The sequence below is a fragment of the Porites lutea genome, chromosome 9 (assembly GCF_958299795.1).
Source record: "Porites lutea chromosome 9, jaPorLute2.1, whole genome shotgun sequence".
Taxonomy (NCBI): domain Eukaryota; kingdom Metazoa; phylum Cnidaria; class Anthozoa; order Scleractinia; family Poritidae; genus Porites; species Porites lutea.
This window is the reverse complement of record NC_133209.1, coordinates 24576083-24648171: the sequence shown is the minus strand read 5'-3', so window position 1 is coordinate 24648171 and position 72089 is coordinate 24576083. Positions and strand designations below refer to the sequence as shown.

At 38.2% G+C, this 72089-nt stretch overlaps 4 protein-coding genes across 4 annotated transcripts; 3 read left to right on the top strand and 1 right to left on the bottom strand.

Moving 5' to 3' along the window:
- Nucleotides 1–2860: 2860 nt before the first annotated feature.
- On the top strand, nucleotides 2861–4161 carry LOC140948034 (allatostatin-A receptor-like). Its single transcript, XM_073397250.1, has one exon. It carries the CDS (start codon nucleotides 2861–2863, stop codon nucleotides 3845–3847), a length of 987 nt encoding a protein of 328 aa, XP_073253351.1. The 3' UTR covers nucleotides 3848–4161.
- A 20865-nt stretch (nucleotides 4162–25026) lies between these two features.
- LOC140948662 (uncharacterized) lies at nucleotides 25027–36758 on the bottom strand. Its single transcript, XM_073397932.1, has 11 exons — nucleotides 36655–36758; nucleotides 35527–36116; nucleotides 34604–34844; nucleotides 34276–34388; nucleotides 33601–33914; nucleotides 32341–32605; nucleotides 31957–32154; nucleotides 31367–31524; nucleotides 30020–30117; nucleotides 27690–27707; nucleotides 25027–26962 (listed from the first exon to the last, which is right to left on the bottom strand). The coding sequence occupies exons 4-11, from the start codon at nucleotides 34316–34318 to the stop codon at nucleotides 26410–26412; spliced, it is 1647 nt and encodes a 548-aa protein (XP_073254033.1). The 5' UTR covers nucleotides 34319–34388; nucleotides 34604–34844; nucleotides 35527–36116; nucleotides 36655–36758; the 3' UTR covers nucleotides 25027–26409.
- Nucleotides 36759–38764: 2006 nt separating this feature from the next.
- On the top strand, nucleotides 38765–55940 carry LOC140948031 (uncharacterized). Its single transcript, XM_073397247.1, has 8 exons — nucleotides 38765–38777; nucleotides 38993–39167; nucleotides 52962–53084; nucleotides 53155–53253; nucleotides 53494–53538; nucleotides 53936–53974; nucleotides 54409–54471; nucleotides 55702–55940. Exons 2-8 carry the CDS (start codon nucleotides 38993–38995, stop codon nucleotides 55938–55940), a joined length of 783 nt encoding a protein of 260 aa, XP_073253348.1. The 5' UTR covers nucleotides 38765–38777.
- A 340-nt stretch (nucleotides 55941–56280) lies between these two features.
- On the top strand, nucleotides 56281–58931 carry LOC140948600 (uncharacterized). The gene is made up of 4 exons (XM_073397867.1): nucleotides 56281–56366; nucleotides 57309–57486; nucleotides 58027–58191; nucleotides 58749–58931. The coding sequence occupies exons 1-4, from the start codon at nucleotides 56337–56339 to the stop codon at nucleotides 58796–58798; spliced, it is 423 nt and encodes a 140-aa protein (XP_073253968.1). The 5' UTR covers nucleotides 56281–56336; the 3' UTR covers nucleotides 58799–58931.
- Nucleotides 58932–72089: the final 13158 nt, after the last annotated feature.

Here is a 72089-nt window from a genome sequence, read left to right as displayed (position 1 = left end):
CCCATTCAATAGATGTCGTCGTCGTGAACTTCGTCGTGGTTCTTAAAGTTCCCTATTGTGTCACAAAAGGCAACATTTCTTTTCTTTTCCTTCCTTGCTCGGTTTTGTTTCAGGAGCGCGGACTTCGGTTTCTGTGAGTTTCATTTATTTCTGATTGCAATTTGTCTTTCAAATTATGTTGGTAGCCTCTGTCCATCATCAACCATCAAGCGTTCTTTTGAATTTTGAAACACTTTCCTCAAACTCTTTTGACAAATCGATGGGTGACAACCCGCAAAATGTGTGCTGGAAGGTTTTCGTAGTCTTTACATCAAGGATAACTTTTTCGTTTAATCTTGTGCCTTTATATACAACTGTGTCTAAAAACATTGTCTCAGTGAATTTCGGTGGTGAATTTGATAGTAGGATCATGTAAGTTTGCTTCTTCGAAGAAAGTTACGATGTCTGGTTTAAAGACGGTTTAGCTGCTTATAGACTTTGTGTTTCAATATATGACATGAAAATGTTGGCAGAGGAAACTGCTGTCTTTGTGCCCATCGCGGTACAGTGGGTTTGGAGGTAGAGTTTTCCATTGAACTGGAAAAAAATTTCTTTGAGGGTTAATCTAAGCATTTGTCGCATACAATGTTTATGACTAGGCGGGTTGTAGAAATTTTTGGCATACGATCTGCAATCCGATTTCAATATCCTCGTTTTTGCGATAGAGGAGGTTTGAATTTCTAGGCTTTTGCGTGACGCGGCATTTAGCTGGCGGCCGGGTAAGCTCTTATGTGGGTTAAAAACCTTACCAGTTTTGGGAGATTTTGCTATCTAAATATTCCTTGTCTCAGAACGAATATCACTATTAATCCTTTATTAGTTTTTCAAGCGATGAATTCACTCATTAGTAGGAAAACTCAAAAACAGATGTTTCTGTTGGTTTCCGGCGGCCATATTTGTGCCCCTCAAAGGGAGACAAGCATGGCGTCTCCCAGGAGACGTATGGCGTATGACGTATGGCGTCTCCATAAAAATTAAAGCTTTATAAATTTGGGTAAAACGTTTTTCTGAATATCTCGCATATTAAATATCGCATAGACCTGATTCTTGGCGAGGCCTCTTCTTTTATTTCGTAGATTCTATTTTTGATTGCGTGACACTAAAAACCGAGAATACTGGTCAGGTTCAATGTCTGAGTCACAGCAGGAACCAGAAATTTGTGACGTCATTAGTGTAATGCGCTATTTAGTATATTTGCAAAACATTTACCAAGCCAATTTTAAGCCTATATATTTCAAAGAGAAGTCTATTTTTTTTCTTACCAAGAACTGTTAGCTCGACTTTCTTCCACTAATTTAATAATTCTGGTTTTAAGCTGTATTGAGAGAGTTAGATCGAGCGTGACAGTGACATGGTGATCATCAGTGAGTGAACTCCACTAAGGGACGGACCACCAGAAAAATTTTTTTGGGGGGGTGGGGTGGGGAATTTTCGAGCCGCAGGTATCAAATTCCTAGTATGAATTTTTTTTAGGCTATAGTATGAATATTTTTTAGGGTTAATTGGCGTGCATAAATTTTTTTGTGACGTCATTAGTGTAATGCGCTATTTAGTATATTTGCAAAACATTTACCAAGCCAATTTTAAGCCTATATATTTCAAAGAGAAGTCTAATTTTTTCTTACCAAGAACTGTTAGCTCGACTTACTAACTTAATGATTCTGGTTTTAAGCTGTATTGAGAGAGTTGGATCGAGCGTGACAGTGACATGGTGATCATCAGTGTGTGAACTCCACTAAGGGACGGACCACTAGAAACATTTTAGCGGGGGGGTGTGGGGAATTTTTGAGCCGCAGGAATTTTTTTTCGTTATCAAATTCCTTGTATGAGTTTTTTTTTAGGTTATAGCATGAATATTTTTAGGGTTAATTGGCGTGCATGAATTTTTTTCATTTAATTTTCCCTTGTGCAAATATTTTTTGGTACTTCGCCCTCCCCCCCTTCTCCCCCCACCCCTCCTCCCCAGTAAGTTTTCTAATGGTCCGCCCCTAATTTAACATGCAGTTTTACAATTTTTATTTCTGGAACCGAAGCTTAAAAGTCCTGCGCAGCAGGAAAAGTTACCAGCCGCATTGAAAGAAGTCGAGGAATATTACTAGGTATCGCGGATATTTTATTGAGAAACCTAACCTAGTTATTGCAACAGTTAACCGAGTTCTTAAGTACGCAGTAAAGGGTGTTATCCTTCACTGTCTTCCTTCAGCTTGAAACTGATCTTTTACAAGACAATGGACCAAGTTGCCTGAAGCCTCCGTTTCAAGTGCTATTGTGCTAAGTGCAAAACAATCAATATGAATTTCTTTTTTAATTCTCATGCAAGTAAACGACAAAGGTTTTTGTACTTATAGCCTCGTTTTGAATGTGAGAGTTTTTGAAACTCGGAAATGGCCTATGATAAAGCTTTACCGACCTATTTGATAGGTGGTTTGAATCTAGTGAATATATTGCATAGATTTTGTTGTATGTTTAAAGTGTCCATAAGCTAAAAAAAAAAAAAATTTAATTGAAAAATCACATTAACAACGGCGTGTGCGTGGGTGTGTGTGAGTGTGTGTGTTTTAACCTTATTTCAAGTTTGCCTTCATTTTGCCACCCCATTCATCTAAGTCTTCTCTCGGAAGCCTCCTGGACCGTGAAAGGAGCTGAGACGTAAATTAAGGATCTATGTTGTAAATCAAGGAACACGTGACCTTAGATAAAAGTAAACAAGTGTGGAGTGCTAGAAATATTTCTTCCAATTCACGAACTGAAACTACTGTTAAAAGTTACAATTAGTTAACGAGTTTTCGATTGATTTGTTTTGAAATAGGCAGAGTACAAGATGGAACTGAGCGATGCAGAAGTGAGCATTGTAACCGTACTGTATGCCTTTACGATGCTTGCAGCTATTGTGGGCAACTCTTTTCTGATATTTATCGTGTGGAAAAAACCTGAGGTACGGTCACTGACAAGTTCTATGTTCGTCAACATGGCCATAGCCGATCTATTGGTGGCCCTGTTCATGATGCCTGTTTCCATTCTCAGCGTTCACACGGAAAATAAGTGGAAGGTATCTGGGTTGCCTGGTGACATCATCTGCAGGAGCTTTGTTCTAATTTCCAGTGCCACCACCCTTGCGTCTATCCTCTGCCTGGTTTTTATGGCGATCGACAAGTACTCCGCCATTGTCTGTCCTCTGTCTGTCCACTCTGTGTGGTTCAGAAAGGCGAAATTTGCCACACCTTTGATCTGGGTCATGTCAATCGCTCTAATGGCTATCATGCCCGTCGTCTACGAATTAGATTATGAATACTGCGAAATTGACCCGGATGTTTTGGGCCAGAAGCTGACACTTCTAGGTCTTTCCGTCTACATGTTCTTCATCACCTACATAGTTCCTCTGGCCATCATATTTCCGCTGTACGCGAAAGCTGCTAGTAAGCTATGGTTTAACGAGGCTCTAGGCAATCATCTGATTGAAGAACAACAGCATCGACAGCTGGTTACAAGAATGAAAGTGCTCCGCATGCTCGTCATCATTGTTGTGGTGTTTGCTATTTGTCGGATTCCCGCGCAGGGATTATACCTTTTTTGGGTAGGAACAGCTTTTCGTGAAAACCTGCCAGAAATTGTCTTGTACCTTGGATTTTGGCTGGCCGACGCAAACAGCGCCATCAACCCTTGGCTGTATATTGCCTTAAGCACCAAGATTAGATTGGCCTTTAACCGGATGGTAACCGTCCGAAAATCTCATCCGGCCTTTAGGAAAAGTACCCAGAGAAAGAGTCACTCAACTAAGGCCACGACATTCCAGGAGACTAGGGTGTAGTCATACGAACCAAGAGACCAAGAGTAGAAGGCATATGATTTTCAGCTAGCAAGTTGTTTCAAGGACATTTAAACTTTGCCTTTTTAATGCACGCAATAACTGCAGATTACTTAAGGTAGTGGTAAGTAGTGGATGAAACAGAGATAAAGTCATCGACTAAAAATTTAAAATAGAGATTCCCTTGATGATTTCTGCAGGTAAATGTGGTATTAGTAGAAGTTTTTTAACTTATTTATTGGTTCAATATGTAAAGTACGGAATGTTTTTTTAAAAGTAAAAGAGCCTTGTAAATTATGCGTTTTTAAACTATAATGGGAGCCTGCCACGTATCGGTGTAAACGCATTTTAGATCTATTTTGGGCCAGTGCACTTACGCATAACGTACTAAAAGTAGTTTACTAACTATTTTGTTGAATAATGTATTAAATAATGTATTGATTAAAAACACATAAGCAAACAAACAAACATTAATGATAACATGTATCTTTACATAGAAAATAGATGCTACTTTTAAAAAGTCTTTGAATAAATGAAAACCATGTGATGTCTGAGTATGTTTTCTTCGGGCCACTTTTCTTGACATCCAATGTCGTATATCGGACATCTAATGGAGCATTTTGCAGGGGCATGGAGTCTCTGAGTCTTTGATAAATCCTGCTCTGCCCTCGCCCAAACCAATGACAGGTTAGCTCAATTATTCCATGATGCCGTGAATTTTATGCCCTGCATTTCCAAACAGTTCCATGAGTGCATGTAATTCTTTCTAGTTTACAGGGTCGTTCAACAGCGTTGAGTCCTTGATTTAAAATTGCAGTAAACTTGGATAAGTGACAATTCATTAGTCCTGCAATTCTAAGAATTAAGTTCCACTGCAATGAAGGGAAATAGTTTGTACTGTAGGGGTACAGATTTTGAGAGAGTCGAGGTACACAGGAAGTTGAGTCGAACAACGGTTTATTCCTGAGCTTCTCAGTTCTTCAACGTTCCAAAATTTTTCAAGCGAAGCTAAGCTTACAAAGTGGTTGTATTTATACTAAACTATTAAGTTAGGTAGTTTCTAAGAAAAGTCAATAGTATTTGCGTCCGAGGTACGAGAACGCAACCCTTAATTTGTGTTGGGTGTTCTGTGCATTATTGGGTGTCCTGTGCAATTAATAAGGGAGGTTTTTTCGAGATTGCATTCGTCGTCGTCGTTCGTCGTCGTCGACACACATTTGCCTCGCTTTGAGGCGCTTGCTTACGTTTTGCCTCACTTTGACGCGCTAACTCACTTGTGATTCGTGTGTCCTCGGCGTTCATCTTTCAAACGTTTGCTGAGGTCTGCTATTCTGTCTTCGTAAATCGTTCATCTTTTACTGGGCTGCCTGTGCGGCCCAGTCATAAAATGGGCTTTCGGTCGTCTGCGGCGAAAAACGGCCTCCCGGGGGAGGGAAGACACGAGCGTCTGGTACCGAGAAACGATGTTCTCACAAATGGTTTCATATGATTTTCTCTTACATGAACCCTTGCATGGATACTTTTTGTACCTCGTCTGAGCTCCCCCTGAAAAACCCACAAAGCGTTGCGAACCTGAAGAAGGCTATTTGCGTTGTTCGAAGCGATTCGATCATGGGAGTCACTCTATAAATTTTTATTCTTCGATTTTAAGTCAGTTAGATGATGTTGGCGCTGGAAACTCAGAGAAATGCTCGCGTTACATTTAAACCGACACGCCGTTCACGGTAGGTTCACACTAAAAGATGACTGTGAGCGTCAGGTTTGGAACGCCGTGGCCGCTTCGTGAACTCAAAGCGAGAATTATCGATCGATGTAGTACATGAGCAATTAAGAAGCACAATTTATGAGCAAGGTATTTCACCAGTTGACGACACTATGGCTGAAGACTTGATTGTAAGCCTTCGTATTCAGTGAAGCGAACAACTCAGTTGCCGATGAATGGCACTACGCACGTCCATGAGCGAGGGACGTGACAACTTCGCCATGTTAGAAGACTGGCTTTTCCTTTAAGTAATGGTCCAGCTAAGAAGCAGGCAGAAAAACAATAGCCCGCGGCAATAGCGTCAGTTATTTTTCAGGCGCTAATTTCTCTAATCAAATTAAATCTGAATGCTCTGATTGGTCAATACAGCTAAAAGCGCGAAATTTGAATTTTAAAGTTGAATTAAGATAGCTTAAGACTCATTCGAACAACTTTTTATTTCGTCTATTGCTTTGTTAAGTTGAAAAATATAACATATCTAAAATTTAAAAGATTTCTATGCGCCAAACCCGAGGAAGTTAAACTGATATGAAATTACACGAAGATGAGCACAGTGTTACATCAATCAGCGACGTTGGGAACAACATTTACGTCGGCTCTCACAAAAGAAATGTCAAAACCATGATCGTAAACAGCAGCAATTCACTCTCACGTGGCGAATCTGGCGAACGCGCCAATGTCGCGCGTTCATATTCGGCCACCATACAGAACAACAACAAGTACACAAAATCAAATCTAAATGTTATCTAAATGTTCTGCTTTTGGAAAAAAAGAGGATGTTGCCCAGATAGAAAAAATTCCTGCATGTTCGGATAATCGGGTTTCAGAAAAAGCTCTCCTACAGTTTATCTGTTTTCAAGGTTTTGATATTACTCTATAAAAATCCTTCTCACAATCTCTCTCGTCCTTGGAAAAAATAAAGGCAAGCTACAGTCATGCTCGCTAGATCTTCCGTACCAAGAGAAACTCAAACACCAGTGAGAGCTATTTATGATACCTAAGCGGCTTCCGTCTCGGTATTCTCCGTCTCAGAACTCAAAGGTACAAAATGCAAACGTGTCACAAATTTCAATTCGCTCATTTTAACTTAAGGTCCAAGGCAAACTTCCATTTCGCTTGATGAAGCAGTCTAGAGAGAAAAAAAATCGAATGAAAGATGGGTAAAGATACACGGAATATGGAAGTTTCGAAAGGGGCAAACACATGAATAACACATAATGCGCGCGGAGGTGCGAAAATCTATTGAATTCAGCTTACCTCAAGCTCAAGTGTTCTACATCTCTTCGAGAAATAAATTCATCCTTGTAAAAACAACAAATCTTTCGCTTTCTCCTTTTATGCCCAGCTGTACTCCAATTTCTAGTGCCACAATTATTCTGATCTCCTCCTGATCCGGCCTGACAACGAAAACAACTACGCCGGGCCCAAATTCCCACATGGCGACTTTGCATGTCGAGGACGGCAGCAAACCATGTTTAAGAGCATTTTGACGATCACTCCGATGATAAAATACAGTAAATTTGAGATAAATATTCAATAAAGAAAAAATGCAGATTTTTTACGAAGAAATTGACGAGATTTCTTCGGGTAAAAGACAAATTTCCTAACATCTCAAGTGTCACACTAAGATGGGGTCACAACAAGGTCGCGCGTGTGTTGCACGTTTTCCGCTCTAACTTTTGATTGGCGCATAGAACAATGCTGAAACTTGGCCGTGAGGTATAAGACAGGGGAATGGGGAAAATAAAGCTAAAAAAAGGTGTTTTTGTCACGTTTCTGACTGTTTTTTTGGCGATTTTTGGATTTCGGCCAATCAGAACGCTTGATTTAATTGAAATTAATGATTAAAAGTTAGCACCTTTTAATCACTTTTGCCGTTCGCCTGCCTACCTTTTACACGGACCATTACTTAAATATTTCCTTCTATTTAATGCAACGCACGCCACTCTGGAGGTCTAAATTTCGGATACTGAGGATAAAGAAGACACGGACAAAAATAGGGACTCTGAGAATTTCGCGCACAAGTTTAAAGCTTCACCGGGACATCCCCTCGGGGAGCTTCACAGAGAGCGGCGTTGCTAAAACAAGGGTAAGGGTAACACAAAGGGTAAGGGTAAGGGTAAGGGTGGAGGGTGAGGGTAAGGGTAAGGGTAAGGGTAAGGGTAAGGGTAAGGGTGAATGTTAAGAAAGCATATTGTCATTAGTTCCCTGTCATTAAGCATCATCTGGCATATATTATTGGAAAACGGTGCTCTTTAAAATGAAAGGCTGGTCCAGGGCTGTTCTAATTTCAAGGTTTGGCTAGCTTTCGCGTTTCTGTTGCAGTTAAGTATTTCCAACAACGTGACTGCAAATTAATTTTTTGCTCTTGAAAGGCTTGAATAAAGGCATGAATTAATAGTCTTCGATCATCCTCTGTACACTAAAGGACTGTTTATATGGGGATGTGGGACCCTGGGTTGGCGAGGTGATCCGTAAAAGGGTCAAAAAGCAAACCACCTTTTCATGCAATCTTCGAACGTCCACAATCCTTAATCTTACAAAAAATATGCCGATAATCTTTCAGATATGTTACATTTGGAGACGAGCAAACTGTACATCTAACACTTTCCCTTAAAAATAGGCAAATGTATGGTCTTCAAACCGCGCCAAGTCCAAGACGCGCGAATTGTAAAATTCAAAGAAATATAAAGTATAAAGAAGACAATTTTGGGGGAGAGAAATTTTGGATGAAAATCTAAATTGGAATTCCCCCAACAATTCTCACCCTTACCCTTACCCTCATCCCCGCCCTTACCCTTACCCTCACCCTCCACCCTTACCCTTACCCTCACCCTCCACCCTTACCCTTACCCTTACCCTTTGTGTTACCCTTACCCTTGTTTTAGCAACGCCGCACAGAGAGCGACTTGAGGAAAATAGGAGCTATTACTGACAAGGTTTGGTGACTGAGTAGTCTGAGTAGAGCATACAAGTGTAACCCACGTCGAGGTTTCAGGGGGTTTGCTTTTGTTTGTATTTGTATCTTGCTAAGCTTTTATCATTAAATTTGTACATGATCTTGTGATCACAATTCTGTGTTTTCGCCCATTCAGCAACCACGCTATATTGATGTCAGCATTAGCGAGTTTCAGAAACATGGCTTTGAAAGTTTTCAGCTCTCGTGATGTTTCTTGATATTTCTTTTACCATTTTATGGAGATGTAAACTGAAGTCACCGCAAAATGGAAACTTAAAAAAGCGTATAATCCATTTATCTCGAAACATAACACACATGACGTATACAAACTTTATTTTCGTAAAGGTGTTTTGAATACGAACGAACACAGTCAATGTGAGGGGCAAAAACAGCATTAATATAAATGAACCATAGGGTTTTAACTAATATAAGGGTCAATTATTGTGCATTGAGATGAATCGCTTGAAAAGAGAGACTTCGCTTGAAGATGTGATCAGAAGTAAACAAAGGCATAATAGTGCGTCACGTTCAGTCTTTTTAATATCCAAGGAGTCACTGTGCCATATTGTTTAGCTGGCACAAAAACTTCGGACGAGTTATAAAGCGGCATAGTTATCTTCCATGAAGAAAAGTTCGTCTTGGGTGCGACAAACAGCGAGCGAATTTTTTACTCGCATCGGTATCAGGTAAAAATATGTTATCGATCGGTTCATCTATTTACATTGTTTGAAGTGCGTGCTGGTGAACGGAACATGCGAGCGAGAAATCTTTAAACTTTTTTAGGTCTCACAATGCAAAGGATTTTATTCCTTTAAGTTAGAGAAAAATACCAGGAGGAAAATCTTAAAACTGAATATTTTTCATCTTGAGGAAAAAATAGAGCGTTTTCTTGTAGACTGTGGACCGCAGATTAGGATCGCACTTTTCACAAACATGCGAATTCTGAAGTTCAGAAGCCAACCGACGATTGCGTTTTTCGCTGCTGTCAATCATCTTAACGGACCTCTTAGGAAACAAAACTTAACTTCACAAGGGTTTAAAAGGTCATTGTTTGTGAATTGTGGAATTCGATCCGTTTTGTGTGTTTCTCTGTTTCAAGGTTCGTTGCTTGTGATCGTAATTATGATTGACGGCAGCGATAAACACAATTGTGAAGGTGGCTTTTGAACTTTAGAGTTCGCATGTTTGTGAAAAGCGCAGTAAAGTCTCCGTGCAGTCAGTGAGGCCCCTGGATCAGGCGGGATCAATGGGCAGTTAACTGTCTGTTTTAGTATACTTCTGTTTTTCATACAATACAATATTTCTGTCTAGTGTAAATCAGCTCAGTCTGTGGCATTTTATGCTCGTAGAACCACAACAATTTTTGGAATTTCCAGTTGCGTCAAATTAGTCACGTTATACTGTCACGCTATATTTTAGGGCACAGAGGGATTGGGGGAGGGGTACGTGGAAATAATGCAAATTGTTTCCTGTTTAGAATTAATGGCTAACTTGTTTATTTTTATTCATAATGGTGGAATTTAAAAGTTATTATACAGCCCCCACTTAAAAGTGGTACTCTTTTTTTTTGGTTAGGAAAGTCTTTCAAAAGGGTACAATGTTCTGAATGAGTTTATGTTTCAGTCTCACATTAGGTTCTGTCGCATGCAATGGTTGCCGACAAGGTTTTATGGTAGCCTGAGTGTGTATAGCCGCCCCCTCCCTTCAGAAAAAATAGCCCCTTTGCAGCCCAGTTAAAAATCGCCTTTCGGCGATTCTTGTTATCTTTCAAAAGTGTGCTGAAAGTTTACACCCTGAGTAAAATTTTACTTTGGATTAAGCCTTCATATTTTTACGCGGGATGACGTAGTCAGCCAGCGTCTTAAATTCGGTAGCGCATTCCTTTCGAATTCGTCGTCTTGGGAGTCAAAAATTGCCTTGTCTTTTTAACTTTCCCGTACCCCGAGCCCGCCCCGAAAAAATTATGTGATTTTTATTAGCTGCAACTACGAATCACGTGCAAGTCAGGTTGGATTGCACAAGCAGGAAAAAGATACTGCGTCAGCAAAGAAGGGAGTGTAGAAAAGTAAGATTACAACGTAGAGGAGGACGAAGACTCAAGGCTGTGCTGTACATCTAAGGGCGCAAGACTTGACCTCGGGCGACTGAAAATATTGTCTAGGTGGCCCAGCCGGGCGACTTGCTGGTGTTGGTTTCTTGTTTCTGTTGAGTTACAGTCAAAAAACTAAGAATGTCTAGAATTTATTACTCGCGAAATCGTAGCTCTCTTGGTGGTTTCACGGCCTAAAAAGAACGCTCCGCTCGGTAAGAAACTCTTGAGTTGTAAGTAGCAATAAGTAGCATGTCCATCAAAAAAGCTTTAGGAAAATGTTGTTAAATCGGGCAGCGGGCACGCGTTGCTGTTCAAAGGTCGTTTCACGTGAATCCACATGTAACATAATCCTTGACTATGAACGTGACAAGCTGAACAGTTTTCGATAGTAACAGCTTTTCATATTGATAATAACATTGAAATTTTTTCTTCAAATTAGGATGGATCATTAGTTAGTTTTTCAAAACAAATTATTACCTTTGCTCTGACAGGCGTGAAGTACGGTCGGCGACGCAAAACAATAGTTTTGTATTTTGAAAAATCGCTGAATAAACACGGGACTCGGTCTTTTATGTTAATTAAATATTTTTACCTTTTTTTACTGCTATGTCTGCGAGGCTAAAACATAACTAAGATTGTTATTTCAGTAAAATACGATGTATAAAAAAGAAAAGAGACGACTATTATAATTGTGATTGTTCGAGAACCGGGTATAAATCTATTATCCCGCATCTAATCTAATCCCGCATGATTGTCTTTCGTGTCGTGACAAGGCATTACGTATCACGTACCTAAAATTAAATACGCAAAAGCTAACCGAATCTACATTTGTCCTGAACATTTCACCGATTATATAGAAAGAAAATACTTCCGTTTTGCACTTAAACGACGACTTTACAACAAGATGATCTATTCAAAAGAGATAATAGTTTTGGAGCGGCCCGGGGGGTGGGGGGGGGGACACTTCCTTATAAAGAGGCTAATGTGGATGTGTCGCTGGATGGGGTCGCATTTTCACGACTGGATTAACTATAATGGGGTTGCATTTTCAAAAGAGTTACTAGAATGGGGCCGCACATTTTCGGATTTTTGGGGTAAGAGAGTTGTTCATATTTACGGTTAGCAAACGTATCAAGATATTTGTACTGTAGGTGAAAAGTAAAGTGTTCTTCATTCAATTTATTAAAAAATGGGTCAATTTATTTTTTGATGACCTATTTAACGGATTGATAAGGAAGATACATAAATAGAAAGTGACTAAGTTGGTAGCCTGCGTAGCAAGCGCTTCCGCGCGAGTTCGTCGAGAACGTCGGGACGAGAGCAAAAAAAAAAAGGATTGACGGGGGAGGGGGAGGGGAAAGAAAGAACCGCTTGTCCGCAAACCCCACGATTTTGAAAAACTGCGTTCGCCCACGAACGCAGCTTCTGATTGGTGCGGTCCTGTTAGTGTTGATTACTTAGCACTCGAAACATCAATCAACCAAGGTATGCTTTGTTTACGAGCGTCACAGATCTGGTCTCATCTGATTTGCGGTCGCAGATTACAAATGCTTTGGACTGATATTTATTTGAATCGTGTTTGTACAAAGGTTTATGAGATCAGAGTCTCCAAAGTATATTTGGAGATCGAGCAGTGGAGACTAAGGAAGGCCAATTTAATGGGAATGACGGCGTGCGGATCTGACTGGAAAAAAGCAAATGGACTGTTTGTTGGAGATAACATCAACGTAAATCAGAACACCAGTACTCAACACTGGCTAAAGCCGCCATAGACAGGCGATTTGTTAGCTTTCTGAAATGAAAACATTCTTTTTGTTTATTGGAAATTTAGCGGCGTGTATTATAGGGAACGTTTCGACACGGGCTGAAGAGCAGCTGCTCTGCAAAACTTATAGCCCGCGGAGTGAATTGTTCCGGACAAATCATTGTTGACGTTTAGACAAGGTTTCACGACGAGATAAAGCCGCACAATAAAAAAACAAGAAATTCCGCAGCAACCGCTTAGAGTTTTAACCTTCTTTTATCGTAAACCTTATTTATTACAGTTTTCGCAATCGCCTGGAACGTGTTCTATTACAGAACAAAGTAATTTTACAAGTCTGGCAATCCAGGAGTAATCTGTTCGTTATACTTCTATTTTGACGAGCTGTCAATTTACAAACGAGCCGAACCGTGAAATATCAAGGGGCGTTTTTCAGAATCGTGGGGTTTGCAGGCAAGCGTTTCCTCTTCTCCCCTCCCCCTCCCTCTTCCACCTTTTTTTTTTTTCGCTTCCGCTCTTACTTTCGCGCAATAACTCGATTGGAAACGCTTGCTACGCAGGCTACTAAGTTGGGATCGCAAACATTACATATTTGCCCATGCAAGAGTGACTAATATGGGGTGTACAATTGGCCAAAGAAAAGTCTATAATGGGGTAGGGGCTCTGAGAGGCCAGCGGGACATACCTAGCAAAAATTAACGCAGGTAACCCCCCGGGGGGCGCCGCACTTTGGTTGAAATCATAACAGTTTTCCTGGAAAGCTCCACGGGATCTCAGTCAATCTTAATAGGCGAATTTTCTTTTCAACCTTTCTTTTTCTTTTTCAATCAAAATGATTAGTAAAAATAATAGTGCCCTTATTTTTGACCCCAAATTTACTTTTCCATTTAAAAAACATGAAATATTAGGCGGCGTTGTACATGTTTCTCATATGACAACATGCGAATTTTTTTTTTCGCACGCTCAGGAGGTCAAAGGGATGTGATTTTTCATGAAAAAAATATTCACAAAATTCTGCTTGACTTGTTAAGAAAAAAATTTAATTAATTTTTAATAATTAACTAACAGCTCACTGATTTATTAATTTGGGCGACCAACTTGGAGGCCCGGGCACCCCAGCTAAAAATGCTTGGGGAGCCCAAAGGGCTCCCTGAAATTTTCCCCAGAGCACTTCCTTGCAGCCCTGTAGTTATTGGAAGTATGATACATTACATGCTATTGTTAAATGTGGAAGTGCATTTTTTGAGGACATTAGTAAAGGAATGCAAATTTAAGTGAACTTCCCCATACTCCTAACATATATGGTGGTAATGTTGATGTAAGTTTTGTTTTGAGTAGCAAAGGAACCCTTGTGTGTAACTCATCTTCTAGTGTATTAGTCCTAACATCTCCGTCTCTCCTGCACACATTTGTTGCATACACTACCCAACTTTCCATTGCCATCCAACATACCCGTAATCCTTTCTTTCTTACACCCACACATCCCGCTTAAACGCCTTCGGGCGTCTTCTTGTTCTTTGGAAAATGCGTGCTACTCCTGGTGCATGCATCAAACCGGGTTGTTTAGCCCGGCGTCCGGCGTTGTGCCACAAAGTAAATTTACCGGCGAGTTGTGAAGCTCAGCGTCTGTTGTGCCACAGTAAATCTACTGAGTTGTGTAGCTGGGCGGCCGTAGTGCCACAGAGTAAATCTACCGAGTTGTGTAGCTCGGCGGCCGTTATTCCACAAAATAAATCTACCGAGATGTGAAGCTCGGCGGCACCATTTCATCATGACGTGTGATATTTTCAGCAGTGGACAAACGAACATTTTAGCTAGGCAGGTACAAAAGTCGGGACCGCCAGTCCGGGTCGGATCAACCCGGATCGACTCGGATCGAATAAAAAAATTAAAATCAAATAAAATTGGACTCGAATCAACTCGGATCATAAAAAACTCAACTCGGATCATAAAAAGAAAAATAAAACCAGTCGGCGTCGCGTACCTTTCACCCGCCATTTTTTTTTTTCTCACGAACTCGTGGTTACGTGCGTAAATTAATTTTATTTTTATTTTTATTAATTTTAATGATACACTAGTGAGCACCACACATACACTTCCAGTGAACATTTTCAACTTGGAGGGAGGAGAAACCATGCTCGCCCGGGACAAAGAAAATTTTCATGCCCCGGGCGAGAATCGAACTCGCGACCCGGCTTCATTTTGCCAACAAGTTGATGATTGATGTGAAGTATATGAAATAATTCATTTTTTGAACTGCAGTTGTAGATGAGAGTGAAGAATGATCATCGCAGTAAATTTTCCAATTTAAGCAATTGGAAAGAAGAAGCCTGAAAAAAATCAGGGCTTCACTCCTCACGGGAGATATGAACTCAATAAATTGACCTCGCTCCCAATGTGTGGCTCTATAGCTCAGTTGGTAGAGCAATGCACCGGCAACGCGGAGGTCTCGGGTTCGAATCCCGTTGAAGCCCTGATTTTTTTTTTTCAGGCTTCTTCTTTCCAATAGCTTAAATTGGAAAATTTACTGCGATGATCATTCTTCACTCTCAAGTTGATGATTGGACGCTCTTAAAAATAACTGAGAAAATTATCCAAAGAAATGTTTTTAAACAAAAGAAAAAGAAACCCGGGTTAAGCGCTGATCGGCCTTCGAAAAACTGCGCCCAGTAGAACATCTATTGCGCCAGTAAAACAAAAAGTTCTTTTTACACGCCTGATGTCTCCTCAAATAACAAGCACTTGAGACGAACCATACGATATCACGTGGCAATCACTAGCCTTCAAAACCTTTTCATTATGATACACAGTTTACTATAAAAAATTGCGATAAAACATTTCTTAAAATCATTTTAAGATTAAAAAAATTGCTAAAAAGCGACGACGTTTCGACGTTAGCTGAACGTCATTATCAAGTCAAAATAAGTTAGTGATTTTTGGTCTATAAATACTAAAAAAACAACAATAGCTGATTAAAAATTGTAACGTGAGAAAATATTAAACAAAGAGTTTCGCACGTATGGAGTCCGTCTGAATATTTAAATTGGGCTTAAGTTTCTTGATGAAGAGCATTTCAAATACTAAACAATCAAATTTGCTCTGGCACTTTCTTAAAACCGTGAATCAAAATCTTATCTTGCAAAACTGAAAATATCTCTATGGCCAAATTCCTATACAAGAAGGTAAAACGATGGTTTGAAAGAAAGCAAATTTTCCGAAGATTCTGTCGAAAGAAATTTTAGTTTGAAAGTAAGAAAGTAAGTGAATTTTAGCTAAAAATAGCCCAACTGAGAACAAAGGACTAAAAAGGTGTTAGGTCGCGTGGCCCCAACAAGGTTTTAATGAGATAAGGAAATCTGATTATGATTCAAGTTTGGAAGCGAAAGTGAGAACTACCTTCAGTTTTAAATAAACGGACTTCTCGTTAACAGGAAACGCTTATTTTCCCATTCCACAGCTGAATACATCTGCTAAGGAAAGTAATTATTTCTATCTTTCGAACTTGTTTCTGTGTTTCTTAAATAAGCTTGAAGAAGTGTTCCTTAACCTCAGTTAAACTTTTAAGCGCATACAATGAAGCAGACTGAGCAAAAGTGTACCCCAACAGTACTCCTCCTCCTCCTCCGCCTTTTTACTTATCCCTGTCAGTCGCAAAATCCATGTTCTCATCTTGATTATTTTTTAACTCGTCCGCCGATAAATCGGGTATCTCACTCCCAAATATAGCCTGCAATTCAAATGTCAGGTATGGAGTCCTCTCCGTTTCAAGAACTAGTGCCGCTAAATATTCTAATTCATCGTATGATTATTAATCAGACTGAAACATCGTGTTTTACACCAGCTGTTGAAGAAAACCGAAGCAATGATTGTGCCTTTCACCATGTTGACAATCAACAGAAGTCGAGGAATTCTGGAAATGACTATAACCAGTAACAAGCGCGTTTCATCAAAACGGTTGGAAAAGTGTCTAATACTACAACCAAATCAACCCAAAGCGGTTTTGGTTGAAACCATTGCGGTTGATCCTAATAGAGAATACGACCTCAATAGCATTGATGCCAGCTGCGATTTAGTTATAACAATATTACTTTCACATATTGATGACATTAGATTTTGACAGGAAGGGGGGTGGGGGAGAGCTACTTCCAATACATTCTCTTAAGTGAAATCCAAACGATGTTCTCACAACTTGCAAAGCAATCAGCAAGGGTCTTGCCAGTTCACCGGCGAAAAATGTCTGATTAGTCGACGCGCGACCACGTGACATTGCCAAATTCAAAATGGCGGCAATACCTCCATCGTTTGTTTATTCCAGTGGAAAGAAGATTAATTGCGGCTTAATATGAGTTGCAAATGCATATACGGATTTTTTTAGAATAGCCTAGACTTTTTATTATCCTTTTTCACCTATTCCTATGGGATTCGTTCCCTGCACTACTTGCACTTTGGCCGTTTTACCAGATTCAACTTTGGACTTGTTTAAGCGATCACTCTTCGCGATCACGAAGGACAACAATATTTCTGAAAAAGCCGGGTTACTAGAGAGAACGGCCTTTGTTCTCAGCTCAATGCAGCGGAGAAATAAGACACTGTGGGTCCTTTGAAATTGCTCAGACACCTGGATGTTATTTAATTATTTTTTTTTTTACCGAAAAGATAAAGCAAAATTATGTTTTCTCCAGCAAGACTTTCTAATTTATAATAAAAAAGCTTGAATATGAGCTAAATGAGCTTTGAATGAATGAATGAATGAATGAATGAATGAATGATTTATTTAATGTCGAAGACGTGGGAAGTGTTTACACAATCGTCCGAGCCAGAGGCTCATGTTAAAAACGCTCGACAAACTAAAAAATACAAAACAGGATAAAAAGTGAATTATGTATATAGAAATATTAAGAAAAACCTAAAAACATCGTAATTTTGGGAAAATTTTTTAAGAAACTATCTTCTGAAAAAAAAAACACTAAAAAAACCTAAGAACATGCATTAAAATTAGTCTAAATCGGACTAATCATTACAAACTGATTAAAATATTTAAAAAAATAATTGTATCAGTATAATCATATATGTATATAAACTAGTCCAAGAGTATGTAAAAATGTAAAAATAGATAAAGTTACATACAGTTCATACACTGGCACCCTGTGAAATTGACATTATTAAGGGGAGCACGAAATTGCGCTGAAGTGGTCGAGGATTTAGTTACAGTTGGTAATTGATTCCATATGTGGGCAATCATGTATAAAAAAGAGTTGTGCATGACAAGGCTGTTATACGGAGGCTGCACAACATTTAATCCACTGTCTCGTAGACTGTATTTAGTTAGCCGAGGGGTAAAAAATTTGGAAATATAATTAGGGCCATCTAGTTTAAAACATTTAAAAAATAAGATAAGCGATTGCAGGGTATTGCTTTAGTATCTGCATTCATGTTCTTTTCATTGTGAAGGGGTGCAATTTTAATAATATATAGATTTAGCCAGGGCTAAAAGCGAAGCTCCCATTAATAAATTTATATTTTAAATCAAACAATAAACTTGTAATCCACAAATCAGTTAACTTAAGGGCATATTCATGTGACTTTTGAGGGAAAGGATAAGTTATTTTAGAGTGAAACATCTTACATCGAGTTGATAGCCTAAATATATGTACACCCAAAAAATAGCAAACATCTTCTATCACATTCAAGAGCCATAATGGCTCTTGATCACAGTAGATTAGGCCTCGAAAACAAATTCTTGGAAAACAAATCAGGCCGCATTTTTTTGCGTTCGACAGGTTTACTTTACAAATTCTTGCCAACAAATCTGAGGGTGTGTAAACCAGCTTTTTATACTTTTTATACATCACATCTGACGTGAAACAGTACTTTTTATCATACAGACCTCGGACAGAATACGGCATTTCACAATTTTTCAATATTCAGGACGATCAATCGTGGGCTTTTAGCGAAACCAAGCAAAAAATTTCTAAAATCACCCATACGGCCAGCTGGTTCTCATTTTTAGTGCGAGCTGTCAGTGTGATCGAGTGTTTGAATGAACTTTAATGGAGATACGCTTCAACATAATAACGAATTTATTATCATCATTTTTTGTTATTTAATGGTTCCAGTTATAACGATGTGTAATCTTATAAAGCGTTTGATACGCGCGACATTTCTAAGTACTCCCGCGATGTTCATGAACGATGAAAACAAACACCACGGACAAGCGATTAAAATTGCAAGAGAGACTACTAACAATCAATAAAAGAAATATGATTCGGTAAAACATTTACAGAGACAACAATTTTCATTCACGAAGACAAGTATTAAAGTGTCTCTAAAAATCCTGAGTCTTTAAGCTTAAAGCTAAAGCTTAAGTTTATTTTGTTTTACTTTCAGCCAGCCTCCCGGTGTTTGTTTTTTTTCAAAGATGAACTCCTCGAAACAAGAAAATCACTCAAAGTTTTCTTTCTACAGCCAAATTTATAACTAAATATTCTTCGGAACGTTTTTTTTTCTATTTGCCGTGAGAAAATATATCTGAAGGCCTTTTAAAGTTCTGTAAGCTTATATCAAACCTGATACTAGATCAGATCATTGACTCAAATCTCAACAAACGTGCAAAAACTTGCCGCGTAAACTGTGCTCGACTTCATGAAATTAGATATAACAAAAACAAACATTAAATACAATAATTACCCTGGCTTACCATTCGAGATTCAGTTCCTGAAAGATATCAAGGAAGGCCATAGTTGCTTGAGACTTTTAAACCCTCTTACGCATTGAGCAAAGTGAAAGACGAAAACGATGCCATTCGAAATCGGATTACCCAATTTTGACAAGCGACGCATGTCTCAACCAAAAACCCAATAAACAAACCAGCCATGGATAACAGAAGACTCTTGATAGCAGCTGTATTTCATTTTGTACATCCCGTGGAAAAAGACAGTTAAAAACATCACAAGTTGACACAAAACTCTGTCAGCTTTTGCTGTCAAAGTAAACAACTTTCAAGATGCTGCATAAATTTTCCGCATGAACTCACCTGTCAAATTTTGACCAATCAGAGTACAAAAATTGGACGTAGAGCGTGACCAACGCGTGACCATGGTAAGAAAAGTCTTCCCCGCCTTTATTTTTAAAAAAGTGGCTGGATTTTCGCGTCCGAGGTCAGTTTGAAATCAAAATCTTGACAGTGCGGGGCCATAGTGACATAAACACAACATATTTCATATGAATCATTGGAAAAAATAGACTTGAGCCTGCGATCATTTGAAACTGGTAATTTGTCAGCGGATAACTTCAAAAAGTACTCGACCTCGATGGGTCGACACTTGAGCCGCGGGACGGTCAGGTGATACTGGTCAGCGGATATCCTGTTTTGACAGCTGTCAATTGATCACAACATTGATGTGCAATTAGTTTTCTATTGGGCTCCCAAACTAGCTAGAAAGTGTGAGAGTAAACATTGGTTTCCCTGTGGTGCGGACGGACGGTCGTACGGTCACGTGATTACCAAATTTTCTCCGATGGGTAGATTACCACATTTCCTTAGCTATGGGGCTCCGTCCACGGGCGCGCTTCGCGCGCGCGTGGAGCTCCGCTATCAAAACTTTAAAGCCGTCTATGACCGAGCGGGTTTTTTCTTCTTTTTTCCTTTTAATGGTTACTGTGCTTGTTCTGAATAAGATAATGAAATTTTGAAATTTAGGAGAATACTATACATAAAAGAAGAGAACTTTGATTGCAAATATGTTAGTTAGAAAAATACTGATTATATCTTTTTAGTATATAGGTTAGAAAAGTGATGCGTAGTCAAAAGTGCTACAAAGGAGTGAAAACCCAGATCTTTCCATTAATAAATTTTATTGACACTGTCAGGGACATATGCTTTCCTAGAGTACACATTTGTTCGTCAAAAATCTTGTTTGTGAGGCTGCACTTTGTTTGATTCGGGATCAAACAATCTTTTCTGAAGAGAAATAAACAATAAAGTATGTTAACATGTCAGATACTTCAACAATGCCTTAGCCAACAACTAAGAAGAAACTGAACTTCATATCAAAAAAACAAAGTGAAAACTACTTCACGGGGAAACAACAACCCCTTCAAATATATATCACATTAAATTCATGCAAAATGTAGACCTGATGATAAGTTTATAGGAATAGAAACAAACGATAATTACAATGAAACTATAACGTTATAATATATATCTATAATGAATGAGATCTGTATTTGAGTGTTCTCTCATAATTCTGACAGAAGATCAAAATTGGAAACTTCATATCCTACACAATGGCCTTCATCAACATGATCCAACTAAAATTTCATTAAGACTCAAAGTTTACTCCAAACTTTAAACTCCTGTAAGTGTAATTTGTGAGGATTATTTTTTTTCTTGGAAAGAACTCTTGAATACTTAATAGCATGTTATTTACTCTATCATTCATTCATAACTTTGCGCCAAAAAAATTAAGCCGAAAACGATGGACATAAAAACAAAAGCATTCACAGGAATATTACCCTGTTCATCTCCTTCCATTTTTATATATAAATTTGAAAGTCTTGCTGGAGAAAACATAATTTTGCTTTATCTTTTCGGTAAAAAAAAAAAAAAAAATTAAATAACATCCAGGTCAGCGTACGTCCGTCCGTACGGACTTTCCGGGTAGTGGAAAGTAGTCCGCATGGACTCTTGGGGTAGGGGAAAGTAGAGATTTTTTGGCGGGAAATCGCATGGCGCAACGTCGCGCAATTATATCGCGCAACTGGTTTTGAAAAAAGAAATTTCAAAGCAACTTAGAAAAAAGATTTTTCGACAGAGCCTTTAGAACTTTTTATTACAACTTACGAAAGCTATTATTTCAACAAACAACAGCAGAGAGATTTTAGCGTGTAGACGACAGGTTTTAAGCAGACAGCAAAGAGAAGGTGAACGGCAGAGAGCAAGAGTCAACACGCGTAGAACAAGCGAAGACGATCGCCAAAGAGAGCGCTTTAGAAGTAGAAGAAGAAGACAAAATTTTAGCGAAGAAAGTCGGCAAGTAGAAAGAGTCAGAGCGAGAAGAAGGAGAGAAAATTATAGTGAAAAACGCCGGCAAGCAGAACGAGACAGATCTAGAATGAACAGACAAAGGCAACGCGAAAGAGAAATACAAAGGCAAAGAGAACGGCAGCAAAATAATGACATGATGACAGAAAGTGTTGTGTTAATGTCACTATGGCCCCGCGCTATTAACATTTTGATTTCAAACTGATCTCGGACGCGAAAATTCAGCCAGTCATTTAAAAATACAAGCAGGGAAGACAGAGACTTTTCAATTTTCTCACCATAGTCACGCGTTGATCACGCTCTACGACCGTCCAATTTTTATGCTCTGATTGGTCAAAATTTGACAGGTGAGTTCATGCAGAAAATTTATACAGCATCTTGAACCTTGTTTACTTTGACAGCTGAAGCTGACAGAGTTTGATGTCCACTTGTGATGTTTTTTACTGTCTTTTTCCACTGGATGCTTAAAATGAAATACAGCTGCTATCAGCAGTCTTCTTTGATTCATGACTGGTTTGTTTATTGAATTTTTGGTTGGGAAATGCGCCGGTTGTCAAAGCTGGAAATCCAATTTCGGATGCATCGTTTTCGTTTTTCACCTTGCTGGATGCGGGGTTGAAAAGTCCCTCAAGCGATTCTGGCCTTACGTGATAGCTTTCAAGAGCTGCATCTCGAATGGTAAGCCTGAGTAATTATTGTATACAGTGTATGTTTGTTTTTTTTTTTATATCTAATTTCATGAAGTCGAGCGCAGTTTATGAGGCTAATTTATGCACGTTTGTATTAAGATCTGAGACAATGATCTGATCTAGTATATATAAGCTTACAGGGCTTTAAAAAGCCTTTAGTCGATATTTTCTCTCCGCATATAGAATGAAAAAACGTTCCGAAGAGTATTTAGTTATAATTTTGGCTGTAGAAAGAAAGCTTTGAGCTATTTTCTTGCCTCGAGTTCATCTCTGAAAACAGTAAACACCAGGAAGCCGGCTAAAAGCTTTAGGCTTAAGCGTAAAGATTCAGGATTTTTAGAGACGTTTTAATACTTGTCTTCGTGAATGAAAATTGTTGTCTCTGTAAATGTTTCACCGAATTACATTTCTTTTATTGATTGTTAGTAGTCTCTTGCAATTTTAATCGCTTTGCTGTTTGTTTTCAGTCGTTCATAAACAACGCTTGCATGAGTACTCAAAATGCCCCGCGTATCAAACGCTTTTTAACTCGTGGGTACGCGCGAGCGTACCACGAGTTATTGCAGGGTCAGGGATATGCAAATGAGTCACTCGTTCACTCGTAGTAGACACACTTCGTAATTAATCGGGTCCGAACTCGAGATCTATCGTTTCCAAAGAAGCACGCCCTCGTTCAAGTTCGGTGGCATCAAATTCCTCGCTGAGAGCGTGCATCGTGCGCTACAGCACGGTTAGAGGATAGAGGTCTTACCAAATTTAAGACACGCAGGAATCTTTCAGATTAGTACGATTCAAGAGCCTTTGACTCGTCCAGGCGTTAAACTTGACGAGAAGATAAGCATTTGCTCTTCGACTCCTTCAACTTCGACGCTGGCTTGATCTCCTACCTTGTAGTAATGTAGTAGGTTATGTGTATGAATTTAAGCAATAGAAAACGTTTTCCGTGTTTGCTTGGCCTGATATAAACACGAGAGGGGTTGGGAGAATTCGAGACAGTTATACAAACCCGAGACGAAGTCGAGGGTTTGCATAACTGTCGAGAATTCTCCCGACGCCTCGAGTGTTTATATCAGGCTATGCAAACACAGGAAAAAAGTTTTCTATTGCTTTTATAAAATAACTTTCCCGAGAAAAAAAACGCAAAACTCTTTGTAAGGCATTGATTAAAAGAGAAATTCTTACCAGTCGCAAAATCTTGTCCACGAAGTCTTGCACGCGTAATCAGTTGTTGTTTTGCAAAAAGATGCTTTGCAAAATACGGATTTTTCTCGCTTAAAACGGTCAGCTTAAGCGAAGAAAAATGTACACATCTTCTTTGTAACGACTTTTCAAGTTTCAGCCGACGATGGAATGGGTAAATAAAGTAAACTTTTTGAGTTTTGAACTCGAAAACTTTTTCAAATTTGTGCTTGCGTGATTAGCGCGCGAAAAGCCAAACAACTTGACGCCACAACCATGTTTACATACTCTCATGCAAACACTCCTCTCGGCCAATCAGAGCGCGCGTACTATCTTAGTTATTTTATAAAAATGTATGGTAAATAAAGGTTCTTCTTCTTCTTCTTCTTCTTCTCCTTCTCCTTCTCCTTCTCCTTCTCCTTCTCCTTCTCCTTCTCCTTCTCCTTCTCCTTCTCCTTCTCCTTCTCCTTCTCCTTCTCCTTCTTCTTCTTCTTCTTCTTAAGGACTCCCCAAGATCAGGGGGGGAAATGGATGTGATTTTGAGCATTAGCTTTAAAATAACAGCGGAAATCAAGATAAGAAAACATAACCTTATGTTTTGCGTCCTACTTCGCGGAGGTGTTGTGTCGGCTTTGTATCGCATATGTTCTTCGATTGCCATGAAATGCGTTTACATTGTTTTTTACTGTCAGTAGCCTGGTTTTAATTAGCCTTGATTTCATCCGATTGCTTCGAGTCGTTTTTTCAATCGGTTAAGTATGGCTCGATCGTTTGCCGGCGGAAGTTCCTTGGAAAAGGCATCAAATTTGAGACTTTTCACCAAATCACGTGATCATCCTCATTGGAGTAGTGGCTATGTGAGGTCGGGTCAACCCAAAGGTACGGGGTTCAAATTCTGATAAGGACCTTCTTTTTACTTTCTTCCTTTTTTTTTCCTTTTTGTTTTGTTTTGTTTGGTTATTTGTTTTGCTGTTTTTTCTTTTTGTTTTTAAATATATACCTAAATAACTGTTAATAAAGTGTAATAAACAGCAAGAAAAGTATTGTGTTTCCAGAACAAGGATAGTATATCTATAATCTGAATTTCTATCATTTCCTAAAATTTACTGTGGGAAAACCAGAGGTGATAACTAATTGATTATTTTCTAAACAACGTACCCACGAGTTGACGATAGTCTTTCTTTGATTAAGATTACACATCGTTATAAAACCATTACATAAAAAAAATAAACAATAAATTCTTTATTATGTTGAAGCGTAACTCTTTTAATGTTCACTGAAAATTTGGCGCTTGTCAAAAGTGAGAACCGGCTGGCCGTATAGGTGATTTTGGAAATTTTTTGAACGGTTTTGCTAAAAGCCCACGCGTGCTTCGTACGGTTCTGAATATTGAATGAGTGCAATTTGTCTTGAAAAATTGTGAAATACTGCATCTTGTCTGAGGTCTGTATGATAAAAACAGCGCCTCGTATTACTGTTTCACCTCAGATGTCATGTATAAAAAGTATGAAATGTTGGTTTACACGCTCCCAGAGTTGTTGGCAAGATTTTGTTAAGTAAACTTGTCGAACGCAAAAAATTCGGCCTGATATTTTTTTCCATGAATTCGTTTTCCAGGCCTAATCTACTGTGATCAAGAGCTATTGTGGCTCTTAAATGTGATCGACGATGATTGCTTTTTTTTGGGTGTATCCCTTACCAAACCAAATGTATTTTAAAACTGATTTTAAAGTATTTAAAATGTAGTTTCAGTATTTTAACACTATTTTCCTGTATTTTAATCCTGTTTTACAAAAAATTTTAAATTTTCGCCCCTGTTTGAAATATATATTAAGTGTAGTTAAATTATATTTCATCAAAAGCAAAACCTCTCTTATCAATTTACAATGTATTTTGTTTAATAAATATGATTAAAATAGGGTATTTGAAATGTATTTTGGGCATATAACTACTAACACTGTTACAAACAGAGTTCAAATAGACTATTTGAAATATGTTTTAGGAGCTTAAATGCTGACCGTATTTTAAATACTTTTAAATAGGGTAGTTTAACACTGTTTTGAGTTGTTTCTAAAATATATTTTGAGACACATCCACTAACACTCTAACAAACAGAGTTCAGATAGACTATTTGAAATATGTTTTAAGAGTCTAAATGCTGACTGTATTTTAAATACTTTTAAATAGGGTACTTTAACACTGTTTTGAGTCGTATCTTAAATGTATTTTGAGATGCATCCACTCACAATGTTACAAACAGAGTTCAAATAGACTATTTGAAATATGTTTTGAGACCTTAAATACTGACCGTACTTTAAATACTTTTAAATAGGGTACTTAAACACTGCTTTGAGGTCTATTTGAATTGTATTTTGGGTACACAACACTCTAACTATTAAAAACAGATTATAAATAAACTATTTAAAGCCTGCTTAAAGCCATCAAATGCTGACCTTAATTTAAATACTTTCAAATAGGGTACTTATTATATAACACATACTATTAATATTAATATTTTTGGGGTGCAATAATTTTATTGCAATGTATTTTGGGATACTTATACTCAGACTATTACAAAATGATTTCAAATACACTATTAGAAATCTGTTTTAAAACCGCAACTTCTACCTTATGTTATAAAATTCTTTTTAAAAGGGCACTTAAACACTGTTTTGAAGTTTATTTGAATCATATCCTGGGCACACATCCACTAAAACTATTACAGAGTTCAATTAGTTCAAATCTGTATTTACATTTGTAGACCTCAACAGCTACTGGTATTGTTTCATTGTTTCATAGTTTCAATGTATATTGAAACAGACTGCTTAAATATAAGGAGTACATACTTCCAATTAAAATAAAGCGATGCAATGTAAAAGAAAAAAATATTTTGTCAAAAAACAAACAAAAAACGCCAATCTGCAAATGTTCAAATATTAATGCATGTCTTACATTGTCAAACACTAATGGAAATGAGCTATAACAACCATTGTTTGCAATTGCACACATATCCAGGATGGAACAAATGTCACAGGCCACTTACTTAATAAAAATTATTACAGTACAAGTACTCCATACCTCAGTCCTTCTCAAAACAATTGGGAAGATGACACACATAAACACTAGCAGTATCAACCTCAATCCTCATGCATTTTGCTTTTATACACGTGAATGGGACAGCAATGGGGTTGTCTGCAACAATGACCCGTCTAATGTGCTTGATTACTTCAATTCCCTTATACATGGGAAGTTGAGAAGGGTGCTTCCTCATTTTTTTTAGTAACACAATATAATGAAAGGGTAAATCACAAGAACATCTGGAATTTAGACATGACATAGCAGTACACTTCTCTTGGTACTTGACAAACTTCTCGATTGAACCATAAAGACTTTTTCCACGCCTTTCATATACGACAGTAAAATTGTTCCGAGCTTTAGTTCGCTTGTAAAACGAACTTTGGTACTCCGCACCATTGATTCTTGCTCTTCCAAATACCCAGATCTTGGATGCTGCTCCAATAATTTCCCTCTCCTTCACAGTTAACAGACTTTGACGAGAGTGGCAAGTATCCCAAATGCGCTCTAGTGATCCAATAACAAAGGTTTCCTCAGATATCTGCTCCCCAACTGTCCTATATACCATAAAAATACATGTAACGAAAGGTAGTTGGGGACCTACTATACATGTGAGTCAGATAGCAAATAAAATCCTTATCTTGCCATTATATAGATAACCTCAACTCATCTTTATATTGATTTAATATCCATGGTTATATTCTTAGACTTTCACTCAACTAAACAGGGCCTGCCATTGGCTGATTCTTGGTCACATGGCCTTGACTAAAATCAAATGAATCTCGATTGTGATACATCTAAGGAATTGTACCCCACTCAGGATACATTACTGCATGTGAAATCAGAGCATGGTAGAAAGTGGAGTGACAGAAGGCAGGAAAAGTACTGCAGGTTTTCACTTTCAGGGATGAACACTCAACAAGAGTCAACAACACAAACATGAATAACCCTCAAGCTAAATAGCAACGTTTTTCAAAGTTATCCCTGAAGAGAAACAGCAGCTAGTAGATCAGGAAAAAGATGCAGATAATATAAAGAAAGTACTTTCACGCATCATGCATTCATTTAGTGGTTTTGAAAGTGAAATTTGTGTTCTTGTAAGAACCGAGTCAACTGCTTTGATTCACTCTGGTTATTGTTTTGTCACTGTTGAAGTGAAAGTCTAGAAATATGAGAAAACTGACTTAACGCCAGGTCCCTTGGGATCTGGCATTAAGTGTATACAATACAACAAAATAACAATGGCTTACTCTAAGGTACATCAATTTGTATCACTGATTTTACCTGCATGTATAGGACTTTCCCTTGTAGAATCAGACACTATGTAGAATCTATGCAAATGCTATGTCACAAAGCTATGTAAAACCTATGTTAATGAGTCATACATTGCTTTACCCAGATCCTATGTTGTTTCTATGCCAGGACTATGTTTTTTGTATCGAAAATGCTATGTTTTCGCTAGTCAAACGGAACCTACTTAAAACCTATGCAGTTTTTAAAGGTAGGAATAAAGGAAGAAATGACATAGTTTCCACATAGCCTATACATACAGTTTACTTAGCTTGTGGAAAGAGATTTTAGACTTCATAGTCAACCTCATAGAAAAATCATAGAAAATAAATAGCCTTCACATAGGACTGAAATAGAGTTTACATAGTAAAATGGAACAGGGAACAGTTGATTAAATAGCTTTTGAATAGGGTTTGCTTAGAATTTAGATAGCCTAGAAATAGTAAAAACATATGAAAAACATAGCCTTTTTAAAAGTGACATATACTTTGCATAGCATTAAAATAGGGAAAACACAGAATAAATAGTCTTTGCATAGGTTTGAAATAGGATTTTAATAGTATTTGAATAGGTAAAACATATCACATACACAGGCTTTAACTAGAGTTCAAACAGAAATTACATAGAATTGACATAGTCTCTTATGTATGTAGGTTTCGATCTGCTTAAGCAAAAGTGGTGTTTAAAATACGTTGGTAAAAATCACCAAAGTAGTAAAAATAGTATAAACATATGAATTAGAATACCTTTACATTGGTAAGAAATATGTTTTGAAACGAAAAATTGGAAAACTATGGCAATATAATACCATGAACACTAACAGTAACACAAATGCAGTATTTTCATGGAGGTTTCAGAATCGAAACCCCAAGTTAAAGTTTTCTTAATTTGCTTATCGTGTAGACTTTTTGCTGATGTCGTGCTCTTCAGTGCCATACAGTTTCCTTTTGACTGCAACGAATAAGTATCTGCAAACAGAAAAGTGGAGATTTTAAGGCAAATGAACATAAAAACAACCTGACGTTTTAGAATTGAAACGAAGGAGTATCAAAGCGTGATCGAAGGTGACCGATCCTTGTTCAGATACGCGAAAAGGGGAGACAACACAGGCAAATCGAAACTTAATTGAGAAAAACATCACTTACCAACGTTAGGAATACTTTTAGTTGAACCTGGCAGGAAAAAGACTGGAAATTGAAGTAAAAAGAAGCGTCTTCTTGTAAAAACGCACGCTTACAGCTCGTCTTCTTTGACTTGAAAGCGCCCGCGTGGAAACAGACAATTTTCACACCTTTCCATTGGTTGAAAAGGCCCATGTGACGATAAAACGCAAAATACGCATGTGTTGAACTCACGGGCTTCCCTGGGAACTAGTGGAAACAAAATGGCTGACAAACACCGAGGACTGCAGCTAGCGTTTCGCAGTTTTGACCATGCAGTTATATTCAGGAGACGTCCACAATCAAGACGAAGGATCGAACCCAATGTAAAAGAAGAAAATGATGCATGGAAGTATCATTTCAAGTGAAGAAACTCTAGGGAAAAGCTAGAAAGGAAAGTTAAGACAGGGATGATGGATGTAGCGATTCAATGCTTAACAAAAATCTTCTCACTAAGAAACTATCTGCAAGCACAAAAAAATTATAGTACATGATTTTTCAGTGTTTTAGTTTAAAACACTGCTTTTTACTTTGGAAGTATGCTTAGCCTTCTGTAAGCGCTACCATCAACATGCCTAGTCACTTAAAAGCTATGTTGGAATATCACATAGGAAACGCATAGACTACATATATTTTTCATATGAGTGACATAGGAAAAATACGTTTATGTGAAAGCTATGTAGCCTTTATGTCATGATAAAGCTAAATAAAAATGTCACAAAGTGAAAACATAGGCTGCAAATATGTTTCATCACATTGCATAGAATATACATAGCACTATGTAAAAGCTAAGAAACTTGTTGGAAATAAAAGTGAAGATCGAGATGCTATGTAAAGGCTATTTTGCTTTAATGCATAGTGAATACATAGGATGCTAATCGGAAGGAAAAGCAGAACTGTCTATTGCATAGTAAATACATAGCTATGTCAAGACTATGAAAAGATTTTGAATAGTATTTGCATAGGTATTCAAAAGCTATGTGCTTTTCAAATAGCCTAAACATAGTTTCAACATAGATTTTGCATACTTTGGACTATGTTGTTTGGTGTGTTACATAGTTAATACATAGGCAGTAGTGAACATAACATAGCTGAAACATAGTCCAACATAGTAAACAAATAGCATGAGCATAGGTTTTGCATATGTCTGGTTCTACAAGGGTTGACAGCAGACTTTGGTACAATTTCTTTGCATCAGAACCTTCAGGCATTGATTCTGCTAGTTGTGGTAGACTTTGATGAACACAAACTGATTTGACAATCTAAAAGAAAACGTATCACTCATATAAAGATTTTGCCTAAGATTTTAAGGCAGCATTTATTATTTTTTTAATTTCATACATGTGCTACAATGCTCCAAACTTTAGCTTTTTTCAACATTGCATTTTGTTCACCTCAAGTCAAAACAATGTTGCCAGTTATAAATAATATTGCCAATTAAAAAAACACATTGATGCAGTTACACATGAGGGGCTATGACCACCTTTGAAACAAAAAAATTTGGATTCAAAGATGAGTAGCATGGCTGTCCATGCATTTACATGTACCATGATTGCATTATAGTATGGATGTGACCCAAAAGCTTAACACTGTGACTAAACTCTTGGTTGAAAAAAAATATGATCAAGTTAGCAAGAAAGTAGCATTCTCAAACTCATTAATAATTCATTAAGAAAATACAAAGGAAATTAATGTTTAATGAGTGTTTGGAAATCGGATGAAACACTGCTTAGTATTTGCATCCTTAATTTCTCCTTCAAAAATGATTTTGTTTGAGAAGAAATATCAAACATTCGACACAGTGTTTCATCACCAGATGAAACACCTTGAAGTTCGTCAAAAATACTCCGCTGCGCGTCGTATTTTCAACTCTCTTCTCGGTGTTTCATCTGGTGATGAAACACTGCATCTCATGTTTGATATATTACTTCAAAAAATATTCCTGAAAATGAGTGTTTAATTTACTTCCTTCTGCAAAAAAACATTCCTGTATGTAATTAACTATTTTGTAGCTCAACAGCTTTAAACGCTTTTGTTTTTGCTTTGTTACATCTGTTTCTCCACAAGTAAAGTTCATGCCTTCACTAGGTAAGTTTAGTTCCGTTAGGGAAATTATTTCCCATCTCCACTAATCATCTCTGTTATTGTCTTTCTTGGTTTCCCCTCATCTCAAAATAACAAACAACAACAGGAAAACAAAACATACTCATAAACAAACAACAACAGAAATATGCCTGGTTGCAGGTTACAATGTCAGTGCTGACATTTAATCAAAAAATAATACTAGACTGTAAATAGGACAAATTTATTTCAATGTATCTGGTAGGGGTCAAAATAAAAATCAGGTTAAATTTTTTTAACCTAGTTTTATCCTCAATTTCCTATTTCTTGTAGCCTTAAATATTCTTGAATTAGGAGACAATGGAAGTTGACTTATAGATTGTTTACCTAGGGTAAACAATAATTATTTTAACCTGAATTTAATTTTGCCCTGAAACATATCCACCTAACCTGTCCTTGGATGTTTTGACTGCCATGGAAGTACCCAGTCAAGTCGCCATTGTAGTCTTCGAAAGGAAAACATGAATTGGACCACAGAGGCCCTAAGTTTTGAACAGTGTGCTTCAAATGAAGCACTTGGTGAATATTAAATGTCTGAAACCTTTCACCTATTTTTTAAAATGAGAAAAAGAAATTCAGTTAAAAATAACAACAATATGAATAATATGCAAGTAATGTAAATAATAATAATAATAATAATAATAATTATTATTATTATTATTATAATTATCTCTTATAAGTATTATAATTATCTCATTTAATTTTCATTTTTCCATTGTTTCTTTGGTATGGCAATGAATTTGAAACAAAGAAAACAAAATAACTGAAATAATTACAATTAACTGCATTGTACACACCATTTCAAAGACTGATTAAACTGTTGTAGTTAACAAAATCATTAATAATCACACATGTAAGCTTATACAGGTACATGTGCATACATCCACCTAAAATGTGTATGGCTATATATCACCAAGATCAAACATAATCCTGCACACCTCCATAGAAAATCACAAGATGAAGGCAGTCAGAACACTCACCGTAAAAGTATGGTGCTTGTGCACAGTAAAGTCTTAGGAAGACGCCAGCCTCTTGCAAGTCAGCTTCAGGGATGCTGTCCTTCAATAGGCGATAAACTCCTCCGACAAGAAAGGCCAGGTGTAAAAGACTCTGTTCCTCTAGCCTTTCAAACAGCAATGGAAGTGAATAATAGAGAAGGAATGCCCTCTTCTCATTAGCTGAAACAGAAAATGGACTCAATCACATCTGCATCTCATCACTATCTTAATGCGAGGTCTGATATGACCAGAATAATCAAGTAAAATTAGTGTATTGGAACAATATTTTATTAATGATAAATGTATATGTTACACACAAGTACATTGTACATGCATTTATGCAAGCAAACTGCCATGTGTACATACCTTTCCATTGTTTCCAGTCTAATAAACTTCTGGGCCGCCGCGTTATCTCAGAAATTGGCTTTATAGACAGCAATGCATTGTCCACCTCACTCACACTGTTTCCCAAGTACTGGTCGCCCGATTTATCCTCAAACCAAGCATTTAAATGCTGGTCAATGGCTCCTTCACAGATGCAATGCATATAGTCCACAGCAGTGCCAGAAACAACATCATGCAGGGGTAGTGAAAATGCCCAGGACAGTCCAAGAACTCCTTCCACTAGTTTCTAAAATACAAATAGTAACAAAAGCTTGATTAAAACCTCCATTAAGCAGCCACAGCCAGGAAGAGCATTTCAAGAATGGACCTCTTTAGCTAGGGTATAACTGTTGTAAATTGTTCTATTTCGCTAAGGTTCTATTCCAGACAATAAGTTCTTTCCAGGCTATAAATTGAGCATTAAAACAATGTATCCATGTTCGATAAAGAAATATTTGAGATGGCAATTTATTACAGCTCTTTTTCACCAAGTTTTGTTGAAAACCTGTCGCCTTCTGGTGTAGTGTATGATGTTAAGCTCTACCTAAACACTGCATGGGTTACACTGCACTCATGGGTGTGCCACCTAAAGTACAGTCTACACTTGTTTGCACTATCTAAAGTTCACACTGGGTTACACTGCACCCATGGGTGTGCCACCTAAAGTGCAGCCTATGTTTGTTTGCCCTACCTAAAGAATCACTGGGTTACACTGCACCCATGGGTGTGCCACCTAAAGTGCAGCCTATGTTTGTTAGCTCTACCTAAAGAATCACTGGGTTACACTGCACCCATGGGTGTGCCACCTAAAGTGCAGCCTATGTTTGTTAGCTCTACCTAAAGAATCACTGGGTTACACTGCACCCATGGGTGTGCCACCTAAAGTGCAGCCTATGTTTGTTAGCTCTACCTAAAGAATCACTGGGTTACACTGCACCCATGGGTGTGCCACCTAAAGTGCAGCCTATGTTTGTTAGCTCTACCTAAAGAATCACTGGGTTACACTGCACCCATGGGTGTGCCACCTAAAGTGCAGCCTATGTTTGTTAGCTCTACCTAAAGAATCACTGGGTTACACTGCACCCATGGGTGTGCCACCTAAAGTGCAGGCTATGCTTGTTTGCCCTACCTAACGAAAAACCTGGGTAACACTGCACTCATGGGTGTGAAAGAGCAGTCTATGTTTGTGTTAATTGCATACTAAGCTTAGCTAACTTTAGTTATATAGAGAGGGATACTCACAGAAACCTTCCCTCTCTTCGAAAGTTGGGACATGGCGATTAGAGCCTGACTCTTTACCTCATCGTGCTGTCTAAATTTGGCATGCCCAGTGGTTTGTGCAAAGCTTTTATTAAAGGGGTAAACATGGCATTGGCGTCTAGCATTCTTTTTTCCAGGCCCAAGGTCCAGTTGTTCCCCTGGCTCAGTACAAGTGCAGCAGCCATTGTACCCATTGTACTGTTTTATGTTTAACCAAGAAGATCTTGCAGGAGAGTCCATTGTTGTGTCCAGGAGGATACCTTTAATGGTGTGTTCAACTTTGGGTATTTCAATACCTATAACATACCAAAACAAACAGGTCTACTCATTAATATTATACGTTACAAATTCCTATACTGGCTGCATTATATTTCATGTTGTCCACATACAGTTGTAAATTGTTAAGGCTATTGTAATAAAGGGATAATTTGAATGTATATGGTGTCAAGACTACTATTCACGTTTTTCATAACATATATTTTTATCAGTTTTCAAATGAATATTTGCATTATTACATGTATTGTATGATGATGAAAATTTGAAATTTAGACTTGGACTGAAAAAAAACCCAGCCCATTTTGCATTATTTTGCACTATATTGCACAGCCTCCCCCACCCACTTGTTTACTATTTAATCTCTAAACCTTTCACACTAACCTTTCAGGTACAAATTTCTTATGCTTTGGCAAAACGGCTTCATAAATGTGGGAAAATGAGGTTTTCCTTTCCCAAACCATATTCCAGCAAATAGCCTGTTTGACCTGCTGAATCTATAGAAAGAGAGAGAAAAAAGGAACACAAAACAGCAGCAATAGGTTATAGTAATATTCATGGTTGTCATTCTTTATTCTTCCTAGTTATGTGTACTTTTTCCATTAACACTGAAATGAGCAGTGCTTCCACATTCATCTAATGGAAAATTCACTACACTAAATTCCCCCTATTCTGGTCAATCACATAATGCACTTTACGGATAAACATTTACCTTTCTTTGGGTGGCAACTCATTTATCACATAATACACTGGCCACACTCCTGCCCTCGTTGACCTCACCAACGCCACTCCATCCGTGTTTCCAAGCAAGGAGATATTGTATGGTCTGCTTAGAAAGCCATTATTTGCAGACAATTTCCTGTAGAGGCATCCATCATACACGTCCTCAATGGCAGTCTCACTTTGCTTTATTCGATTGAATCTGTAGTTCAGTTTTTCAATGACACCTGGCCCTGGAAGATTTCAAAGCAAATATAATCACTTTTTACTACTTGCTTTACAGTGAGTCAGTTGCCCGACCAGAAATCAACAAATTGTAATCAATGTCCTTGGCTGGCAAGGGCGCCACATTTTACACAATCATAAAACCTTTACTGTGTCATCATCATTGTACAGTCTAACATAAATAACTTCAAAATCCCACTACAGATTTTTCCCTAACTTCAGCAAAAAAGCCTCAGAGCTCTCTAGTTTTACACCTGCAAGTTTGATGGCAATCGTGACCGTAGAACTCGCTCCACAAAGTGTTGGTCAAATTTAACCTTAAAATGCTACGCTAACACATTTGTAGTAGTTGACACACAAATATAGGTAGTGTGCCGACAGACTATCTCTTATGCTTATTCGTAAAATAAAAATTCACTCCAGTGTATCCAATGAATGGAAAATCATAGTACACCACAACCTTTTTGCACGCACAAATATTTCAAGCATCAAAATATATGTTGCAGGTTAAAATTAAATTCAGATTAAAAATTCTTGACCTAGGTTGATGGTCAGTTTCCTTTGTCTCATACATGTAGCCGTAAGTTATGAATAATTAGGGCTACGAGACAAGGGAAATTGAGAATCAACCTCGAGGTTAAAAAATTTTAACCTGAATTTAATCTTGACCTGTATCCATGCACAATGTACCTGAGAGGACAGTCTTTAGTTGATCTTGTATGGGGATTTCAAGAAACGTTGCTTCCTCTTTTAACTTGGATTTGCAAACACCACAGCTCTCTTGTTCAGATATCTTTGTACAACCAGCATATACCTGACAATTCTTGTTTGGGCAATAGAATTTTACGATTTTTTGTGATTGTGTTTGAAAAAAGGAAAAACCTCCTTAGCATCACTGGGCATTTTGTTTTCTTTGGGACAAATAAGGTTGATTAAGGCTAAAATGTCATCAAGAGCAACACCAGAGAGATGATGCCTTGTGATAATGCCCAAAAGCAAGATGACAGTTTCTTTAACAGACAATTGAGAATTTGGAAATAACTTTTTCTCTGCTTTGATGTCATCTTTGGACTTTGATGAAGATTCTTGCATGTCATTCAACTCCCTTAGTTCCTCAAGCAAATCAGATTGATCAAATAAATCGCCTACTTCATCTACGTCTAAGACTTTGGAAGATGCTGAATCCTCACAAACACTATTTTGACAATCCACTTCACCACTTGCACATAAACTCTTGACTGGGGGGAGAACATTTGATTGCTGAAAGTCGTCTGGCAACACTATGGACAAGGAAAATAACATACTAACAATAAATTGCCATTATAACCATTATTGAATGAGGCTGAGATCTCTGGGTTCTACTGTATGATGTCAGTGTTGCCACTCATCAGAAAGTTCAAAATTCCCTGACTTTTATATAGTTTTCACTGACCTTTTATTAATGAGAATCAATCGATATTTACGTTCACTTTAGCTTTTTTTGCAGGCCATCTATATTTTCTCTTCATTTTCAACCTCTTTCCGCTTTTTGCGTAAAGACGAAGAAGGAATTTGGAAGAAAACATTCACAACGAAAACTACTGACCACAACTACTAAATGTGTCAGGAGTACCGTGTTATTAATCTCTTTGCTTGCTTTACAGCATACTTTCCATCTTTTCTGATGGAGGTAAGCATGCCTTAGCGAGGTTTATATATTCACCCGGAGATATTCACTCCAACAGTGAAAGCGAGTACTGTATAAACGTTGGCAATTCCTTTTCCTACTCAACACAAACTTAGTTTATAAAGCTAATTCATTTGTCAGGCAATACTCACGTCCATCAACTTGCAAATATTCAGGGGACAACTCTCCCTGCAAGGTCCAATGGTCAGCACATGGGCCTTCATCAAGAACACAATCCTGAGGTGAATCTTTAACTGCAACAGATGGAGGCAAAGTCAAAATGTTCTAAGTTTTCAGAATTTTTTAAGAACTTAAACATGCTTGAGCTTACCTTTTTGGCTGGTAGGGGAATCAAAACTTGAGCTTAAATAATCGGGCGAACTGGTAGAAGGAGATTCTGGTGGCTTCGAGGAGTGAGTCTTTTTCCTTTTCCGCTTGTTTTCGAGGTCTGTTTCTAATCGTATATCCACATAATCGTTATCTGCTAATATACTACTCTCTCGAACTGTCAGGTCACCGAGTCTCTTTTTAATTGGACTCGGACGCTCGTTCAGATCCAAGCCATGTAACGTTTCCCGCGTGAAAGACATCTTGTTTTCTCTCCGCGACTCCGCTCATGGCGCGTAAGCGCATTGTATGGTCTTCTCGTGCTTCCCTCGTGAAATGAGGATTACAAGAAAAGAACCAATCACAAAAAAGCGCGGGCTGTTTGCATCAAAACCAGGGCGGATAAAGGTTGGGCGGTGAAACGAGCGTGTCCGAGCAAAAAGGTGTGATGCAGTGGATTGGGACTCTACTTAGAAATGTCGCTTGTTTATTCGCTTGTTTTCGACGTCGGTCAGGGCTTGGGATGTGGTTTGTACATTAGACACTGCCGCTGTCACTGAATTATGGCGGCTTGATTTGTTTTCTTGCACTTCTTCCTCGTTCCTTTGTGCTGGTACGCTGTCTCCGAGAGGCAAATGTTGCTATTTTTTGCGGGAGGTTTTATAGTTGGAGTAGACAAACATCTCCTTTCAAAGGGTTTCATTTATTACTTCCATGACTCTACCACTGAATTATATTTTCGTTCTGCTACTCGCCAACGTCGATGTTATTCCAAAACAAAAACAACTAAGTGCTGTCTAAACCACGAAGGAAATCTCATCCATGTCATCCATGGCAAAACTAAAAGACAGCAGATCGTGTTTCATCCCCTCGATGACGTGTATTTTATAAATGCGTGCAGCTCGTGCAAGGCGAAAGTATGCTAATTTCAATCACCATCATCCTTCTTTTTAATTGTGAAAAAAAAAATATCTCATACGTCTTTCTGTTTCTTCGAAACTTCAAAATTAGTTTCCCCTCAGTTTTTACTGTTTACCTTGTTTTGTTTTAGAGAGAAAAACGGAGAAAAAACCTTACAACTAACCTCAATAAATTTTGTTTACATGCGGTTGCCAGATTTGCAACGCATTGCGCGAATGGCGATGGCGCGTTGCACCCGAGAAGCAAAGTTTGAAGAAGTACAACGCCACTATATCAATATATATCAATCTAATTTTTTGTTATGTTATATAAAATTTATCCCCCTTTAACATATGTAAAAATTGAGGTTAAGAAGTGTTAAGCTTTTGCAAACGAAACGGCGAAAGACGATTAGGTGATATTTAGTGGAACGAGGAGGTATTCAACACTTTCAAATTAAACTCAAATTTTGGCATTATACGACCAACAAGTTTGACTTATAGATGTACAGACACGAACATATGAAACTGTTTACTGATATTGTTCTGAAACGAATTTATCTATTTAACATTGTAGCCTGAAATTACAGAAAGAAGATAGGATTTCCGGTTTGCAAAAAGGAAAATTTCGCCGGCCTTCAAGCGCACCGGAAGCGCGGAAAGAGCGCTCGTGCCAGTCCTACTCCGCATCACACTTTAAATGAAGAGCGGAGCGCTGGTTTCACCGCCCAACCTTTATCCGCCCTGATCAAAACCAACCTCCTTGCGCGGCAACTCTCATGTGCTATCACATTCTTGTCGTGGAGCGTCGAAATACCACATCAGTCTTTATTGAGCTGTTCTGATCTGCTATTAAACGTCCAAGTGTCCTTTTTCGAGGTAAGAGAAATATTCAAATTGCTCTTGTCAATGTTATTTCATAGCTCGATGTGTGCGGTTGTTTTGGCTTTATCTGGTAAAGTATTCGTGTCGAGCGCCACTATTAGATTCGGGGAAATGTATTGTAAATCCTTTTCATAAACTCTTGTCCAGAACGTCTTTCTTCTCAAGTAAGAGTCTTTTTCTAGCCTTTTTAAACGTGGGACGATCAAAACATAAATATCGTTAATCTTGCTTGGAGAACAATCAAACCATGGAACGAAATGAAGTACCAATCGCCGACTGGACACATGCATATATTCACAGTGAAATTCGTATTGAGCACTGTACTGAGACATCTTGATTAAGTAAGTTAACTCACCGTAGCTTATTCTTCTACTGGCAGATGCCATTCGCAGTTGTGATATGGAACAGAATAGGATCTTCTCTATTGCCGGAGGAACAGGTTGAAGCTCTTCCAATAAAGAAGCTGGTTATTGATGGCGGCGTGGCTCCCGACTCCAAGTGTCAGATGCAATTTGAACAGGAAATGTGGTATGGGATGATAAGTTCTCTTCATGGTAAGCCCTCTTTTTCAGTACAAACCGTTTTGTAACGAGCTGTGGAGTATATTTTGTGGTGTTTTCTGCCATATCCTCTGCCGAATTATAACTACCCCGCTCCCACCGCTGAAGCGATCTTTTGATCCTTGGAGTTTTAATTGTAGTTTTTAATTGTCCTTTTAAAAGTAGAATTTACCATTCGTAAGACCATTACTGGTCTCCGTCATGATGTGACACGCGGCTTTGAAATATGTCTATCAAAGCTGTATTAAGTTGTAACTGCGTATTTCCTTAGCTTTAATATCGTTCGCGTAAAATGTCCGAATGCTTCCTATTGACCGGTGCGCTCGTCAAAAAATTGTCCTGTTTATCAGTTCTCGGCCCTCCTGCGTCACCCGATTCACGCAACCCCTATGGGTGATACCCGCTGAAAATGCACCAAATTACGCGGGCATCACCCGCTGAATTACGTACTATAGTACGGGCAATATGGCGGTCCATAGGCTACACAACTATCTGTGCAAGTAACCGTTATATTTTAGATAAAATAAATACAATTCCGCCTCTTTGATACAGCAGAAATTGAAAGACTAAAATATTCACGACTATTTGATATAAAAAACGCAAATTTTCAAACAATTCCAGCTCATTCCGCATAACTCGAGGACGAGTAACGAATAGGGCGAAGTTAAATTGCTCAAAGTGAAGTTTTACTTCATTGTGTTGGGTTAAAATCCATCCGTGATTTGAGATAAAACGTCTTTAGTAAACAATTGTAGTTCTCAACACGGAAAATGAAATATTCTGGGTTTCGGGAGTGCGGTCTGGCTCACGTCTAATAGGATGCTGATACGACGGGCGTTTTTAAGACAGGCAAATTCGAGAAAGAAATTTTATTACAGTTCCCCCCAAATGAAGTGTATTTCTATGATATTCACATCAAACTGTTCCGAATCGTGTAATAGAAACGTTTTAAGCAAAAATCTGGTCTTCCGAAGGCGCAAAGTAAAGAATTTTGGAATGGCAAGTGTAGCGTGTGTGACATCCTATAGGATGCCGATTCACGGGCGTTTTAAAAGCGCACAAATTTGAAGAAAAAAAATTTATTACAGTTCCCCCCAATTGAAGTGTATTTCGACGATATTCAAATCAAACTGTTCCGAATCGTGCAATAGAAGCGTTTTAAGCAAAAATCTGGTCTTCCGAAGGCGCAAAGTAAAGAATTTTGGAATGGCGAGTGCAGCGCGTGTGACATCCTATAGGATGCCGATTCACGGGCGTTTTTAAGGGGGGACAAATTCGAGAAAGAAGTTTTATTACAGTTCCCCCCAAATGAAGTGTATTTCTATGATATTCACATCAAACTGTTCCGAATCGTGTAATAGAAGCGTTTTAAGCAAAAATCTGGTCTTCCAAGGACCCAAAGCAAAGAATTTCTGAATAGCAAGTGTAGCGTGTGTGAGATCCTATAGGATGCCGATTGACGGGCGTTTTTAAGGCGGGCAAATTCGAGAAAGAAATTTTATTACAGTTCCCCCCAAATGAAGTGTATTTCGATGATATTCACATCAAACTGTTCGGGATCGTGAAATAGAAACGTTTTAAGCAAAAATCTGGTCTTCTGAAGGCGCAAAGTAAAGAATTTTGGAATGGCGAGTGCAGCGCGTGCAGACATCCTATAGGATGGCGATTCACGGGCGTTTTTAAGGCGGGCAAATTTAAAGAAAAAAATTTTATTACAGTTCCCCCCAATTGAAGTGTATTTCTATGATAGTCACATCAAATTGTTCCAAATCGTGCAATAGAAACGTTTTAAGCAAAAATCTGGTCTTCCGAAGGCGCAAAGTAAAGAATTTTGGAATGGCGAGTGCAGCGTGTGTGACATCCTATAGGATGCCGATTCACGGGCGTTTTAAAGGCGGGCAAATTCGAGAAAGAAATTTTATTACAGTTCCCCCCAATTGAAGTGTAGTTCTACGGTATTCAGATCAAACTGCTCCGAATCGTGTAATAGAAGCGTTTTAAGCAAAAATCTGGTCTTCCAAGAGCCCAAAGTAAAGAATTTCTGAATAGCAAGTGTAGCGTGTGTGAGATCCTATAGGATGCCGATTGACGGGCGTTTTTAAGGCGGGCAAATTCGAGAAAGAAATTTTATTACAGTTCCCCCCAAATGAAGTGTATTTCGATGATATTCACATCAAACTGCTCCGAATCGTGTAATAGAAACGTTTTAAGCAAAAATCTGGTCTTCCAAGAGCCCAAAATAAAGAATTTCTGAATGGCAAGTGTAGCGTGTGTGACATCCTATAGGATGGCGATTCACGGGCGTTTTTAAGGCGGGCAAATTCGAGAAAGAAATTTTATTACATTTCCCCCCCAGTTGACGTGTATTTCTATGATATTCACATCAAACTTTTCCGAATCGTGTAATAGAAGCGTTTTAAGCAAAAATCTGGTCTTCCAAGAGCCCAAAGTAAAGAATTTCTGAATAGCAAGTGTAGCGTGTGTGACATCCTATAGGATGGCGATTGACGGGCGTTTTTAAGGCGGGCAAATTCGAGAAAGAAATTTTATTACATTTCCCCCCCCAGATGACGTGTATTTCTATGATATTCACATCAAACTGTTCCGAGTCGTGTAATAGAAGCGTTTTAAGCAAAAATCTGGTCTTCCAAGAGCCCAAAGTAAAGAATTTCTGAATGGCAAGTGTAGCGTGTGACATCCTATAGGATGCCGATTCCCGGGCGTTTTAAAGGCGGGCAAATTCGAGAAAGAAATTTTATTACAGTTCCCCCCAAATGAAGTGTAGTTCTACGATATTCAGATCAAACTGCTCCGAATCGTGTAATAGAAGCGTTTTAAGCAAAAATCTGGTCTTCCAAGAGCCCAAAGTAAAGAATTTCTGAATGACAAGTGTAGCGTGTGTGACATCCTATAGGATGGCGATTCACGGGTGTTTTTAAGGCGGGCAAATTCGAGAAAGAAATTTTATTGCAGTTCCCCCCAAATGAAGTGTATTTCGATTATATTCAAATCAAACTGTTCCGAATCGTGCAATAGAAACGTTTTAAGCAAAAATCTTGCCTTCCGAAGGGTAAAGTAAAGAATTTTGGAATGGCGAGTGCAGCGTGTTTGACATCCTATAGGGTCCTATAGGATGCCGATTGACGGGCGTTTTTAAGGCGGGCAAATTCGAGAAAGAAATTTTATTACAGTTTCCCCCAAATGAAGTCTATTTATATGATATTAATATGAAACTGTTCGGAATCGTATCATATGAGCGTTTAAACAAAAAAACTGATCTTTTGAAGGCGCAAAGTGAAGAATTCTTGAATGCGCCATTTTCTCATAGACCTTGCACGACTTGTTTACCCCTTAAAAATTTTACATAACCATTGTCTTAAATTTATCTTGGGACGACTGTAATACCCAGGAGAGACTGGAAACAATGGTTGTGCAAAATTTTGGGTTCATCACGGTCTATGAGAAAATGGCGAATTCAAGAATTCATCCAGGGTCACGTCATTTTTAGGGCGGGGAAATTCGAGAAATACATTTGATTACATTGCGGGTAAAAGGAACTTTATTTCAATATTAATAAGACCAAAAAGATCGGAATCGTATAACAGAAACGTTTAAAATGAAAATCTGGTCTTAATTCTAAATGCGCAATCATCCCAAACCATGTGGGCCAATGACATACATGATGGGATGGACTGGTAATTTTAAGGATGGGCAAATTCAAGAGAGAGACTTGATTACTGTTTGCCTAAAATGAAGTATATTTCAGGATGTTAAGATCAATGTGATTTGAATCGTAAAATAAAAATGTTTTTAGCAAAATATGTTTTTCTGAAGGCGCAGTAGCCGCGGTTAAGAGTTGATCCCTTAGTTAAGCCGCACCTTCGGGCCTTCGGCCCTCTTTACTTTATTGTCGCAAATGCAGGGAGCGTATTAATTAACTGCAGAGATGAGTTAACTGACCTTGAGTATTGAGCATTAAACTTTCCTACACAAGTGAAAAAATCGAAACTTCTGACATCCCCTTCAGCTTGTTATCCCTGCTCCTAGAGAAATATGGAATACTTTACATAATGTGCACGAAAAACCACTATTTGACAGCTGTACTTGATGGCAGTTAGTGAAAATACACTGATTTCACTGAGCGCATCGAAATGCTGGACTATTCCTCGAAGTAAACGGCTCTAAAGGCCAGCAATGCGTAGTTGCCCCAATATTCCACGACAAATACAATTAAACCCACAAGTAAGATTCTGCAGTTGCTCACTGAGTTAGCCTTTACAGATTCCTCATTTGAAATCTGCATACCAGATTAGCATTTTAGTGGGGATAACTCCGTAATCTTTTAACTTTTAAATTTTTACCTTTTATAAATTTTAGATTTTAGCGAATTACAAATTCACCTTATGATACCATGTATAAACTCATTTTATAATTTTTTTTCCTATTTTTTCAGTGTCCCCAATTAGTTTTTATAAGCTAAAGACATCGACACTCAAATAAAGTTGTTATGTTATGTTGTTATCTTATACCAAAAAGAAGAACTGAATTGCTGACTTGTCCAATTACACTCACTTCTAACAGTTTTACACTCTTGGCACCTAAGTCTCCACAACATGTCCTCAATGTTGACTTATCTTCAGTATTTGCCCAAGAGCACAGAATGTCTTTTTATAGATTTTAGAGAATTAATGAGAACCTCTTTCAAATTTTAGCCTAACAGGTTCTTAAAACTCAGGTTCTTTATAGTCGGGCGGGATTTAGTGAAAACACACACTGATTTATTCATTAACTCATCGAAGTGCCCACTGAACATTTCAAAATTATTAGAAAGTGGGATCCAAGCAGGGAACAAAACTGCCTTTTTGAAACACAATGCTTTCACGGCAGTTCGTCGCATTCGTTAAAGAGATGGGATCTAGGCGTCAAAAACGTCTATTTGGCCCATATTTCATGCAAACTGGTGGAAATACACTTATTTCACAGCAATTCACATAGTAAATTTTTAGGGAGTTATTATAACTCAAACAATAGGGTCAAAATGTTAGGTACAGGATAACCCCTTTTATGGGGTTACTTTAACTCCAAATTTTACTCCTAAAAAAGATTTCCGGTTTTAACTCCCAGCCTGGAGTTAAAATAACTGCGAAAATAGGGTTATTTTACTCCTTACATGGGTTGTTTTTACTCTTATTGGAGCTACTTTAACTCTGTTCAAGTGGAGTAACAATTTTAGGTACAGGATAACTCCTTTTTGGGGGTTATTCCAGCTCCTCAATATCTGGGTGATTTTTACTCCTAAAAAAGAGTTCTTTAAACTCCTTTTTGGAGTTAAAAAAACTCCCCCCACCGGCCCCTCCCCCCCAAAAAAAAAACTCCACTGTAAGGAGTTAAATTAACCCCACTAGACTAGAGGAGTTATTATGGAACCGCCGGAATATATAGCTTTTTTAAAAAAAAAAAATTGGAAGATCTCAGCCATTCTCAGGGACAGAATTCGAAATGCGTATTGGCCATAATATTCCAAAAATTCTAGGGGAAACATCTGATTTCACAGCAGCTCATCAAAGTACCAAACTATTTCGCGATTATTAGAAGATGGGATCCAAGGACCCAAAAATGCAAATTTAGCCCTATATTTCATGGAAACTAGAGGAAAGGCCCTGATTTCACCTCACTTCATCGAAGTAACGAAATATGTTTCACTCACATAAAACACAATAATTTCACAGCAACAAACACTGGCAAAAACAATTCATTCAAGTGCTGGACTATATTTCGCATTTATTGAATACCAAGAAATTAGGATGAAAAAGGCGTTTTTGGCACCATATTTTCTGCAAACTATATTGATCAGAGTGACATACACTACTTATTTCGAAACAATTTATTCAAGTCCTGGACTATAAAACTCCGTAGTGGCAGGAGCCGATTAGCTCCTGATAGTGGCCCACACTCCAAATTAAAGGCCGACGAAAATTCCGCAGATTTACCCGGATATTCAATGAAAAATAGTAGGAAACACTCATTTCACCGCAACCCGTTCAAGAGCAGGGGTTTTCCCCATGCATCACAAAATGGGATCTGCAGGCCTGAAATGTGTAATTTCCATATAATGTCTCCTTCATGTTTTTAGAAAAACACTGATTTCACAGCAATTCATTTGAGTGATGGACTATTTCCCAATCCGACGAAAATGGGATCTAGGGACAAGAATGCGTCGTGGCCCAATATATCTCATGATAGAATAGTGTCAATAGTGAAAACACAGTAATTTCACTGCAACCCCAAAACTCCGCATATTAAACCGGATCCGTTTCAGGAAAAGCAGTGGAACACTACTCATTTTCAAGGGCTGGAGTTTCCCCCATGCATCATAAATGGGATCTAAGAACCGCGTATTTGTCAAAATATTCCATGTACGTCTCCATTCATGTCCAGAAATGGATACAATGGCGAAAATGGCGAAAAATCGCCAGCCTCTGACGGTTTGAGTTGGATGCCAAAAGCGGCCCCTTGGGGACTGGCGATTTTGGCGAAATTGGCGATTTAGACGAAAATCGCCAGAGGGCTTGTGATATCCAGAATTTGGCAAATATTCAAATTGGATGCCAAAAATGGCCCCTTCAAATTATATAACTAAAGACGTCTCTTAGGGTGCAAAGAAAGTCAGTTTTACAGCCTGCCATTCAGGCAAGCTGTAGCTAGCAATTAAGTACTAGCCCACAAGTCATTTCAACTAGCCCTCAAACCCTTTTTGAACTAGGAGCCGATTACAAACCCTTTGTTGTTTACGGTTTGGCGATTTTGGCGATTAATCGCCATTTCTGCCATTTTCGCCAATGCGTGCGTTTCTGGACTATGTACAAAGCCTGAGGGTAGGTGTTAAATGGGAAAGGGGAAATTCGGGCGCGGGAGCGCGAGGGGCGCGCGAGGACGGGGAAAATCCATGGGAATTAGCTGAAAATACTTGTTTCACAGCAGTTCATTCCAGCGCTGCGGACTATTTCGCATTTCGTATAAAATGGGATGCAGTATATGCATTGTCATAAAGTATTTTTTTGCAAACTAGAGGAAACATAGCGATTTCACGGCAGCTCATCATCCAAGTCCCAAACTATTTCGCAAGAAATGCGTAGTGGCCCATATTTCATGAAAAGTAGGGGAAGCATACTAATTTCACGTCAACCCAAACATTCTACATATTCACCCGGGACACTAGCTGACGGCAACTTGCGTATTGAATGGCTGGACCTCCCCTCCCCCCCCCCCGCCATTTGGAGATCGGATATCCAGAAATGTACGCAACATCCACATCTCTTTTGAGTCAAGTTTGAATTTTTGCCAACCCTTAGGTGATTTGTCGTCACATTTGCCATTTTTGAATTGTTGTATGCAAATTCGCCATTTTCGTCGAATCCACACTTTTCAAGAGAGCCCTGTTAACATCTCAATAGAAATTTTGCCAACCATATCGCCATTTTTGTCAAAATCGCCACTTTTCAAGGGGCCCCTTTAAACCGCCATCTCTTTAGAATTTTCACTAATTAAACCTTTGGCATTCGCCATTTTTGAATTATTCGTCATTTTCTTCAAATAACCCTCTTACCCTCTGGCGCAATTTTTCCAGATTTTCTATTGACGCCTTTGCTGGTTCCTTTCTACACATAAGTGTGCATTAGGACATGGGATCTAAGGACAAGAAATAACATCCCGAATACCTGAAAAATGCACTGTCAATATGGTCAAAATCACATTCTGTTTCGCTATCCAGTGCATTATCCTCTGTTTCCGGGAGTAGCAGTCAGACATTTCCTTAGCCTCGCCCTTATCGTTGTTGAACGGAATACTCATTCATTAAAAAATAAAGTTTGGGAGGGAGATGTCTTCAATGTGACATTGCAAAAATGTTTGACCTTTAGAAGTTGCCCCTCAAAAGGCAACAGTTTCATTTTCCGAAATATATTTTACTTTCTCCTCTAGGCTGGTTTTCACTAGCGACGGAGTCTGAGTCGGAGTCGTAATCAGAAGCGTAGAGCTTATGATCTAGTGAAAACAGCGTTCCGATTCCGCTTACGACTCCGTCGCTTACGTTCCGCTTATGATCTAGTGAAAACCAGATTGTCGGAGTCGGAAGCAGAAGCAGAAGAACCAAACCAATCGCAAAGCGTGGGAACGTGCATTCTGATTGGCTTATCCTTCCGCTTCTGCTTCCGACTCCGACAATCTGGTTTTCACTAGATCATAAGCGGAACGTAAGCGACGGAGTTCGTAAGCGGAGTCGGAAGAAAATGGAAACGTTCTGATTCTTCTGACTCCGATTCCGTCGCGCTTATGACTCCGCTTACGACTCCAATTTTTGATTTTCACTAGGTCATAAGCGCTCTTACGACTCCGCTTACGACTCCGACTCTGACTCCGTCACTAGTGAAAACCAGCCTTTAGTGAAAACCAGACTGTCGGAGTCGGAGGCGAAAGCAGAAGGCTAAAACGATCACAATGCACGTTCCCACGCTTTGTGATTGGTTTAGTTCTTCCGCTTCTGGATCCGACTCCGACAATCTGTGTTGCACTGGATCATAAGCGGATTGTAAGCGACGGAGTCGTAAGCGGAATCAGAACAATGTTCTCATTACATCATAAGCTCTACGCTTGTGATTACAACTCCGACTCCGTCGTCGCTAGTGAAAACCAGCCTTTACGTTCCTCGTATTTTCTGAAGCAAGGTTACGTCTTTTTTAGCTCGATGCAGTAGATGCATTACAAATCGATAGCTCTACGTCAGGGGCGAATGCAGAATTTTTTTTTAATTAGAGGGTTTAATCTTTGATTCGGAATCCTGAAACGAACAGATCATTTGAGAGTACCCTCCCAAAATTACATATTTTTCAAATATGCCTGAAATTTAATCGTGCCAAAGGGTACCGCGCGTTTCAATGAAAAATCAACAAGTTGAATCGTGATATGCGATCCTACAGATGCAAAACTTTCAGGGTCAAACAAGTAATAAAAAACAACCACAGGCCTGATGGGGGCGGGTCCGGACCCCGCCCCGACCCTCTCACTGGATCCGCCACTGTACGTCTTACGGTTATGGGGACTGGCAAGTTACAACCCACAAACTCATTTTGCAGCCAAAGATCTGCTTTCGGGTAATTCACTTGATGGAACCCCAAAGGAAAGTGGGAATGGCCATACCACACTTAAAATGTAAGATTAAATACAAAAGTGTGCCGCCTTTGCCAGTTTCGGCAGCCTTTTTTGTAGTGTAATTTTACACAATGTAAAAAACACATCAATAGAATATAATTTGTCCCCAAGTTAAGTGTATGCATTTGCCTTTCATAACAATATTTGGTTTAAAATTATACCCACAACTCAACAACATTTTCTACAATTTGAAATATGGCATCAATCTAACAGTTTGTGTATAAACCGGTGAATCACACAGAACTACAAAATATAGAAAATAACCTTTTTTACTCACTATAATTAACTTGTCCTCTACCACTAACTTGAAACAAAGTTGATGGTTGACATCTGAAACTTGCATTCAATACAGTTCATCAAAGGATGGGCACAGAAAAAAATAGGCCTTAAAAAGTCTGCATCCCTTGTTTGTTTTGCTTTGCTTTTCAATCTCAGTTATGAAACACTTCTTACGAAATGTGTACCCCTAATCCTCAAAAGAAAGAAGAAATGCTCCTAGAAGCAAGGGACACAATTTTAATTGAAAACTCATTTACTCATCTTTTTGCCATATAATGCAATATAATATTATTCTTTTGACAATATATGACTTGGGCACTAGTTTTATGAACTTTGGGTGCCTTTGATAAGGGTGACACAAATGCAGCTTCTTTGCATACTTATTTCAATCACATAAACAGTGACTGTAGCAGACATATAAATTACATGTATTCAAGCCAGCCCACAGATAGCTAGCCTCCCATGCAGACATTCCTAGGCCATGTTCTTTGAGGAGGATTGTGTGATGAGCCACAAGAAAGTCTGCGTCAGTGGAAGGCTAATTGATTGCAAAACTTGGGTTTAGTAAAACGCCACTAAGGATTTAAGCTGTGAGCTAGCTTCCAGAGAGTAACATCTCTTCTTCTCTTTCAATGGTTTCTTCTCTGTGACAGTGCATTCTTTCACTTCCTCTAATCACTTGTCTTTTGTAGCAGACACCTGCATGTAAAATGAAATTGGGAAAACAGATTTATCTGATCATTGCTTTTAGAGAATATTACTTGCACATTTGTCTGGGTTACACATGTAGTAGTATTGAATTCTTCATTTTAATTTTTTCTTGTTAACAGCTTTGTTTTCACACCATCATGTATTATGTTTTTGCTTCCCCAAAGTTTCACTTTGCAATTCAGGAACTTAAATTCATCCTGTAAATTGTGAGCATTTCTCTCCTCTACATACCTGCTTTGTTGGGATCTGCATATAACACAGGTTGGAAATGCTAAGGATATTATTTTGAATTTTAAAACATATTCAATATCACCACTCCCTGTGTGTATGGATTAATAATTTTATAGTGAATGTTTCTGACATCTAAAAGTAAGTCAGCCTGATATCTCCCAATAACACTGCCTCGTCGGTAGACAAGGGCCATGGTGGAAACAATAAACACAGCTAAAAGATTTGGTATCAAAAATTAAAAGCTATAGTTATTCAATTGCAAAATAACTCAAAACATATGAATGCCAACTCTGGCATGGTTGGTGTGGAACCCCTAAGATTAAGCTTGGTAAATTTAAAAAAAGTTGGCTTCACCGCTGCAAACATGTTAATTGACAACCACTTGAAATACTACAGAACTGAAAAAGGCAACAGAGTAATATTTAAGTTATGTGCTGTAAGGGTAAAAAATATATAAAACACAGTAATTAATGCACATTATAAGCAGATGTGTAAATCAACTACATTGAACTTAAAGAAATCATTGACGAGTGGCTTTATAGCACTACATTTTAAATCATAGGAATAACAATAAATACAAAAGAGGCGAGGGAGAGCAGGATGTTACATGAGCACTGATGTCTGTCAAGCACTTTGCAGGGTTCTTGGTAAGATGAAAGAGTACTACAGTTGAAACCCTCTACAACGGCCACCTTGGGGACAGAAGAAAGTGGCCATTGTAGAGAGGCAGCCCTTGTAGAGAGGTTGAAACAAGAGTGAATGTATGGACTGTCCGCCAAAAAATGGCCGTTAGAGAGATGTGGCCAACTGAATATATAATTGTCCTCCTCGTAAACAAAAATTATGGAATGCCATACTCAGGAGGAAGTGACTGGCTGAGTAAGGAAGCACATCAGAGAAGATGCAATCTAGCAGTCCTTGGTTAGAGTCCTGCTGTGGTCACTTGCCTGATTTGTTCTTAGTCGCAGCCTTGATTGTTAATAGTTTTAACGGTTGCCTCCAGTGCCAGTTGGGGTTTTTAATCCTGTTACGTTCTAATTGTTGAATTATTTGTTTCCATAATGATTTGGGTGGAGTGCCTGTAGAAATAGCTGGAATGCATGCTAAGTGCACTTTTCACAATAACAAATCTGGCACATAAAGCATGAAACAAGGATCAAAGATGCATTTTTTAGCCCTATATTTCATGCAAACTAGCTAGTTTAAATAAACTTGTTTTTCAACCATTTCGAAAGGAAATCTACTGAAAATGACAAACCAAAAATGGGGGCAGCTTCGAATGCATACATTGCTTTCAAATGGGATCTGTAAAACCATAGAATAACAGGAAGTAAGGAAAATCTTTGTGATGGTGGTGCACACAAGCTACAGTAATACAGAAACCAAGGCTTTTTTAGAGGCAGCTGGGGATGCACGTGATACTAAGGCAGGTATATATTTATAAAATCATGTTAGACCGTCTGCTGCAACTTCTATATATAAAATTTAATAAGATAATAATTTGAAAAAAAAAGCAAAATGATAATTGTAATGACTGACAAATAACGTAGTTGACAAAGGGATCTGAGAGCAGTTTCTACCCAAGTTTAATCATTTCAATGAGATGCAGTTAGAGCAGCTGAGAATGCAAATGCTTTCTCTTAGTACCTACCACGTACATTATTTCAAAAATAAAATAATTAGCATGAAGTTTAAAAGCATAAGGGGGACTGACTGGATTTACAACAGTTTGATTTGAAGTGCGGGTTGAACCTGTAGAAATTTACATTTTCAATCAACTCGTACTCAGTATTGCAACTTATACCAACTTACGTACCTAGATCAAGGACTAACTTAGTCTTAAGTACCTTAAGGATTTCCAGGCGATGAAAAATATCTAATTTGTCGTGAAATTGCACAAGATTCGCAAACCTTTGCTGTTGCACTGCAGTCCAAGCAACGACGAAGAATACCAGCTTCGGAGTCACAGAGGTGACACCTGTTCTTCTTTGAAAACGAACCTTCTTTAGAAAAGTTGTCGTTAGAGCAGGTTGTCGTAACTTGGCACACACATCGTCTACTCTTGACAGTCTTTTTATAGCGAAGATCAGTGTTAAGCTTAAGTTTACATCTAGAGGTTTTCTGGCTTAATTATCGCTGAAAGCGAGGTTCGAATGCGAAATGGTAAGCTGCACAACATACCTGCCAAAGATCAGTCCACGTCGTAAACCATGCGTAAACCGTCGCGATCCTGTTCACCGGCATCATCCGAAATGCTCGCACTAAGCTGTTCTTCTCCTGCTTACCGCAGTGCCCGCCTGCAACCAAACGAACTGGTCTGTTAAAGTGTCAACAACACCAGAAAGGATAGGTAAACAACGAAGGCAAAATAATGAACAAAATAAAGGCTTTCACAACCTACCGGCCCATTAAATACTGCTTTGCACGTTAAAATATAACCTCAGTGACAGCGTGCTGCAACAGATTTTATAATAAGACCGATAAACGTGCAATTACAACACGTTTTATCCATCATCCTGCACCATCCGGTACAGCACTTCCTCAGTCGTACTATAGTACGTACTATGGCGGGTGATACCCGGTAATTTGGGCATCATTTTTACGGGTGATACCCAGTACCCTTTGAGTGAATCGGGTGCCTGCGTTTACTGTGGTTGTCGAACACATGTAGTCAGCAGTAATCCATAATAACCACGTGACTCCTGGGCTGTTCGAAACGCCGTTGACTTTTTAAAAAGCAAGACCGACGCAACGATCGCTAAGAGGGAAGCTTTATGTTGAAAATCGATTTAAGCGAGGTATTTGAGGACCAAGGACCTGATTTGTCATTATGATGACTGAATTATTGGTTAAATGTTACGTTATTCAACGTGCAAAATTCAAAGGTAAGTTTTGCTTTTACACGTTATTATTTCTTATTTACTAATAAGTGCAGCTTACATCCTAACTTAACTTATACTATTGTCCACCGGTCAAAACAGCTGGGCACAGTTCTGATAATGAATAAACACCTCAAATAATTTCTATTTTCATTGATAAATGAATCATGCATAATGCCTCAATCGGTCAGATACATTTTTAAAAACTTTAATTTATTCAAGGCAAGGCTGATCAAACAGCGATGGATGGGTAATACAAACGTCAATTTATGCTTACATGTAGGACTCAGTATGTAATAAATGCCTTATTTCATGAAATGTAAGGCCTGTTAATACACATTATAGAATAATACTGGTAATAAAATGTTACCTGTTGGTTTTTTGTTCAATCTAATAACAAGTAGAAGAAAAGTTGGTAAAAATGAAGCACGCTGTGACAAGTTTTTTAAAAAAATGTTTTTGTCTCCATTTATATCGACAGACAAAATGAAAGATGCTACAAAAGCAAGAGAAGAGGTCCTAAAAGGAGACCAATCAAATGAAGAAAACCTAGATGAACCTGAACTAACTCCTAGGATAAGGAAGAAACAAACTGCTTCAGCAGGTGAGTGACAGTTTTAATTTATCCAGGTCATATTATACCCCTAAGATAAGGCCTTTTTTCTTTCGATTAGATTTAGCAGATGAGAATTCTTACGATGTTAATGGTGCAGAGGGTGTAGACGAGATACATGAAGATGAGGATGAATTGACCAATAGCTGTACCAAGAAGGGTGAGATTGTGTACTGCCTATTCGCTCAAATTGAACAAAGAAAAAATCTTTTTTATCTACATTGTCGGCCTGACTTCTCTCATTCTCACTACATTATAGGGATAATAATTTTATTGTGGGCATTGATTGTTGGGAACATTCTTTAGCAAAGGAAAGAAACAAAATTATTTTAGATGAATGTATTTCTTAGATCTACTGTTTTGATATTTTCTTCTTGCTGAAATGATTTGTTTGTTTCAGATCAAAAGAAGTTGGATGCAGAAAAATTAAAAAGGAAGGCAAAAGGTATTTCTAACTTTGTCGACTGTGATATGTTGTACTGTCAAGCCCGGTTAAATTATGGACTTTGAGGGAGCAATAACCGTATTAAGTGTCTTATCAAGTAAATATTATGATGTCTTCAAAAATTAATATATATGGGCAAGAAAGGGAAGAAGCCATGAGAACAGGGCATCCATTGACTTATAGATGTTTAGAAGGTTTCCTTGCTGATTTACCATGTACAGGCAATGCTACTAATGAAGGCCTTTTTTGAAACTAGCTAGTCTGCATTTAAAATAAAAATAATACATGATCATGACCAAGAAGTACATTTCAGTAAAAACTAAAAGAGCTGTCAACTGTATTATGAATCCTCATGTACTTGTATGTCTTGACCAATATTGTTTTTTATTACTCACAGCTGTTAAAAAATCCTTACCACCGAAGAAAAAACATAAAGGTAAAAGTCATTTTCTTTTATGATAAAAGCATAGAAGATTTGCTAGGTATTTATGTAATGGAACACTCATATATTAAGCACAAAGGAAAAGCAACCACAGCCATAAATGATTAAACACTGCAGGATTAAAACACTTTTAGCATTCTGATGGGCATTTATTCAAGGGAGGTGTTATAACTTTTGAGGAATGCATCTATTTCAAAATTGCATGTCTTAAATCACAGCAATTACCACAAATCACTTGAAGATATTATGTAAAACAAAGAGATGTTTAAGTAAAGTTTCAATTTCCAGTGCTTTTTTTGCTGAGATTGGATTATTAATTGTCTGAATGGTGTTCCAATTTGGTAGATTGTAAAACACCTTGTTCTTACAAATGTACTCTAAAAAAATTCATTCTTGTAACCATGTAATTGTTATTAATTACTCTGCAGTTGAAGGCAATAAAGACAAATCTGGACAGAAAAAAGGAAGTGTTGAAAGCCATTTAAAAAAATGTAAGTTTGCTTAACATACTTTTTATTTTAGCCAATGATCACTGAAAGTACAGTGTGCATTGGTGTGTATAAAAATGAAGCCAGCATTAGGGTACTGAACCTAGCATAATGATCCAATACATCCTCACTCTTTTTTTAGCTATCTGCTATCCATATGCACATGACAGTTGAAAAGCTACATGTAGGGGTGTGAAATATCAGTGTTTGACTACCCTAAATTTGATTATAGTGTAAGTCACTTTGGGCATTATACTATATATTATAAATCTATATTATAAATATATCTGCGTGATTTTGCTAAAAGGTGCCTGCTAAGTTTTAGCTTGAACATGGGCATAGCGCATGTTCAAGCCAGTGTGGCTGAAGAAAAACCAGGGGGCTTGCCGTCTTGCTAGGTGTCAGCTGAGAGCACAGGCCTAGACCCATCTGTGGGTGGGAGATTTTGTCAGTTTTATGTCAGAAAGCAGTGAAAAGTCAGAGAATTTTTCCCGTGGCCTAGGCCAGCCAAATCAATGCGGTGACTCATAATCATCTGTAACACTGCTAGCAGAGCTTGGGGGAAGTGATTGACTAGTCATAAGCCTCATGGGTGGGGAGGGTGAGTAATGGCTCCTTGGACTTGATCCTCTAGAGACTCAGTACAGGCACCTTGTATGAAATCCAGACAGATATATACAGTTATTATATTTTTGGGAAGCTAATCAAAACAAAAAAGAAGGCTTTACATCTTGCTATTGGTTAATCACTTGGCCCTAGTTGTTAAAAACGTGGATATCTCCATATATATTAGTAAAATCCAACTAGTGGTCAATTATCAATGCTGCATTCTGATTGGTTGAGCTACTACTAGGATATATGTTATAGCCCATTAGTAGTGAAAAGCGCCGGCTTTGAAAACCAAAATAATGGTGGCTGAATCACGTTTTGCTAGCTAAAGTTGTTTTGTCTCGATATTTTTGACCAACTAGTTGGATTTTACTAAAACAATTATTCCTCTCTCCCTCATGGCCTCTGAGTCTGGCCTCATGGGCTATTGACTCAGAGTCCATTCGGGCTCGCGGAATAATTGTTAATTGACATTTGCATAACGGGATAGGTTGATAGACATTAGTGTGTGGGGCTACAGTTTTACATCGTGTATTCAGTGTTCATCACAAATGTTAAATACAACATTTATCGTCTATTAATAATAATTATGCTCTGTATTTTGATTATATTGTTGTTCCATAGCCAAGAAAACAGTATCTGAGGAAACTCAGCGGATCAGTGCTGAGTTGGTTGCTGAGATAACAGCACCAATAAACCTGCATGGCAATGCCCATGAATCTGACAGCATCGAATCTAGCACTTTTGAAGAGTCAGATGATGAAACATGGGGTTGTGTGGTGGAAGAAGAGAGGCCACAAGTGGGGATGAAGACCCCAAAGTCTTCTTCCCCCCCCCAGAAAATGCATCAATGTGCATTGTAATGAAGAAAAAAAAAAATGAAAAAGGAGATCACCCTATTAAAGCAGGAAATTGAAGATTGTAAGTATCCTCTGTCAACTTTAATAAAAAAAAAATTATATTTTTGGTGGTCGTCAGATTAGTGTTGTAGTGGAAAGTGAGTGTGAGTGCATATTCTTTTCTTGCTGGAATTTTACACCCACCTTAGATGTCAATACTACTTGCATTCTTTGAACCATTTGTTCAAAATCTATTCTGGCACATACTGTATGCTAGTATACGAATGTACAGGTATGCACTAGTGGCATACTTAATATTCAAACAAATTAATTTTTATTTTCTCTATGACTATTTAAGTGAAATCAAGTACAGCTGGCACAGCAAAACCTTTGCATACAGTTCTGACCCCATCAGGCCCAATGGATGCCAATGAGGCATCCCGACGAGGGGTAAACTTGTAAGAAGCTTCAAACATGAACCAACTCCATTCACAAGTAGTTTCATCATCACAATGTGGAAATGATTGATAGTTTCTTTTTTCTTGGGGTTGCATTAGCAGCAAGTTATTAAGAAGTATTTAGTGTCATTCACTGAAAATGAAGCAAAAGAACAGTCTTGAAAAATACTCGAAAGTGTGATGACACATACTAACCAATTCATTAAGCATGGCATGTACTCTACAACTACACTGTCCTATTCTGACATCAGGAGGGTTCATAGGCAATCAGATTTGAGAATCTTGTTTTTGTGATGATTATTAGAGTTATAATGTATGTGTGCACAACGTCCTTGTGTTGTGCAAGTCACATTTGAACAATAATTTTTTTGGCTACTGTAAAATTCCGAAAATAAGCCCGGGGGCTTATATTTTTCACAGGCCCTTTTTGAGGGGCTTATATTTGCAGGGGCTTATGTACAGAAGGAAATTTGCATTTCAAAATCGATTGGGCTAGCCTCATAGTTGGAAGTAAATTTACCATTTTTGCTTTGTTTTACAATTTTCCAAGTACAAGCCGCTGGGGGGAGGGGGGGGGGGGGCTTTTATTTGGAGGGGTGATTTAATGGAGGGTGTGTTACGAGTTTGGGGGGCTTATATCTTAGAGGGACTTATTTTCAGAATTTTACGTTATCTTATCAAAAATACATTGTACTGCTGAATTTATTTGGTTTTGACAAACTTAGACTTAAATTGCTGTGAACTTCTATTTGTTCTTAACACAATTTTTGTAGCCAGGACTATGAATTGTGTTATAATTATTGATAATGATAAAGAAAATCTATACTGATCCTAAAACTTGCAAAAATTGAAAACAACTCATTAAAACATTTTTGTCTAGGTAAAACTAATGTGTACTGTGTATGATAGGAAATTGTGTTCTTTTTCGTTTCAGTTGGCTGAAATTGCCGAGGGGGTATGGTGCTGTGCCATAAAGGTGAAAGCACTGATTAATTCAGTCCTTTCTCGGACAGCGCTGGCCTGCGAAATGCTGACTATTTTTTACCCAAGAGATGATTTGTCAGGGAAACGTTTATCAGAACTTGACAGCAGGATTGTTAATGCAATTGCAGGTAAAGTTGCAAGTGGCATTAGAATTTGTAAACTGCCTTTTCAAAAAGACCTTTATAGTTTTGACACTTGCAAATACAATCCATGGCTTTGTAAGTTCATGTGACAGAATTTTGCATATTTACTCTGTGAGGGGTGTTGGGTATCGGTTGTTATTTTACTGATCATCATTAGACAGCCTGAGAAAACAGCCACTACCCAGATCTGGGCAGTGCTTCTGATTGGTTAAGCACTTCCTAGATCTGGGTAGTGATGTGTCACCAGTATGGAATTTCTGCACCCATTTCTCAGACTTCATTTCGCGGGGAAAGCAGTGGTGGCATCGCGGAATGTCGACTGTTTTCTTAGGCCAGTCATTAGAGAATGAAAAGAAACTGGGGAAAAACAATTTGATTGTTGATCTGAACGGGTAATCGCTTTATAAGAGTTCAGATGGTTGATAGTGTTATCTGATAAAGTGAACAACCAGGCCCCTTGTCTTTTTTTAAATTTATTTTTACAAATTCATGTAATCTCTTTATTTTCATGTTTTTTTTTTCAAGAATTTGCAGTTGTCGCGAAAGTAACAGAGAGGGAGCCAAAACCTCCTAAGGAGGGAGAAGTTCCTAAACAGAAGAAAACTGTCACAAAGGGAGATGTGATGCAGGCATTGCGCCAAAAATGCAACCAACTGATTTTTCAGACAAATAGGCCCAGTTATCACAAGGGTAATTAACTTTTATGCTTATAATACGTTTCTGTTCTGTCAGGGTATTTAAAGTTTCCAACTGGTTAAAATGATAATAGGTACGATGTATATGGTTTTGTCTCTGGGACGTCCTTTGATTTTTGTAGCATCATGTATTTTGCTGTAAACTAAGATATGTTGAATAATCATGACAAGACAAAACAGACATTTGATAGGAATAATTACAAGTTGTTTTCTTGACGTTCAAAGTGACTTAAACTGGTAAAAATGTCCCTATGTCACGTTAGAAGACCGGAAATGGGTTTTTGCTGTTATAATGCCTTGGATTTTGCTGTAATGTGTCATCCTTAGGGAAAAGTAATTCATCTTATAGCCTCTTATTAATGAATTCAAAGAATCATACCATGCAACTGCTTTAATTATGGCCAAATTGAAATATTTTGTAAAACCCACAGATTAAAATTAAAAGACTGTTTGAACTAAATATACAAACCTTTCAAAAATTAAATATTCACTTGTGTTAGTCTTTATGTTATTGCATTTGCTAATGCTTGTTTCTGCTTTATTATTTTATAGAAAAGTATGAAGAAAACAAGTTAAAAAAACCCATGAAGGACAAGAAATAACTAATATTTTGCAATAACATAGTTTTGTTTTAGAATTCAAACCTCTTATTATAACTAAAAACTACGAAAAAGATGTAATTATTATAATTTTATTGTTAATCAAACTTTTGGTGGATATGAGGAAATTTTGATTTTCCATGTCTAATATCGTTTGGCAAAGGTGTTTTCGTTTTTGTATTGTTAATGTTTTTCTTCTGTTTTTCACTATTTTTGCGCTGTACTGTTTTAATGCTATTTTTCGTACTTTTTCTCGGTAATTTGTACTATTTTTAGTTTTACACAATTTTTCTACTATTTAAGAAAGTGTTTTCATGAAATTTTGATCATATTTTTAGACTGTTTTTATACTGTTTTTAAGCTTGTTTAGGGGATTTTTGTACTATTTTTTGTCTACTTAAAGGCTGTTTTTTGCCATTCAATTGTTGTGTACATTTTTTAATCCGATTTTTGTACTGTTTTTAGAAAATATATGTGCCATTTTCAATCTACTTTTGTAGTATTTTTGTTGTATTTTAATGCTATTTTCAAAGTATTTTTATTGTATTTGCAAATACGAGTATTGAAGAAGGCCTTTTAAATTTTTAAGCTGTTTAAAACACTATTAAACTATAGTTTAATACATTGCATTTTAATAGCGTTTTAAACAGGTTTTAATACCTTTAAAATCAGTCGAAAAATATAATAAAAATATATTTTTGTACCTATTTTAAAACTGTTTTTTTCAAAATACGTTTAAAATTGTCTTTAAAAATAGTTTTAAAATAGTATTGCACATTTAATATATGTTTTTAAAACTGTTTTTATCCTGTTTTTATTCCAATTTATAAGGTATTTAATAACTGTTTTAAACATGTTTTAAGCATTGCAAAAGGCCTGGATTTTTATATATTTTGATCAAAATTTAAAATACATTAAAAATTATTTTTTAATAGTGTTTTAAACAGGTTAAAACACCTTTAAAGTCAGTCGAAAAATATATTAAAAATACACTTTTCACCCTATTTAAAACCTATTTCACAAACAGGTTAAAAACAGTTTTCAAAAATAGTTTATAAATATATTTAAAACAGTGTTGGATTTGGTAAGGGTATATACCGGCTATCAATTCGATGTAAGATTTTTTTTCACTCTAAAATCACTTAGCCTTAGCTTTCCCTAAAAAGTCACATATGTGCCCTTAAGTTAACTGATTTGTGGATTACAAGTTTATTGTTTGATTTAAATCATAAATTTATTTATGGGAGCTTCGCTTTTAGCCCTGGCTAAATCTATATATTAATAATAAAACAACTTCCAGGTGTCTAAGCAATTTGGAAGGACCCATAGTGTCTTATTTCTCCGCTGAATTGAGCTGTGAACAAAGGCCGCTCTTTCTAGTGACCGGCTTTCATCAAAAATATTGTTGTCCTTCGTGATTGTGAAGAGTCCAAAGTTGAATCCGGTAAACCGGCCAAAACGCGAGCATCGCAGGGAACGAATCTCAGTAGTCTAGGCTATTCTAAAAATATCCGCACATGAATTTGCAACTCATATTAAGCCGTAATTAATCTTCTTTCCAATGGAATAAACAAACGGTGAAGGTATTGCCGCCATTTCGAATTTGGCAATGTCACGTGGTCGAGCGTCGACCAATCAGACAATTTCGCCGGTGAAACAAAAACAAGTTCGTCTTCGCAGCGATTTGACAGTGGGAAGTGAATTCGCTTTTAGTCCCGTTGGTCATTGCTTTCTTTACTGTAACCAATTTATTTCCGCGGTAATGTGGAGCTTACGTAATTTCCTTTCTTCCGGTCTTGCGTTTGTGATGACAAGCGGTTTACTACGCTAAGAACGAGACCAGTGAACATGTTTCTCGATGCCCGACCATTTGCCTGGGTATGTGTTTCTGTTTAGGAGACCCACAAGACTAAAAGAAGGACCCTCCAATACGTATGTAGAAGAGTTTATATTTTTAAGTCAAAGGCCCAAAATTAACTCTTCGTGATATTAAAAAAAGTGCGGTGGCTGTGGTCGAATAGAAGAGCTGTCAGAGTTGTTTTGAAACGGTTTTACTACACCTTTAAGAAGACAAGAAATGACTCTAATGATTGAGATTCTTAATCGTGGACTTATCCTGGTTGAGTTGCGTTGGATGATTGAGTGCTATGGTCAAATCTCGTAGTTCACGTATTTCTTTATGTACTAGACGCTACATGAATTTTGCCAAGAGATCATTCTCTCTTGATTTTGCACATGTTGATATGCTTAAGTTCTTTTCTTCGGGTGATTTAATTTAAACTTTACCGTAGTTTCTAACAAACAAATCTTAGGCAAATGAAAGGGTAATTATTTGTGTGTTTGGAATTCTCTTTTCATGACAGCAGTTATTAGAGTGCCTTCAGTTTGAGTCCTCATTCAAGTGTGTTTTGTTGCAAACAAAGACGGAAAAATTATAAATTCCAAAAACTACACTACCCCTTGGAACAAGATTATGGTTTAACAAAGATTAGCTAAGTTCAGAAAATAAATGTTCAAGTTTGCGTGTTTTGGCAAGGACCACATCTGGCTAAATATGCTTCAAAGGGAATTTATCACAGGAAAAAATAACGGATTCCCATTTTTGGATATTTTTGGGTATTTAAAGAATACCCATAAAAATCCCAAATTTGGCAAAGTGAGACAAGTCCCAACCAGGGAACTCCCAACCAAGTTCCCAGATTGGGACTTGTCTCACTCTTCCAAATTTGGGATTTTTGTGGGTATTCTTTAAATACCCAAAAATATCCAAAAATGGGAATCCGTTATTTTTTCCTGTGTATAAAGTCAGGAAAATGGTGACATTTCTATTTTTGCCTTTCCTTTGGCCACTGTGATCAGTTTTTGCCATACAGTTGCATGTAATTTTTTTACACGCCTGGACATCAACCTGCCAGGTTAGTTTGTTTATTTCAGAAAATAAATGTTCAAGTTTGCGTGTTTTGGCAAGGACCGCATCTGGCTAAATATGCTTCAAAGGGAATTTATAAAGTCAGGAAAATGGTGACATTTCTATTTTTGCCTTTCCTTTGGCCACTGTGATCAGTTTTTGCCATACAGTTGCATGTAATTTTTTTACACGCCTGGACATCAACCTGCCAGGTTAGTTTGTGTCTGTATAAAAATGTAGTTTATGAAATCAAACCCTCTCAACTTAAAAATTGCCTTGTGCTAGTGGATGTCCAGTGGATATGAAAAACACCATAGGATGCCTTGGGAAAAAAATGGAAAAAATGATTATTAAGATAATATTATTTGTAGTCAACAATGAAAGTTAGAAACTTGTGTTGAGGCAGGCAAAAACATTTTTTAGAGACCTTAAACCTTCACTGGCTTTGCTGTTACAACTAGTGGTAAAAGGGTATTAAATTGTGAGATCACCTCCCTGGGCTTGCACTGAAAGAGAGTATGGGTTATAGGACACATTGTTCATTTCCCTACCCTTATTAAGCCAAGAGATCTTATTTTATAATCCCGATTCATTTCATTTAGCATACAGAATTAAGTTTAAACTTAGAAACATGGAAAGAAACTTGGGGAAAAAAGAGTGGTACCAAAATGTAACTATAGAGTGCTCTTCATCTACCTTCACAGCCCAAACAGACACCTTGTTCAAAACTCTAAAAGGGTGAAATGGTCACGACCCTAAATCAGCTGCACATACCCATCTAGGCCAAATAAGCCAAGGGTAGTATCATAGAAACAAATGCTGAGAGGATTGGGCTCAAGGGACAATAACCTTTTTGATGGTTGATAAAAAAATCAATTTTACCTTGTTTATTTTAGTTGTAAATCAGGTTCATAACTTACACAAACAATTGAAGTTGAACATTTTTCAAGCTCCTTCTGATTCTCTTTATAAACCTTGCAGAACATTCAATTTTTTTTTCTGTTTCTTGTACTTCAGTATTAGCCTCCTGTCCCCACACTACACCATTATGATCATTTCAAGTATAATTCAGAACTACAGGGTAATTTTTGTACAAACAATTTCAAGGAAATACTTAAAACCGAAGTCACTATCCAATATAAAACTATTAAATACAGTATTGCTGTTCGTCTTGATATGATATTCCAGTGAAGGTTTTGAAGGTTCAGTAATAAGCCCCTACTCCCAGCCTGCTGATATTAAAAATAGCTTATACTGACAGACCCAGTATATGCCAACCAAAGTGACTGGAACATCCGGGCTTTTACTAAATTGGCCCTGTCTTCTGTATTTCCGGCCATAAATATGTTTTCTGGCTCCCGGTTTACAAACAAACTTACGAACAGCGAAGTAGAAAATCGGTTTAATGAACATTCCCAAATGACTGTTGCAAGACTCATACTAATATAGTCAGCTCGTAGCATATGTTTAGGATAAGGAAGAGAGTTCTCAATACCACTGTAGATGGAAAAATATAAGAAATGGAGCAGGCTGGTCGCTCGAAAATTCACGAAGCTTAAAAGTGAAGTCAGCCATGAACTGTTCATACATCACGCCTCCTGATGTCCAAAAATTCCATTGAAAAAGTTTATGAAAACCTTTTCTTGATGTTTGGACGCCGTAAAACTTAAAACCGAGCAAACACTCATCGTCCTTCTCTGCTATATTTGTTTTGAAGGAAAATTTGTACTCAATCTCACCCGGCCAAATTTCTTAACTAGGGCGATCGTGTAAACTCGGTTCGAGACCTCGCTGCTAGCCCCCGCTGGTTCGGATTTTGTCGATTTCAAAATTTGTTGTTTATTCTTGTCATAGTGATATCGATTTTACTAACAACTGCATTTTGACAAACTTCAATTCATAGCCAATCACTGGTGAAATTTTTTAGGGATCAGAAAAGGATAAAATCGCTTTAATTAAGGTAATTGAAAAACATCAGTATCCAAAAACTGTACCGAAACACCTTAATACAAATACAACTTGCTTGTACTGTGTGCACCAGAAAAATTTAAAATGGTTGTGCTCTCGTCAAATTCCTTCCTAGACGTTTTGTAGTCGGCCAACAAAACGTTGTTGTTGTCTCTTCTCGATCTTACTCTCAACAGAAGCATAAGCAAATAGTGGGTACTTTCCTTGTGCTTCTCCTCTTCGATGGTCCGGTAAATCGCAAGTTTTCAACTCAAATTGTAAGCACAAAAGCCCGTTGCTTCTACTTAAAGAGTCTGGTCGTTGATAATGCTGTTCAGTGAGCAGACAGTCAGCACACCAGCAGCCTAGTTTTTCTCTCTTGGGACGAGTAGTAACAGAATCAATTTGAAGCCTTCGAAATTCGGTAAAACCGGCTGCCACTTCGTTCTGGTCTTCTTTCAAGTTAAACTTGAGGACGTTTCTAAGGCTAACAACAATTCCCACGAGACAAACTCGAAATTATTGAGAAAGTCCGCGAGAAAACGCAAACGGTCTATCAAGTTACTCAATTGGCGAGATGTCAATTTCAACCAATCGGGACAAAGTAATAAATCGAAGATTGACACTAAATTAATCTGACCAATCAAGATTTTCACGCTCAAAATCTCAGGGTGAAAAACGGAGAAAACAATAGCATCCTTGCTGGCGTTACCTAATTCCCCCTCCTCGGGTGCCCGAATTTCCCTTCCCTTTCGAACGCCTGCCAAGCAGGCTAAGAATTTCATTTATGGCAATATTAAGAAGTTCTCAGACATTGAACCAATGAACCAATGATAAGAATTCAGTCTCAGTCACATTTAGTGCTAGCGTATTCCCGGCTACAAGCCATATATTTATTCTTGTTGAATCCTAGTCATAATTAATACATTCATTTATCTCACATTTATATCAGAACTGGAAAAAGTGATGTTAATATCATCCGCACACTTTCTTAATGGTGAGCAGGATAAGCAGTTAGTAAGGTCATTTACATATAAGGCCCTAAAATAGTCCCTCATGGTACACCGCTTTTAAAGGTGGCTTCAGACGTGTTGGTTTCAGTATTTTTTAATTTGGAGTACGTACTTGCCTTGTGACAGTTAAACAAGTATCTGTCTTAAAGATGTTAAAAGTGAAGCTTTTCTCATAGTAGTCTGGAAAATAAGACATTTTAAGGGACAGTTCTAGTGTTAGCGTCACCGATTGCAATTTTCCCTAATTCACCCCATTTTTCATTGCCACTGGCCTCCCAAATACAATCCACAACAACATTGCTCAAAGAAACGAGGGGTCCTAAAACCTCTAATTTAACTGCTTGTTGACTTGGAACATTAGCGACAGAGTGTTTCATTGCTTCCATGCAAACTGTACAAAAACACTGCACCCCAGTGCTGTAACACATCAAACTTTAAAACAACCCCACCCCCTGGAATTTAACTGGACCACCCCAGATGTATTGAGCTTTGCTGAGCTTTGAAAAACAGGGAGAAGCCCCGGTGAAAATTTCAGCAAATCACAACGGGCGGGCTCTTTAGAACAATCCCACGCCCCTGAAATTTAACCAGGTTACCCAAAATGCATACCAGCTAATAGCACCGTGTCTTTGCAAAAAGCTGACACCCACCTTGACGGAAGCCCCCCTCAAAAAAAAATTTCTGGCTCGACGGGGGCGACAGGCCGATCCGTGTTGCGCGTTAGGGATAAAAGAACAGCTGCTGAAAACGTCAGGTGCTAATGTTTAATCGTCAAGGAAAAAAAAAACTCAGAAAAACCTCAGAGGGAAGGGGGGGGGGGGGGGTGGCATTGAAAATTAAACTTATCATTGCCAAAAATTCTCCGCTTTTAAGGAGAGTTGCTCTTCTCGTGACGAAAAGCTCATTCAAATTCCCAGAGTCCCAGTGGGATTCTCTCAAGCGTAAAAGGTGCTGCCTCTAATATTTCTATGAGAGTGAAGTCACTCTTTTGATCTGTGAGTGTCTATGAGCATTCAACTACGCAAAGGCCTTCGCACATATTGAAGCAGGTAGTAGCTGACAAAATAACCGTACTTTAACCCTTCAATCCGTAAGAATGATCAGCGTCAAATTTCTCCTTGTAATATCAATGCTTTGTAAAGAAGAGCGGTCATGAGAATTACGGACATGATCACACAAGATGAATTATTATGTTCTTGATGGCGGGGCTCTCACGCGCGCAAAGTGCGCGTGGGACAGAGCCCCAAACTCATAGAATATGATCAACCTCTTTTTATTTGGTTGTCACGTGATTGACCCAGCGTACGTACGTACGTACGTACGTACGTACGTAAGTACGCGTCTACAGATTGTAAAGGTAGAGTAGGGTATGGGAGACTATCAAAAGGGAGGGAGGGGTGTCTTAGGCGTGTCTTGGCAAGTCCACATCTTGTATATTAGACATTCACAAAATGGTCAATTGACATCTGTCAAAACTATGGTCGGCCATTTGTTTCAAAATTATGACACGATATACGTGCGTTTTTTTCCCACGTATACTTGCAATCATTCCTGCTACACGATATACGTGCGTTTTTTTGTCACGTATACTTGCGTTTTATTCCCAAGTATGTGACCATTTTCTTACAAACGCGCATATATATGCGCACAAAAAAACCCATATATATGCGTTACAAACAAGCATGTGCACGTGGTATATGCGGTCGCAGAAAGTTGTCGTATAAGAGGCACCGAATTATACCGTCGGCAAAAAACCCCTTCATGTACGATGGAGCTGAAAAGTAACTTCAGTTTGAATCAAGCATGGCCGCAATGGCCGCGTTAATGTCAAGCAAGATTTGGTTCTTATTCATTGCCCTCACAGTAGTGGTGGTTGTTGGCTCCCCGACAACGGATTTGTTGGAATCCGTGGATTGTCTCTTGAGAGACTGTGTACGCTATTTCACAAATGCTGACCGAAACAACGATCGATTCAGTGAGAAATTAGCGTTCATGATATTAATTTTGAGGAGGACTCGGAAAAAAATACGAGTCCCAGATGGGATTTGAACCCACGACCCGTGGGTTCAAATCCCATCTGGGACTCGGATTTTTTTCCGAGTCCTCCTCAAAATTAATATCATGTTGTTGTTGTTTCATCTTTAATATACTCACTTTGGAGGTTGGTTGGCCGCATCTTTGATATGCTTTAAGGTGACAGCGCGATGCTGTTAGTGAGTTCTTGTGTGCCGGTCATTACTTGGCTGTGTAGCCGCGTGATGCGGTTCCAGTCGAGACCCACAAATTGGCCCTTGCTCACCATAGAGTCTCCAGTAGCTCAAGTGGTTAGAACATCCGACTAGATCACGGAGGGTCGTGAGTTCAAATCCCATCTGGGACTCGGGTTTTTTTCCGAGTCCTCCTCAAAATTAATATCATGTTGTTGTTGTTTCATCTTTAATATACTCAAATTAGCGTTCGACAGGCAAAACACGACTCATATTCTCATGATGTAATGAGAAACATGACCTTGAGACCTTTTTTCTTTCCTCTCTCGCGCGCGAATTATCACCTTTTCGCCTCCACGAACACGTTATAAGCCTCCTAGTCTCGAAGCTTTTTATTATTTCCCTGGTATTCTCACTGACTTTAATAGCCTTCCACCTGCCTCTCATTCCTTAGTGTTCCTTCAACACTTTAATTGTGATTTTCATGGTTAACTAACTCGTTCTCGTTCAACTTGCATAAAATGTCCCTCAGGTATCAATTTGCTATTAGTTCTCAAGCCCCAATTATTTGGCCAAGGATATCCCAGTGACATCCCCTTCACTGTCCGTAACAGCCTTACCACCACTGACTTCAAATAGAAACTAAAACTTTACTTTTTAAGCCTGGATTGAATTAGCGCAGGATTATCATAGTTTATTGTTAGTTTATTTGTCACTAGTACTTCTAGTTTTACCTCTGCTATAGGCCGGACTGCTTGCATTACTTAATTTAAGGTTTGTATCTTGTTGTAGTTTGAAATTTAGCCTTCAGTGGCTTCATTTCTACATAACATAATTTCTGTCATTTGACCACAGGTCGTATAAGCCCCCGGCTCTGGCTTTACTGAGTTTTGTACTAGTTGAACGATGGAATAATAAAGTTAAAGTTAAAGTTATTAGCACTACAGAGAATTACATGCATACTGAGTAATCATCTCCTGTGGTTTGTGGTTCTTTAGGTGTTCCTGCTAGGAGTTGACATGCAGTTGTAAAGTGTTTTAATTTTCTTTGACCTCTGTTTACGCCCAAAGCTTTAATTTAGTATTACGGCTAAATAAAGATTGTAGTTTCTACGGTTTCCTCCGTAAATCCTGGATCTGCAGAATAACTACATGCATGCATGTAAGTTTCTTTGTCCGGGAATGGAATTATTTCTTGCTATGCCAGGGGAGAGGGTACTCCCTATGATGGCCTATACGGGGAAGCTCCACCCGAAATCCCGGAGAGGCACTTAACAAATATTTGTACGGCGAGGCTCCACCGTGAGGTCCAACCCCTTACCCGTCGAGAAAGCGTTCTACATTTGTCACTGATTCCTAGTTTATGACAGTGTGGGTTTCCAGCAGTTAAAAGGGATACAAAGTTCTAAGCAAGATATGTGAAAGGAGTACCATTTGTCAGTAGAAGGTATACGAAATCGTGAAAAATGGTATATAAAAGGTTAAGGGGTGGACCTCCGCCGAATAAGAATTTGTTGAGTACCCCTCGCCCCTCCCGGGCTGCTATGTCAATATGACGCTAGGCCCAGCTCATAAGTGTTGTTTCAAGGATTTTGAGTTTTCACGAACAGTGACTGAGATCTTCATATTTGAGTTGTACACGGTAGCTTAAACTGAAGCTACCGGCCAAGTATGGAGGATTATGCTTTGCGTGAGTCAAGATCATTCTCACCGCTGATAGCCTGATGCAGTCCGATTTAATTTTTTTTTAGATCAGAAGTGAGTCTTTAAACAAAAGCGCGATGTCTTGTTGTTCCTTGGTAGGAATTTACTGTTGTGTCTATGCGAATGTTATGAATTCTGAAAGAATGCAGTTCCTCGTCGGTTGCTACTATGGTGCAGAGAGCGAAACTAGCTGCTATAATCAAAAATACTGATTTACCATTGGCCGCAAAAAAACGCTAAAGTGAAGTTATAAATAAATTATCCTTCCTAATAATCAGGGCTTGAGAACTAATAGCAAATTGATACCTGAGGGACATTTTTTGCAAGTTGAACGAGAACGAGTTAGTTAACCATGAAAATCACAATTAAAGTGCGGGAGGAGCACTAAAGAAAGAGAGGCTGGTGGAAGGCTATTAAAGTCAGTGAGAATACCAGGGAAATAATAAAAAGCTTCGAGATTAGGAGGCTTAGAACGTGTTCGTGGAGGCGAAAAGGTGATAATTCGCGCGCGAGAGAGGAAAGAAAAAAGGTCTCAAGGTCATGTTTCACATTACATCAAGAGAGTATGAATCGTGTTTTGCCTGTCGGACGCTAATTTCTCACTGAATCGATCGTTGTTTCGGTCAGCATTTGTGAAATAGCGTACACAGTCTCTCAAGAGACAATCCACGGATTCCAACAAATCCGTTGTCGGGGAGCCAGCAACCACCACTACAGTGAGGGCAATGAATAAGAACCAAATCTTACTCGAAATTAACGCGGCCATTGCGGCTATGCTTGATTCCAACTGAAGTTACTTTTTCAGCTCCATCGTACATGAAGGGGTGTTTTGCTAACGGTATAATTCGGTGCTTCTTATACGACGACTTTCTGCGACCGCATATACCACATGCTTGTTTGTAACGCATATATATGTTTTTTTTTTGTGCACATATATATGCGCGTTTGTAAGAAAATGGTCATATACTTGGGGATAAAACGCAAGTATACGTGACAAAAAAACGCACGTATATCGTGTAGCAGGAATGATTGCAAGTATTCGTGGGAAAAAACCGCACGTTTATCGTGTCATAATTTTGAGACAAATGGCTGACCATACAAAACAGGATAGCCACTGACAGGAGCCCATAACCATGGGCTCCTGCCACTGACCAGTGGCTCATGTGTCATCTCATCGAGGTGACGTGTTTTTTTTGGAAGCTGTCCGCTGACCAGTTAATTGCTTTACTAGATCGCGATCAATGTTCAATCTCATACTTTCTAGGTAGTTTGAGAGCACAGGAAAACTGATAATGCACACACATTGGACATCAATGTTGTGATCAATTGACAGCTGTCAAAACAGGGTATTCGCTGACCAGTATCACTTGGCCATATCGCGGGCTCAGGTGTCGAATCCACCGAGGTCAAGTATGTTTTTGAAGTTATCCGCTGAAAAGTTACTAGTTTTCAAATGATCGCAGGATTAAGTTTAATTCTTTTAAAATTCACATGAAATATGTCGTATATTTCTGCCGGAGAATTAAAATTTTGATTTCAAACTGATCTCGGACGCGAAAATTCAGCTAGCTATTTTAGGCAGGGAAGACAGTTGCTTTTGACTTTGCTCGCCATGATCACGCGTTAGTCACGCGCTTCGTCCAATTTTTATGCTGTGATTGGTCAAAATTTGACAGGTGAGTTCATGCGAATAATTTATGCAGCATCTTGAATCTTGTTTACTTTGACAGCTGAAGCTGACAGAGTTTTGGTCAACTTGTAATGTTTTTAACTGTCTTTTCCGGTTAATGTACAAAATGAAATTCAGCTGCTATCAGGAGTCTTCTGTTATTCATGGCTAGTTTGTTTAGTGGGTTTTGGGTAGAGAAATTCGTCACTTGTCAAAGTCGGAAATCCGATTTCGGATAGCATCGTTTTTGTTTTTCACCTTGCTTGATGCGTAAGAGGGCTGCAAAGTCTGAAGCGATACTGGTCTTACTTGATACCTTTCTGGGCTGCCTTTCGAGTGGTAAACCTAAGTAATTATTGTATCTAGTGATGTTTGTTTTTTATATCTAATTTAATGAAGTCGAGCGTAGTTTTCGCGGCTATTTAGTTTATGCTCGTTTATAAGATTTGAGGCAATGATCTGACCGAGTATCTGGTTTGATACAAGCTTACAGAACTTAAAAAAGCTTTTAGACATTTTCTCACCGCAAATAGAAAAAAAAACGTTCCAAAGAATATTTAGTTAAAATTCTGGCTGTAAAAGAAAGCTTTGAGCGATTTTCTTGCCTTGAGTTCATCTTTGAAAAGAAGCAAACATCAGGAAGCCGGCTTAAAACATAAAACGTAAGCTTTAAGCTTGAAGACTCAGGATTTTTAGAGACACGTTAATACTTGTCTCCGTGAATGAAAATATGTTTCAACGAATTATATTTCTTTTATTGATTGTTAGAAGTCTCTCTTGTAATTTTAATCGCTGTGCCTTTTGTGTTCAGTCGTTCAGTGAACATCGCCTGCAGGAGGGTACCAATGGGGTTAGCAGTTCACTGATATTTGGCCAAAAAAACAGTAGTTAACTGATAATTGGCCAAAAAATTAGTAGTTAACTGAGAAATGAAAAGTTAACAGTTAAGTTACATTCTATTAATAATACTGAATACGATCGTTGATGTTAATGAAAGCAACAAAGTTTTGCAAACAGAAATGCTATTTTCTGACTTTTTTTCTGTCCCGCTGATGACCCGGTGACACCTGATATTATTATGCGCAAAAGGCACCAGAGCAGTATCCGGCAAACAAATAGCGTCCGTCATAGAGCATGGTTGTAGACAATTCAACGAATAGTTCGTTCGGATACGAAAATACAATTGTCATGAACGGACCCAAAAGGACGTCAAGTTAAACATTACTACCAAAGAAGAAAACTGTGACTCTTAGCATTGGATCTAGCCAAAAAGAATTCTGATGGCTCAAAAAATCAGCATCTTTTATTTAAGTACATTGCACTTGAACTTACGAGATATCACTTTTGTAACTGATGTTTCAGTTCCAACTATTGAGACTATTAAGCTCGTGTTTAAACCGGTCTTTCTGAGACAATTTTATTTCTTAAAACCTTTGGATATCTTTATGACGCTTTTGAAATAGGCGAAAAAGGTGCGTTTGCGAAAAAGGTAACTTTGAGGGACGCGAACGAGGATGTCGCCAAAGTCTGTATCAGGTACAAAAGAATTCCCTCAACGCAGGTGGAAAACCTACACGGCGGTTTCTCACTTCACTCAACACAAAACATTTAGTGCTTGGAACTACGCCCAAGACTTTGGAAGTAGAGTGAAGGAATCGCTTAAAAGAGCTACGAATTCGAAGTGGGCTACTCTCACGAAAAGTCGAATTGTCCCATGTCAAATACTTTCATTCAGTTGTTAGCACGCTCAACTATGTCTCTCTCATCGGTGCAAACAATGACAAAAGAAGATGAGACTGGGATGGGGATGACCTGTTTGACAACGAACTATAAGAAACGAATCAACT

Excerpts from the sequence above, each read along its gene's own strand:
- LOC140948034 (XM_073397250.1), top strand. The coding sequence starts at position 2,861 with ATGGAACTGAGCGATGCAGAAGTGAGCATTGTAACCGTACTGTATGCC.
- LOC140948662 (XM_073397932.1), bottom strand. The coding sequence starts at position 34,318 with ATGAAGCCGTTTTGCCAAAGCATAAGAAATTTGTACCTGAAAG. Across the intron at positions 32,155-32,340 it reads AGACTGGAAACAATGGAAAG|CTAATGAGAAGAGGGCATTC; the intron begins GTATGTACACAT and ends TTTCTGTTTCAG. Across the intron at positions 30,118-31,366 it reads GTCAAAACATCCAAGGACAG|ATTGTCAAATCAGTTTGTGT; the intron begins GTTAGGTGGATA and ends GTTTTCTTTTAG.
- LOC140948031 (XM_073397247.1), top strand. The coding sequence starts at position 38,993 with ATGCCATTCGCAGTTGTGATATGGAACAGAATAGGATCTTCTCTATTG. Across the intron at positions 53,085-53,154 it reads GAAACAAACTGCTTCAGCAG|ATTTAGCAGATGAGAATTCT; the intron begins GTGAGTGACAGT and ends TCTTTCGATTAG. Across the intron at positions 53,254-53,493 it reads CAATAGCTGTACCAAGAAGG|ATCAAAAGAAGTTGGATGCA; the intron begins GTGAGATTGTGT and ends TGTTTGTTTCAG.
- LOC140948600 (XM_073397867.1), top strand. The coding sequence starts at position 56,337 with ATGGATGCCAATGAGGCATCCCGACGAGGG. Across the intron at positions 57,487-58,026 it reads GATTGTTAATGCAATTGCAG|AATTTGCAGTTGTCGCGAAA; the intron begins GTAAAGTTGCAA and ends TTTTTTTTCAAG. Across the intron at positions 58,192-58,748 it reads TAGGCCCAGTTATCACAAGG|AAAAGTATGAAGAAAACAAG; the intron begins GTAATTAACTTT and ends ATTATTTTATAG.